Source organism: Macaca fascicularis, chromosome 12, assembly GCF_037993035.2.
Source record: "Macaca fascicularis isolate 582-1 chromosome 12, T2T-MFA8v1.1".
Taxonomy (NCBI): domain Eukaryota; kingdom Metazoa; phylum Chordata; class Mammalia; order Primates; family Cercopithecidae; genus Macaca; species Macaca fascicularis.
The window spans coordinates 47,641,683-47,702,630 of NC_088386.1; the positions used below are offsets into that span (position 1 = coordinate 47,641,683).

Here is a 60,948-nt window from a genome sequence, read left to right on the forward strand (position 1 = left end):
ATCTCTACTAAAAATACAAAAATTAGCCGGGCGTGGTGGCACGCATCTGTTAATCCCGGCTATTCAGGAGGCTGAGGCAGGGTAATCACTTGAATCCAGGAGGCAGAGTTTGCAGTGAGCTGAGATCATGCCACTGCACCCCAGCCTGGGTGAGAGAGTGAGACTCCGTCTCAAAAGGAAAAAAAAAAAAAGTAAAAATAGCACAAGTATTCACCAAAAGATGAACAAACAGGCCAGGCGCGGTGGCTCACGCCTGTAATCCCAGCACTTTGGGAGGCCCCGAGGTGGGCAGATCACAAGGTCAGGAGATCGAGACCATCCTGGCTAACACAGTGAAACCCCGTCTCTACTAAAAATACAAAAAAAAAAAAAAAAAAAAATTAGCTGGGCGTGGTGGCGGGCACCTGTAGTCCCAGCTACTTGGGAGGCTGAGGCAGGAGAATGGCATGAACCCGGGAGGTGGAGCCTGCAGTGAGCTGAGAGCACGCCACTGCAGTACTGCCTGGGTGAAGGAGCGACACTCCATCTCAAAAAAAAAAAAAAGAGAAAAGACAAACAAATTGTGATATATACAATGGAGTATTATTGTCATAAATGAAATGAAGTACATGCTACAATAAAAATGAACTGCAAAAACATTAAATAAGACAGACACACAAAAAAACTGCAAAAACATCTGAAAAAAGAAGGCAGTTGTGCCTGCCCAACACTGTGAATGTATTATTAGGTTGGTGCAAAAGTAACTGCAGTTTTTGCCATTACTTTTAATGGTAAAATGCCACTGACCTGTTCATTTTAAAATGGTTAATTTTATGTGAATTTCACCTCAATTTTTTTAAAGTAGTAGTCAGCTCCTGAGACCAAAATGTAATCAGTATGTCACTGACTTAGTGTAAAGGTACTGGAAAACGTTTTTTTGTTTTTTGTTTTTTTAAAGAGTTTTTTTTTTTTTTTTTTTAAAGAGATGTGGTTGACCAGGCAGACCTCCAACTCCAGGCCTCAAGCAATCCTCCCATCTCGGCCTCCCAAAGTGCTGGGATTACAGGGTGAGCCACAACGCCCAGCCAACTGGAAAGCCTTTATTAGGATATAAAATGGTGTAAAGCTAAGAACAAGACCAAACCTCCATTCTTGAGTAGCTTTTGAGGGGGAATATCCATCCAGTTTTTTTGTTTCTTCTTCATCTCTGTTTGGCTTTCAACATTTCTCCTGTCATTCAATAACTACTGCTCAAGATGAGCAGAGGAGCAGATGAAAATGCAAGTCAGTTATAATCTTACTAACTGTAAACACCTCTGGCATAATGAAATCAATTGTTGAAATGTAGATGTGGTATTTAAAAATCGAGAAATAGGATTATGGGATTAACAGAGGTCTTAGTTTCATCTACCCATGCAATATCATTATAGTTTAGCAAAAATAAAAAGACTGCCACCGGACTACAGACATCTTTCTCAGAATTCCTGCGTCAATTCTAAGCAATCTGATCAAAGTCTTGAGTGCTTGGTACTCAGATTTCACTGTACACTTTTACCCATGTCTGAATTCCCCAGGACTGCTGTCACAATTAAACAACCGAAATTTGTTCTCTCACATTTCTGGAGTCTGAAATCAAGGTGTTAGCAAGGCCATGCTCCCTCTGAAGGCTCTATGGAGGGAGGAATCCTTTGCCTCTTCCAACTTCTGGTGATTCCAGGTAGTCCTTGCCCTCTGGCAGCATAACTGTAACTTTCACTGCCACCTTCACATGGCCTCTTTTCATTTGTGTGTGTCTTCTCTTCTTGTAAGGACACTAGGCATTGGATTTAGGGCCCACCCTAAATCCAGGATAAATTTGCCTCAAGATCCTTAACTAATTATATCTGCAAAGACCCTATTTCCAAATACAGTAGTTCACCCTTAACCAGGATTTCACTTTTTTATTTTTTGAGATGGAGTTTCATTCTTGTTGTCCAGGCTGGAGAGCAATGGCGTGATCTTGGCTCACTGCAACCTCCGCCTCCCAGGTTCAAGCGATTCTCCTGCCTCAGCTTCCCAAGTAGCTGTGATCAGTTATGTGCCACCACACAGAGCTAATTTTGTATTTTTAGTAAGAGACAAGGTTTCACCATGTTGGCCAGGCTGGTCTCAAACTCGTGACCTCCCAAAGTGCTGGGATTACAGGCGTGAGCCACCACGCCCGGCCCACGATTTCACTTTCTATACTTTCAGTTACCCTAATTAAACCATAGTCCGAAATAAACACTTCATACATTTTAAATAATTTTTATTAGAGTATATTGTCACAACTCTTTCATCTTATTAGTTCTGCTGTTAAGTGCCAAATTCATAAACTTTATCATAGGGGTATGTATGCATAAGAAAACAAACAGTATATATAAGGTTCAGTACTATCTGCGGTTTCAGTCATCCACTCGGGATCTTGCAAATGTATCCACCACAGATAAGGGTGGGGGTAGGGGGTGGCTACTGTAAAGTCACATTGTGACAGTCCAGGTGTACATGAAATTTGGAGGGACACTATTCACTATATCACATAAGCAACATAATGCCTCTTTTGACACAGTAAGATTTTTAAAAAAACCTCAAATTTTAATTCAGCTTGATAAAATTTGAATTCTTCTTCTGGGGAAGTTTCTTTTTGAGACAGGATCTCACTCTGTCAGGCCAGAGTGCAGTAGTGTGATCACACCTCACTGCAGCCTCAAGCAATATTCCCACCTCAGCCTACTGACTAGCTGGGACTACAGGTGCACTACCACACCTGGCTAAGTTTTAAAATTTTTGCAGAGATAGGGTCTTGCCATGTTGCCAAGCTGGTCTCAAACTCCTAGCCTCAAGCGATCCTCCCACCTCAGGCTCCCAAAGTGCTGGGATTACAGGCATGAGCCACTGTATCTGGCCTCTGGGGAAAACTTTTAGAAATATACCTTTAATTTTTGAAAGAAAACTAAACCAAACAACAAGAAAAAAATCAAATCTCTAAAAGTAAGTATTCCCATTTATTTACTGGCTAAAACTGATGATGAATGAAGAAAAAGTACCTTCTGATAGAAATAAAGCATTATAGATCAGTGCTATTTATAATTTATTACTTGTTAAAGTAACTTCAGCTTTCTCATAACAATTCAATAAGCCCTCTCCTAGAACTCAGGAGCTTTTAAATTTATGTTTTTTACTAAGAAAGCCTTTTTTAAAAAATCCCTAAGCTATATGTTTTTAAAACATTTAAAATTGATTTTTTACATTTTGAAAGGTGAAATTATAATCATCTTCAAAACATACAGTAAAATGTATTACGTAGTCAAGTATCAATTATTTCAAATAGCATGACAATTTAACTACAAATAATTTCAAATCCTAACAAATATAATTACCTAATGTTTAAGTAATTTTAAATAAATTACCAAATTAGAAGACAATATTGATTGACTACATTTTACAAACTATAAGAATATATCCCACACTTCATATATTTTAACACCCCAGGGTATTTTTCTACATTAATAAAATGTAGAAATTCATTCTATTATAAATTTTCAGGAATTCTTTCTGATGTACCAAGATTTCATATGAAAAAGCAGAAGCTATTTTTTTATTTCTGATATAAAACAGTAAGTATGAACCCAATGTAGAAATCTGAAGTTAGACAATTCCTTTGGCAGAAAACAATCATAAACAGGTCTTAATATAAATAGAATCCATAAGCTCATAAAAAGGAAAGAAAATAACCCTGTGTTTCTTAACACCGAAAGAATCATCAGTACACAGATTTAAAATCATTTTTACCTTTCGACAGCCTGCAACACAAAATTTATTACATATGGCAAAAAATAATTTTTAATTTAAGAGGAAAAAAAAACTTCTGCATGTATAAACTTTCACTGATAAATGCCAATATATACTATATATATATGTGTCATGTTTTATTATTCTAAAACTACATTATTTATAATGGCTGATCCCAATTTAGTGGGTGTGCAGTATTTATACTGGCTCAAAAACATGCTGAATTAAGCTTTTATAACTGAGATCACAATTATACATGAAATACACAAACATTAAAATAAGTTTATTAAATACAGTTTGGGAGAAAAATGTAAGAAATTCCATATATATGCAAATGTTGACTATTATCAAGAGCATCTTTGGATTTTTTAAAATGTTTTTTAAAAAGTATTATTTTGTAAAGAACAGAAGATTTGTTTCCAACAAGTAAGGTGCCATTCAGAAGTATATAAGTGAATTAACATAAAGGAAAATACTCAAAAACAGAACATGAAATATTAAAGGTTAAAACTTTCTGTTCAGTTATTTGTATCTGAAGTTAATGACATAAACTGAGCTTTCAAATACTGCTAATTTTTCCACTTAAATGTAGATCACGTACCATATAGACTATTTTGTTCTAGGATAGTTTCTTTGAAAAAGGAACATATTTATAATCAAATTTCTGTAGATAAACGGCAACATTTTCAGAGAATTAGCTTGAAATGGATTTAGTAGAAAGACTAACAGCTTTCTTTAAAAACACAAATATAGAAATCTTGCTTCCATATAAGTAATTTTTTAAAAACTAATGTCCATTGTTTTTCCCAGTCTGAATATGTTTCCATATGCATATGTATTTGCAATTTCTATTTTCCAATATGTAAAAAGTTGGTAGATAATGAAGTAGTGTGCAAATTTTTAGGAGAGAAAACAATCCCTATTTGTTTACTACCAAACTCCCACAGTTATATAGAATCTATTAGCACTATAAACTAACTCAAAATGCAGGCTGCAGAAAAACTGCTTCAATAGCCTCCCTATCAATCTGTCACCTTCTATGAAGTCATCATCTGCTATTATTGCACAGGCTGAGAATTACTTCTGAAAGAAATCGTCAATTTTTTTCAACAGCTTGGTATGTTGACAGCTTAGCAATGGTGCAAGTGATTTGACTTCTTTAAAAAAACAACACATCACTAAAAACACACTTATCATCCATGCTTGGTATATCTCACAACAAATTATTAGGAATGTCTCATGGCTCAAATTCACACGCAATCCCATAAAAAGCGTATGCAGCATCTCTGCACACCACATTCCAGGAAGGAAAACAAATGAACCATATCTTCATTAGGAATAGCCAAAGTCACCTGAAAAGGTTATTAGTGACAACTGTAAATACCAGAGATACATATAGGAAAGAAAATGTTTTTCCTCAGGGAATGGAAATGTTTCGTGGGATAATCCTTCACAGTTGGCATGACTGTTTGGGGGACTGACTAAATGCTTTATCACACATCTGCATTTACAAGGTCTTCACTGTTAATCACAGAAAACATTTTTGTTCCTTCCAGATTGCTCTTGCTTCTGTAGACAATTATATGCTAATTATTATTTAACGTAACAGCGAGAGCAAAAGTGACAATACTGCAAACACAACTGCAATTTAAGGAGCCAAAAAGAAATATGCTGGCAAGCTAAATGCTTACACACACAAAAGTTAGGCTTTTAAAATAACAGTGTGTGAGAAACTCTGAAAAAAAATATTTCAAGTTCTTCAGTGCTCTTATGACATTTTAGGGGGAAACAGTGGTTTCCTTAAAATAATATTTTAATACTCCTATCTCATACTGTTTAGTGTCATAAGGCTACTTAAAGGGTATCTAGATTTATGTAGAGAAAACTGAAAGTAAGACAAAACTAACTGAAAGCATCTTTAAGCTGCCTCTGATCCAAAGACTGACTTCAAACAAACCGGACTGAAAAAAAAACCTTTATGGCCTTGTAGAGTAAGAGAGGTTTTTGTGCTTTATTTATTCATGGTCCTTTCGAGTTAAGAGGAAAAAAAGTTTTAATATTTTCAGGTTGGTATCATAAGGATTGAATAATACACTTATGAAGGCTTTCAAGAAAATGCTTGCTTTGTTTCTAAAGGAGAGGCTGCTGATGGTAATTTGTGTGCTGCTGTGCAACTGGATGAGCTGGAACTGTCACCGGAAAGCCTGCCAGTTGAGGCAAATTGGAAGTAGTGTTCTGATAAGATGACATATCCACAGACATCCCCATTTGCTGAGTGTAAGCAGTTGTACCAGTAGCTGACTGTAGGTTAGAGTTCTGGTTCATATAAGTAGGATTGGAAACAGTGTCTTGTCCAGTGCTACAAACAAAATTTTAAAAAGAAAACTATATTTACTTTGCAATATCTAGGTTACAGTTAAGAGATCATCATGACAAAAATGCCTTTTCCATCTTCAAGTTTATGTAGCTCTACTGTTCTGATTACAATTTAATCATTCCAGCCATTGAATACTGTTAATCAAATTTTCTTTCTTTTTTTTTGAGATGGGATCTTGCTCTGTTGCCCAGGCTGGGGTGCAGATCATAGCTCACTGCATTCTCGAACTCCTGGGCTCAAGCAATCCTCCTGCCTCAGCCTCCTGAGTAGCTGGGGCTATTTTTAAAAGATTTAAATTAGTCCAGACTAATTTAAAAAAATTTCTTTTTGTAGAGACTGGGTCTTGCTATGTTGCCCAGGATGGTCTCAAACTCCTGGACTCAAGTGATCCTCTGGCCTCGGCCTCTCAAAGTGTTGGGATTACAGGCATAAGCCACCATGCCGAGCTTGTTAATGTAATTTTTATATTGGTAAGAAGAGAGAGGTACTTGAAAACAAACAAAATGTAAGATTCTAAGACCAGTTTAACTTCCCTTCTCCAGAATCTCTAACTAAAAACATTCAGAAACCATCTGAGGAGATGTAAACTGTTCTTGACTGAAGTACCCTTGGCCAGTTGCAATGAGAATGGAGTCCTGGCTCAAGATGCCACTTTTAGCCTATATTCTCCCTCTGCAACTCCCAATCCAGCACAAAGAAGTCCGCCTCTTCTCTGTAAACCTCTTTCAAGCTTTCCTTCAGTAAGGACTTTCTACTTTTAAAAGGAAAACAGTGTAGTCTGCATAGGGCCCAAAATCTACCCTCACGATACTCCGAAACTATTTCTTTATTGACATTTCACAAACTAAGCTGAAAAATCACACCAAATTGCAAGACTTGTTTGTTCCTATAACTACTATGGCATACATTTCTCTTAAAAAATATATATATAATTTTGGCCGGGTGCGGTGGCTCACACCTGTAATCCCAGCACTTTGGGAGGCCGAGACGGGCGGATCACGAGGTCAGGAGATGGAGACCATCCTGGCTAACAGTGAAACCTGTCTCTACTAAAAATACAAAAACAAAATTAGCCGGGTGTGGTGGCGGGCGCCTATAGTCCCAGTTACTTGGGAGGCTGAGGTGGGAGAACGGCATGAACCCGGGAGGCGGAGTTTGCAGTGAGCCGAGATTGCGCCACTGCACTCCAGCCTAGGTGACAGAACAAGACTCCGTCTCAAAAAAAAAAAAAAAAAAAAAATATATATATATATACACACACACACACATATATACGTATACATATATATACGTGTGTGTGTGTGTGTATATATATAAATAAAACAGGCGTGAGCCACTGTGCCCGGCAGTTTTAGGGCTGTGCTCGGAGGCTCATGCCTCTAATCCCAGCATTTTGGGAGGCCAAGGTGAGAGAATTGCTTGGGCTAGCCTGGTTTGAGACCAGCCCAGGCAACATGACTATACTCATCTCTACAAAAAATTAAAAACATTAGCTGGGCGTAGTATGTGCCTGTGGTCTCAGCTACTCAGGAGGCAGAGGTTGGAAGATTCCTTAAGCCCGGGAGTTGGAGGCTGCAGTGCACTATGATCACACCACTGTACTCCAGTCTGGGTGATAAAGCTCCATCTAAAAAAAAGTTTCAATAAAAAAATTACATAACTTTAAATTCCACCAAATATACTGCTTGCAATAAAAGAGAATTAGTTTCAACACTACACCACTTTTTTCTCCATAATTCCTAGTGTTACCAAGGACAGCAAAATTTTATATTTTATTCTAACTGAACACTAATCTGAACAGATTTATTTAATATTCATAAAATATCTAAAATTCATACTCATGGAGTTTGAGGGTGGGAAGGGACCTTACAGATCATCTACATATGATTATATTGAATGAACATTTTGTATGGTTAAGCAAAGTGAACAGAAAGAAAGATTTAAATACAACTCTCAGAGTAGAAGTGTTTTTATTAAAAAACAGAAATACAGGGCTGGGTGCAGTGGTGCATGCCTATAATCCTAGCACTTTGAGAAGCCATAGCAGGCGGATTCCTTGAGCTCAGGAGTTTGAGACCAGCCTGGGCAACATGGCGAAACCCCACTTTGACAAAAAAATACAAAAATTAGCAGAGCATGGTGGTGCTCGCCTGTAGTCCCAGCTATTCGAGAGGCTGAGGAGGGTGGATAGCTTGAGACCGGGAGGTCAAGACTGTAGTGAGCTGAGATCATGCCTCTGCACTCTAGCCTGGGTGACTGAGTGAGACCTTGTCTTAAAAAAAAAAAAAAAAAAAAAAAAAACCCTTGTTGGCCGGGCGCAGCGGCTCACACCTATAATCCCAGCACTTTGGGAGGCTGAGGCGGGTGGATCATCACGAGGTCAGGAGTTTGAGACCAGCCTCACCAACATGCTGAAACCCCGTCTCTACTAAAAATACAAAAACATCAGATGGGCGTGGTGGCACCTGCCTGTAATCCCAGCTACTCAGGAGGCTGAGGCAGGAGAATTGCTTGAACCTGGGAGGCAGAGGTTGCAGTGAGCAGGGATCTAGCCACTGCACTCCAGCCTGGGTGAAAGAGGGAGACTCTGTCTCAAAAAAACAAAGCAAAACAAAAAAAACCTGAACTACAAATTCCACAGTTCAAACACGCTTCTTTTTAAGGGTCAAAGTAACAACAGTTTTCTAATTTTTAGGAGTACATGCAGACAAGTAAGTCTGGGGCTACTTCACAGGCTGATTATAGCACAGTGCTAAGCACATAATAGGCTTAGTCTCATAAAGGACAATTAGCTTTATTTTGTCCCAGGGATGCAGACTGTAAGCTTAAGGGCAGGCAATAATCTCAGTATGGGTAGCAAAGCTAAGGTAACACCATTCCACTTCACAGGATTATGAATAAACAGCTCTGTAACTTCATCTTAATAAGGGTCTATATATTCCCATTCTGAAAATCTAGGAAAATTAACACATATAATTATAAAATTAGCACAGCTCCCAAAACTTACCTTAAATATGAAGTTTGAGCAGGCTGTGTTGTCACTGAGGAATTCACATTTGGAGGCAGAGATCTCAGTGGACCAATCTGATCGGGTCCTAGGCTATAGCTTTGGGCAACAGTTACTTGGTGAATGCTCTGACCCATATAGTTTCCACCATGTGATTGAACTGGATATGTCTATTAATCAGAAAGAAAAAGTTGATTCATGAATCTCCCAAACTTGTGCCTAATAATATATTTAAAATGTTAAAAGACTTAAAGGAAAGAAACTATATGTCTTTGGGAAGCAATCTGATTCTACCAATCTATCCATCTTAGAACTAAAAGTGGTGAGCTGTCAAATCACAGTGCCATATCTATGGAAATTTGATTTGTTTGGCTGTTCTTTTATTTTTACAGAGAGCTGGGAGAAAGACAGGTGGTATACTTTTAAGTAGTGGATTGCCATCTATCCAGGTTGCCTATTACTCAGTAAACATGTCTTGTTGTAGAGCCACAGAAAACTGTACACTCCCTTGAAGGGAAGCCCACCATCACTTAAAGTCACTATAAGAATGATAACCTTCTTTACCCTCATCCCAGGATGACTCATCCAACTCCTTCCTAAGAATGAAACTTAAAAGAACAAGCTGAAAAAGAAACGGTATAAGGATGCCAGGGCTTCCCTGGCAATGTCTACTTTATCTCTTACCTTTCAGACAAACAGGACAAAAGTAAGGAAGAGTTATTGGTAAAAGACATGTATCCTCAGGAAAGAGCAAAAATGGTTTAGGTCTCTTTGGACATTTATATGTGCCCTACTTATTTTCAGGACAACAGCTCCTTAAGGACAGGGTCTACCACCTGTCTACTATATATAGCATCAAAACAATGCACACATTTAATATCATATCATACCATAATGATCATCAATCCAGTTTTAAATTAAGCTATTTTTTAAAGCAAAGACCATTTATCTGAAAATTTAGAATGCTAGAAATCCCAAATAAGCTATATTAAGTACAATCACATTACCTCCTTAGTAGACATGTAACAATCTACTGACAATAGGCTGAGACTGTGAGAATCAGCTTCTTCTGCAGTTTAGGGTTCCTGAGTAGCCTACACAGATACAACTAACTTGTTACCCCAATTGCTTCTAGTAGAGATGTATTTTTGTCAAATTAGAATAGAAACTTTTGAATATTTCAAATGCTCGAGTGAATAGTGTAGATACAGATTATGTGAGGAATCAAACAGAAAGTTAACTTTTCAGAGAAATGAGTTGTGCTTGGCAAAATGCAGTAAGCAGAATTCAAGTAAACACCGAAACCTGACACAGAATAGCAAATAACCCTTTACAGACACATAAAAAAGCCAACATAGGCCGGGCACGGTGGCTCAAGCCTGTAATCCCAGCACTTTGGGAGGCCGAGACAGGCAGATCACGAGGTCAGGAGATCGAGACCATCCTGGCTAACACGGTGAAATGTCTCTACTAAAAAATACAAAAAAAAAAAAAAAAAACTAGCCAGGCGAGGTGGCGGGCGCCTGTAGTCCCAGCTACTTGGGAGGCTGAGGCAGGAGAATGGCGTGAACCCGGGAGGCGGAGCTTGCAGTGAGCTGAGATCCGGCCACCACACTCCAGCCTGGGTGACAGAGCGAGACTCCGTCTCAAAAGAAAAAAAAAAAAAAAAAGCCAACATAGTTTTATCATACAACGATGCAGACACTGCTTTTTGTCCCACTTTCACAGCAGCAGCAAACAACTCTGAAAACAGAAGCAAACTGAGTAACTCCCAAATGTCTTTTGCAGCCAGAAATCTTTCTTACCCTCCTAATTTTCAAAAAGATCAAGGCATGGCACATTTGATAAATGTATCTTGTCTGACGTGACAGTTACCATAGTGACTATTCTTTTTTTACTTAACAATTACGTTGTGTCAAGTCATCTAAATTATTCACCCACATTCTACCCTTTCTCCTTGGTGTCTCCTTCACATGTACCTTTAGATACCAGTGTTCATAAATTAACATGCATTTTGCTCATCCAAGCTCATTCTGAATTCAATTGGCTAACTGGCTGAAATTTCAAAATGCTTCTGAATGGGGATACTGACAAATATAAAGTATTCACTTCATATGGCAAGCACACAAAAAAGGTGAAAAGTACTGGAAAAAGATGGCTTACGGATGTTCATGGATGGCTTATGGAGTCTGTACCTCCTAGATGTGTATCATATCTTTGCTATGCACAAATTTTTAACAATTTAAGTCATGCAGCTAAGTAAAGGAAGTATAAAGCATACTCTAGAAGTTCATTGTGCCTGTTAATAATCATGTGAGTCAAATAAATCTTTATGGAAATTTGTAAAGAAATGTTAAATCTTGTTGAGCAGCAGCAAAGTCTTGGTACCTGGGGAACTTCTGATATGCTAGGTACCATCCGAAATCAAAGGATTTATACTCCACATTTACAAAAAGGATTTATACTTACATAAAAGATTTATGCTTTATACTTACAAAAGCATATGAAGAACCAGAACTACCCTCACATACTTAATGGTCTTTTCATCCATGTTAAAACTGAACTATAATGTATTTGTGAAATGTCAGTATCTGTCTAAGTTGTTCTGGTGAATGTTAATTGTTCAGTCAATATTTACTGAAACAATCAAAGATAAATTTTATAATTTTATTTACATACAAAAGAAATCTTAATACTATGCTGTAAAACACTTTCTTTTACTTTAAAACTTGTTTATAATTTAGAAAATGTTCTCAAAAAACATGCTCACCTGCATTGGAACCCCGGATGATGCAGGTGGGTAATGTGCTGGAGGGTGGAGCTTTGAATAGACTGAGTACACTGGTGCTTCATTCACCAATTTGTTATATAGTTCCAGAGCTTCCAGGACTTTTACATTCAATTCAGACAATTCTGAATGCTTCCTGATGTAGAAGAAAAGTATTATAATACTCTTCTAGTTTTTAGCATCTGTTTAGTGATATGAATTATTTTTTAAATTTAGCACAATTTCTATTCATATATCAAAAGGCTATTTTATATTTAATGAAAGAATATTCACAAAGGGAAACTGAGAGGAAGAACTGCTTAATCCTTGTAATAGCTAGCCTGATACTAAGGCAGGAAAATAGGGTCTGGAGGCAGGGAATCTAAGGCTGTTTTTCAAGCTGACTTCTTGTAACTACACTGAAAGGAAAACCAACCCTAACTTTCCACACCTAAGTAACAAAAGGACCAGAGGCTGCTCCCTTTGCAAACTCCCCACGTTTTCTGTGCAGCAGATGGGAAATTGGGTGTCCGAAAAAAATCAGACTGATTACAAGTCCAGTCTTCCTTTGCAACTTTGTAACTTCAGCCTCCGAACGGTTGCTGTCCACAACCAGCCTCTGAATGGCTGCTCCAGCCTCTGAATGGTTGCTGTCCACAACCAGTCAGACTGACTGTGGGCGGAGTCTTCCTTTGCATACAAGCATAATTGTAACTTCTCCCTAGCCTCTAATTGGTTGCTTTTTGCAACCAATCAGATGGTTGCACAGCACTGTGACCTTTGTAACTTCATTTCAGCCTCTGGTTGGCTGCTTTCTGCAACCAGACTGATCGTGAGCTTCCACTTCATTTACATGAGGTGAGCATGAAGCGGCCAATGGGAAACTTCTAGGGGGTACTGTACTTGGACCCAAGAAGGTTCTGTATCCGGGTCCTTCAGCTGCTGCTCAGGCCCACTCCCACACTGTGGGGCGTACTTTCGTTTTCAATAAATCTCTGCTTTTGTTCTTCTGTTGCTTCGATCTTTCTTTCCTTTGCTGGGCATTTTGTCCAATTCTTTCTTCAAAATGCCAAGAACCTGGACAACCTGCAGTCACAATCCTCTACCAGTGACAAAATGACTTTATAATATTAGGGAAAAGTCCTTTCCATGCCTCATAAAATGCAATCAATTCACAATTTTGGTGCTGAGAGAATTTACTTTCACACATTCCAGTTTTATTTTGAGAATTCAATTATTAAAAAGAAAATTCTCAATTTGGGTAAGAATCTAGGCCTGAATTATAAATCTCAATAAAAGAAAGTACCCACGCAAGGCCCAGAACCTCTATGAAGTACACGATATGATGGAAATTTAAAAACACTTGTTAAAAAAAAAAAAAAAAGCCGGGCGCGGTGGCTCAAGCCTGTAATCCCAGCACTTTGGGAGGCCGAGACGGGCGGATCACGAGGTCAGGAGATCGAGACCATCCTGGCTAACACAGTGAAACCCCGTCTGTATTAAAAAATACAAAAAAAACTAGCCGGGTGAGGTGGCGGCGCCTGTAGTCCCAGCTACTCGGGAGGCTGAGGCAGGAGAATGGCGGGAACCCGGGAGGCGGAGCTTGCAGTGAGCTGAGATCCGGCCACTGCACTCCAGCCTGGGCGACAGAGCGAGACTCCGTCTCAAAAAAAAAAAAAAAAAATCACACACATTTTCATTTGTTTATATCCATAAAAATATCAACTGAAAAAAAAAAACCTACTTAAATAATTACCCTTGAAAATCCAAGTAAAAACAGTGTGTAAGACTAGTCTCTACAGCTCGTTTGTTGGTTGGTTTATTTTGAGAAAGTAAGTAAACCAATACTTTATTATGTAGTAACAAAAAATCCAAATAAAAGCATCTTCAAATATGACCAAGAAGCTTCAGAGCAGACTCTTCCTACTTGAAACAATTTTGTCTGTTCCCCTGGGAGTAATAAAGAACTCTCTTTGCACTGTCAAATTTATAATAGTTAAGCAACCACTTTTCATCTGGCCTGAAACATCCACAAGCCTTTTTATTGAAATGTGGTTCTTTCTACATAAACACAGAGAGGCAACAAGCAGAGGCACACAGACACAGGACTACCAAGTAAACAGCCACTGAGTCCTATCAAGATTTGTCACTTTTCTTCTATTAGTCTTTTATGTCTGAACAACAACAACAAAAAGTTTGTTCCCTCTCTGGTAGGAATGACTGCATTAAGCAGGTCAAACTTTATTATCAAAAATAAGAGTTACGAGCCACCCAGAAAGCTACAGAAATTAGTGCCATGCTAACAAATGCATAACTAAAATTTATCTGTAGGAAATCCACAAAACCCAGTATGTTGATGAAACAACAGAAAAATGCAGTAGAAAGACATGATCACTGTGTTTGAAATCCCCTGAAAGATTTGAGACACAATCCCAGAGTAATAAGGCAAAAGAGCAACTTGATCAGATGGTAGAAAATGATCTTTGGAGGACAGGAGGAAATAAGATTAGAATAGTCTGGAACATAGTTAAGGCCAGACTATGAATCTCTCTTCAATAAATCTACCTAAACTTTTTTGGAGTCAATTTACATGTTTACTCAATATAATTTCTTAGGGTGATAAAATGCTACAAAATTTCATTCTGTAAAATGACAGAAATGAAATGTACAATTTAACTTTCTAACAATAGAGTTGTTTTTCTGAGCAGGAATAACAAACCCAATGATCCATTCAAGGGAAAAATTGGTACTTTATTCATCTCTGAATACTTGACAAGGGTAAATAACAGTCAATAAGAATTTGTTGAAGAACAGGAAACATTTCCCAGAACAGGAGCTGCATCTGCAGCTGTGGCCATGGAACAAGAAAAAATGCCAGTTGGCCTATTCAAAAACTGAAACTGGTAAGAAAACTGGTTAATGATTGAGTTCTCACTCAAAAAATTAACTACCATCAGAATGGTCACTTTGATTTTTTTTTTCTTTTGAGACAGGATCTCATTGTGTCACCTAGACTGGAGTGCAGTGGTGCAACTGTGGCTCACTGCAGCCTCCTTGACCTCCCAGGCTCAAGCAATCTTCCCACCTCAGCCTCCTGAGGAGCTGGGACCACAGGTGCATACCACCAAGCCCAGCTAATTGTTAAAATTTTTTTTTTTAGAGATGGGGTCTCACTGTATTGCCCAAGCTGGTCTCAAATTCCTGGGCTCTGATGATCCTCCCACTTCAGCCTCCTGAAGTGCTGGGATTATAGGTGTGAGCCCCCACACCAGCCTCACTCTGACTTCTAATTCTTCTAGATCTTTTCCTTTAACAAAATTATTTTTATGAACCAAAAATAAGATTAAATTGTCATAGCTTCTGCCTTTTTTCATTATATATTATAATATCTGTTCATATCAAGGGATAATTATCAAGGACAATGATATTCATTGTAGAATGTGTGGACACACACTCAGTCCTCCATGTCCATGGGTTCTGCATCCGTGCACTCAACTTCAAATTGAAAATACAAAACATTAAAAAAAATTGTGTCTGAACTAAACATACAGCCACATCTATAATACTTTTTAATCTTTTCCAGTTTGATTATTCACTAACCATTAACATCCTGCATTGAAACAAAGTAGATGTGTAAGGAGATATTTAATGCTTTCTCTAAAATATGGCAAAACTACTGTCAATTGACACACAGATTTTTCATTTCTTTAGAAAACACATTTATTTTTAAAATGTCCCCTGGAACAAAGATGACAATCTCTGGTGACTAGGAAAAGTCCTGCTGCTACTGCACTTCTCTGGTAGAGGCAGAAAAGAAGTAGTTTCTGTTCTCCTTATTTTGGCCCTATCTAATCTCTTTTTCTTGTGCTGTTTATATATTAATTCAATAAATACCACTAGAGACGGATGATGATGGAATACTAAGCCCTATCCCTTGTTTTCCTTTCACTAAGGGTTCTCTCTCTGACTTCAGATAGAGAGCTGAGAAACAAGGGAGCAGAACCAAGTCAAAAGCTCAACCTTGAAAGTCTACCCTTCAGTGTTGCTGCTATTTTTAAAGGACAATAAGGGCCAGACACAGTGGCTCATGCCTATAATCCCAACACTTTGGGAAGCTGAGGCAGGAAGATCACTTGAGGCCAAGAGTTCGAGACCAGCCTGGGCAGCACAGCAAGGCCCTGTCTTTAAAAAAAAAAAAAAAAAAAAAAAAAAAAAGCTGGGTGTGAGGCTGGGTGCAGTGGCTCACACCTGTAATCCCAGCACTTTGGGAGGCTGAGGCGAGCGGATCATGAGGTCAGGAGTTCGAGACCAGCCTGGCTAATATGGTGAAACCCCGTCTCTACTAAAAATAAAAAAATTAGCAGGGCATGGTGGCAGGCACCTGTAATCCTAGCTACTTGGGAGGCTAAGGCAGAGAATGGCTTGAACCCAGGAGGTGGAGGCTGCAGTGAGCCGAGATTGCACCACTGCACTCCAGCCTGGGTGACGGGGCAAGACTCTATCTCCAAAAAAAAAAAAGAAAAAGAAAAAGAAAACTACGTAGGATAAAATTAAAAGAGCAATAGAAACAAAGAAATACAAGGACAAGAAATGAAAAGGGAAGACATGATTTAGCTTCAAATGCTAGAGAAATTTCATTTAAAATTTTTATAAGTACCACTTCTCATAAGAATTCAATTCTTGGCCAGGCACAGTGGTTCACGCCTGTAATTCCAGCACTTTGGGAGGCCAAGGTGGGCAGATCATGAGGTCAGGAGCTCGAGACCAGCCTGGCCAACAAGGTGAAACCCTGTCTGTACTAAAAATACAAAAATTAGCCGGGTGTGGTGGTGCACGCCTGTGCTAGCTACTCAGGAGGCTGAGGCGGGAGAATTGCTTGAACCTGGGAGACAGAGGTTGCAGTGAGCCGAGATCGTGCCACTGCACTCCAGCTTCGGCATCAGCGCAAAACTCCATCTCAAAAAAACCCCCCAGAAAACTGTTATCTTTAAATAAAAAGCACTTGACTCCCCAGCTATCTTGGCAGCTGCTCTTAGTTGGGGACCTTCCTGGACTTAAGGCAGGATAGTCTCAAAGAAGAGGAAAAAGTCAGTGGAGTTGATCAACTCTAGGCTCCAACTCGTTATGAAAAGTGGAAAGTATGTGCTGGGGTAAAAGCAGACTCTGAAGATGATCAGACAAGGCAAAGCAAAATTGGTCATCCTCACTAAAACTGTCCAGCTTTGAGGAAATCTGAAATAGAGTGCTATACAATGTTGGCCAAAACTGCTGTCCATCACTACAGTGGCAATGATGGGCAGAGCATGCAGAAAATACTAGAGAGTATGCACACTGGCTATCACTGATCCAGGCAGTTCTAATATCACTAGAAGCATGCTAGAAGAGACTGGTGAAAAGTAAGCCATGCAAAATTTTTATTCTTTTTAATTTTTTTTTTTTTTTTTTTTTGAGACGGAGTCTTGCTCTGTTGCCCAAGCTGGAGTGCAGTGGCGCGATCTCCGCTCACTACAAGCTCCGCTGCCTCCCGGGTTCACGCCATTCTCCTGCCTCAGCCTCCCTAGAAGCTGGGACTACAGGCGCCCGCCACCACGCCCAGCTAATTTTTTTGTATTTTTTTAGTAGAGACGGGTTTCACCGTGTTCGCCAGGATGGTCTCGATCTCCTGACCTCGTGATCCGCCCGCCTCGGCCTCCCAAAGTGCTGGGATTACAGACGTGAGCCACCGCGCCCAGCGCAAAATTTTTATTTAATAAAACTTGTCAGAGCTTATTGCACCACCTTGCTATAAATTTGTAAGAGTTTGGGAAACTGAAAAACAATTTCCATGAATTGTATAGTTCCACAAAAACTTTCCCTACTTTACTGTTTGCCAAAAAACAAGTGAACCCCCCAAAACTATACTTTTTATTCCTTGCATGAAAAATCTCACCTATCAATTTCTTCGAGTTTTTCATCTATCATTGGACCCATCTGTTGGCAGATATCTGTAAATACAAAAATACTTACAAACACAGAAAATCCAATTTAAGCCAATTTCAACAATTTTTAACAATATAGCACCAATATACAACACTATGCATAATACACAGAGATTAAGCTCATGCTAGAGAAAGACTACTATTCAGCACTACTACTGTACATTACTATCATGTGACTAAAAGCAAGGACAACTTTAAAATAAAAATCTCATTATGTTTTCTTGAAACTATTAACTAAGTTGACAGACTGTCAAATCTGGAGTTATCCCAAAGTCTTAAAGACATCTAGAAAACTATGATTAGTTAACTAAAACAAACTTGAGCCACAATATATAAATTATGTAACCTTTGCCCATCAGATATGAAGATTTTTCATTTACTTAAGACATTTCACGATTAAACAGTGTATTTCCCAATGTGAACACTGATACTATAAAGAGCACAATGCTGTATTCTATATTCATAACCAGAAGTTTCTTCTATAAAGATTTAACAAGGATTATTCATTTACCAGAGATTCTTCTCCCAAGGGATTTTTTTTAAAAACAAAAAAACACGTTTTAATTGTTCTCACATTTCTTAAGAGACTAAAAGACACATCAACATGCATCAAGTGACTATGTTACGAAGTTAACAATGATCATGTATAATTTCATCCTTTAAATTCATAATACAAGAAAATTAAACAGGAATAAGCATTTTAAACATTTTGACTCAATTTGATACGCTGTTATTTTTAATTCTGTCCTTTTTTGGACTGCAAAAATCTTCAGCCAATTTTACTTGTAGGCTTAAAGAAATACAAAGACTTCCTTTATGAAAAGGATTTGCAGGTTTATGACAATGCCTTCCGAGTAATATTTATTATTTTACTGTACTAGTCTGTTCCCCACCAGAGATTTCTAACCTCTAGAGGCAAATACAAGGCAGAAGAAACTGAAGACACTATGAATAGCTAAAATACTAAATAATATTAAAATAATATCTAATATTCACTACCTTCTAAATCCAAAAGGTCTTGGGAGTCTGGTTTTGAATCTGTTGGATCTATACTCTGAAGTACCTGCAGGGCTCTATCCATCTTATCCTAAAAAAGTAATAGGACACTTTTTAAAAACTCAAGAGTTTTAACTTCAGTGAATATGAAATTACTCTTTCCAAGCACTCTCAAAGATAATACATTTAAATGTCTTGATAGTTTAACTATTAAACAAAAGAGGGACTCTACCTCATCTATATAAACAGGCTCAGGCTCTGATTTCTTAATTTCCTCCACATCATCATCAATTACATTCAATTTGTCCACAGCCGCTATAGAAACAAAGTAAATTTTAAGTTCCTCAGCATTTACTTCAGTAATTTTAGTTATTAATTTATAAGTGGCCTATGATTGTCCATAAGAAAAAAAAATAGAAGTCCTTCAAATATTCACCACATTTCATAATCAATATGTTATTACATACGTTTGGTCATTTATTTCACAAACATTTATTTAGAACTCATTATGTGCCAGGCATTGTTCAGGCATTTATACATACACCAGTGAATAAAACAGACAAGAATCTCTAACCTCATGGAACTTAAAATTTTAGTGGAACAAATGTGCAATGTTAACAGCAGCTGACATTTTAGGCATTTTCCTGAAAACTGAGAGTTACCACTGGGGTGAATAAATGTATGAGAGCAGATTATTATCTACCTAGCTAATTTCAAACTTATATCTATGAGTTCCTTCTACTCTTCCTTTCTATTAAAAAAAACTATTGCCTATATGAACAAAAAATAAAACTTATTTTAAGCTAACTTTGACAATAGTTAAAACAACACTAAACACAAAAGTTTTTCATGAAGGTTGAAAAAAAACTTACAAATACACAAACCCAGAAAACTATTTAAATGTTCCCTGAAGTATTGCTAGAATGTACCATATTTTAACAAAGTAAATTTTGGTAAAAATAAAACAACAATAAAAACCTACGTAGCCAAACAATTTTAAATCCCAACTGTTAGCCATTTATTTCAAACATATGGCTAACTTTCAAAGAACAGAAGTCAGCATAACACAAGGATAAGCTGAAAACCCACAATATTTTTTCCTGTTAATACTTTCCAGCCTATGTCAAGGAGAAATTGCTGTATAGAATCCCCTGAGCATGATCTATAAAGTTATTTTTTAAAGGTATCTCCAATATTCCTATCTACTTAGAGAGCCAGATAAGAGGAATAAAAGTATAAATAATGGCAAAGTACTCTATATTCACGTCAGTGAGTATCAACCTCTCACGACTTCATTTTTCTGAATGTATCACTCTACACATACAAAGACGATGTTACACATGATGCATAATGCTTTCATTTGAAGTTCTTTCTCCTGAACTGGAAAGGATTAGTACTGATATATCCCTCAGTGAGTCAGTGTTAAGGTCAGACTGTCCTGACTTTAGAATCCTGGCTCAATCACTTACTAGACACATAACTGCTCAGCCTCAGTGTCCTTATCTGTAAGACAGGGCAACAAAAGTAGCTATCTCACAGAACTGTGAGACTGAAATGCAATAGTACAAATGACTTAGCACAATGCCTGACAAATAATGAATGCTCAAAAACCAGTAACTATTTCTAATTATCATCATTAGTATTATTACAAGCTGTTCCTTTACACTCAGATCCCCCCACCTCCCTACCTGAATAACAAATGGAATGCTTTCTCAGCATCGTTGACAATGGCTAAAATGTCTAAAATGGAACTGTCTGTGGCTGCAGACTGACTAAAGTTCAGCAGATCTGAACCAGGAAGCTTAGTGGCTTGATTACATTACTTTATTATTGTTTCAAGCTCCCTAGGATCAAATCAAGGTGAGGAAAGGTCTAAAATTTAGGAGTACTCCTAAACCCAGTAATTATATTCGGCACTTGCCAACCACAACCTCCCCACACCATTCCCGCTTTGCCACTGTGGTTCACTGATGAATCAAAACACTCTTTGTACAGAATAGATATGAACTGCCTCTTACACTACACAGTTAGGTTGATTTAAATACTTGCATGGTCACATATGATTTTATGCCTGACTTAACCATGTATGCTAACTCTCAGAAGATGTAAAATAAGAGGAAATATTCTTGCGATTGACACAGGCTAAATTAACCCCTTAATTCGGTTAAAAAGTAGGTTAGATTGTCATGCCTATAAAGAAATGATTTAAAACAAAAAGTTAAATGCCAATCTACTTTACATCCAAAACCAAATCATAAAATTTAAGTGAAAAAAACTTAAATAGATCTAATGTTCTCTAAGTTAACTTACCTGCCTCAGTCTCTACGTTTAAATTAGTTGTTACAAAATTGGATGGGAAAAGTCCTATTCCTCTGTGATTTTCTCCTTTCCACCAATTGGCATCACTAAAAATACAGTGCAAAAAATATCATTTGTTCCCCCACATTTTAATACAATAGCAAAGAGGAATTAAAAATTAAATTTAGCCTCCTTTGAATATATTCGTTTACATGCAGCTATAATTAAGTCATTTTTCTTAAATTTAGTAAATATTAAAAAGTACAAGTAAAACAAATATCCACATCCCTATATCTAAACTTAGAACCAGGCCAGGCACAGTGGCTCACGCCTATAATCCCAACACTTTGGGAGGCCAAGGTGGGCAGATCACCTGAGGTCAGGAGTTTGAGACCAGCCTGGCCAACATGGTGAAACCTCGTTTCTACTAAAAATACAAAAATTAGCCAGGCATGGTGGCGCACACCTGTAGCCCCAGCTACTTGGGAGGCTGAGGCAGAAGAATCACTTAAACCTGGGAGGAAGAGGTTGCAGTGAGCCAAGATGGCGCCACTGCACTCCAGCCTGGGTGACACAGCAAGACTCATCTCAAAAAAACAAACAAAAAATTTAGAACCAATTAGCAATTCATCATTTGTTACTCTGGGCTTTAAAAAAGTAAGGCTGGGTGCGGTCATGCCTGTAATCCTAGCACTGTGGGAGGCTGAGGTGGATGGATCACCTGAGGTCAGGAGTTCGAGACTAGCTGGGCTAACATGACAAAACCCCATCTCTACTAAAAATACAAAAATTAGCCGGGTGTGGTGGCAGGTGCCTGTAATCCCAGCAACTCAGGAGCCTGAGGCATGAGAATCGCTTTAACCTGGGAGGCAGAGGTTGCAATAAGCTGAGATCACGTCACTGCACTCCAGCCTGGGGAATAGAGTGAGACTCTGTCTCAAAAAATAAATAATAAAATTAAAAAATTAAAAAGTAAACAGGAAACACTTAAGTGCCCTTTAGTAATGACCCCAAATCCCAGGCCACATCCATCTTACCACACTACCATAATAAAGTTGGTAGCCTTCCTGTCGGTTTTTTGTTCTTTTACACATATCTATAGCCAAGTCCATATAGAAACAGACAGACATAGATGCTAATCCACACAGATCTTTTTAATTTTATATATTAATTCTTTCAAATTTTGCTTATTCTTTTTAAATTAAAATTCCATCACACGAATGGGCCATATTTAGCCATTCCTGTACAGATGGATATTTAGGTTGATTCCAGTCTTTCACCATCATAAAGATAACGTAATGATCATCCTAGACTTGAAGACACACATGCAACAATTTCTCTGCACTTATTCACAGACGTGAACTTGTTGGGATTTAAGAATATAAATATTTCGTTTGTTTGTTTTTTTTTTTTTTTTTGAGATAGGGTCTTGCTGTGTTACCCAGGCTGGAGTGCAGTGGCGCGATCTTGGCTCACTGCAACCTCTGCCTCCCAGATTCAAGCCATTCTCCTGCCACAGTCTCCCAAGTAGCTGGGACTATAGGTATGCACCACCACTCCTGGCTCATTTTTGTATTTTTAGTAGAGATGGGGTTTTGCCATGTTGGTCAGGCTGGTCTCAAACTTGATCTCAAGTGATCTGCCTGCCTCAGCCTCCCAAAGTGCTAGGATTACAGGTGAGCCACCACACCCAGCCATAAGCATTTCATTTTACTAGATACTGCCAAATGTTCCCTAGAATGGCTGTGAAAATTCACCTTCCTCCTTCCCCCGGTTGCATGTAACAATGTCATCTTCCCTTATATGTGATAATTTTCCCAACTAACACTTGATAATTAGACAGGAGAGAAATCGTATTTCACTGTATGCACGTGCATTTCCCAAGCATCTACTTGTGCTTGCTAGCTATTCAGATTGCCTTTTCTGAAAATTGCCTGTTCATATTTTTGCCCACTTTTCATATTCTACTGGGTCATTTGTCTTTTTTCATGGATCTGTAGAAGTTCTTTATATATTTTGGACAGCAGTTGTTTGTCTGAATTATGCAGATACCTTCTTCCAGGCTATCACTGTCTTTTTAGTATATGTTTATGGCTTAACTGTACAGTGGCTTTTTTCCCCTATGCAATCAAATTTGGCAATCTTTTCTTTCATGGCTTATACTTTTACCTTTTTCTACCCTTAAACTCCTAAATCTATTCTCCTATAGACTTAACTGTAGTTTTAGTTTGTTTTTGCTATTTTTTTTCCCTCTCATATGTTTAGGTCTTTAGTTCATTTGGAATGAAATTTCAATGTACTATGTGAAACTAATCAAAATTTTATCTGTACTATAAAAAGAGCCATTCATCACAGCAAAATTTATTAAATAGTCCATCATGTTTTCTACTAATTTATAATACCCTACCTTTCAAACAGTAATCTGTTCATGAGCCTATTTCTAGATTCCATTCTGCTGCAATAGTCCACATATCTATTTACGCATCCTGTTAATGTACCTTAATACCTGCCAGGGAAAATACCCTTTCTATATTACTCTTTCTCACTTATTACACACCTTCAAATTTCCACAATTACATTAAATTACTTTTCAAGTTCTCTGGGGAAAAAGTCCTGTTGGGATTTGAACTGGAAATGCACCAAAATTATGCAATAATATAAGAAAAAGGGGGCCGGGCGCGGTGGCTCACGCCTGTAATCCCAGCACTTTGGAAGGCCGAGGCGGGCGGATCACAAGGTCAGGAGATCGAGACCATGGTGAAACCCCGTCTCTACTAAAAATAGAAAAAAATTAGCCGGGCGCAGTGGCGGGCGCCTGTAGTCCCAGCTACTCGGGAGGCTGAGGCCGGAGAATGGCGTGAACCCGGGAGGCGGAGCTTGCAGTGAGCCGAGATTGTGCCACTGCACTCCAGCCTGGGTGACAGAGCGAGACTCCGTCTCAAAAAAAAAAAAAAAAAAAAAAAAAAAAAAAAGAAAAAAGAAAAAGGAAATCTTTGTAATATTAAGGTTTCTTCCCTATGAACATGGTATCTTTCTCCATTTACATTTATATAAAACATAATGTGTAAATATATATTTGTATCCTTTTATAGCTTTCAAATAATTTTATAATTTAATCCATAAAGACCTTATGTATCTTTGTTAGGCTTATTCATTTCTAGATCATTTATATAATTTTTGTTACTACTGAGAATGCCTTTTTTTCTATTATATTTTCTAAAAAGTTGTGATTAAAGCATACTACTGAATTTTGTATGTTGAGCTTGTATCCAACAACCCTGATGAACTCCTACCACTTGAAATAGTATGTCCATTGGACTCCTGAACTTTCTATATGGAAAATCACAGTATCTGGAAATAATGATAATTTTATCTATTCTTTTCCAAAAATCTGACTTACTGAACAGACATTCTTAAGTATGAGTCTTATGGATGAATTAATGTCTATGATTATGAAACATCATTTCATTTATGAGCACTAGAAAGAGATGAAAGAGTTATATATCATCCAAGTTCTTAAAGCCAGAAAATAACTGATGTATTGATGTACTGACAGTTCTAAGATATCATATCTGCAAATATCTATGTAAGATAGGAAAAAGTTTCTTTCTCTTACAACATATTTTTAAGTTAACTTTTCATTTTGAAAAGGAAAGCTGAACTTGAGAAATTTTTATATAAAACGAGAGAACCCAAACCTGTGAAATGGATGCATGCATTTTATATGAACCTATCAACAACTATATGTATACCCTTCCTCAGTGGTCCTACCAATATAGGATACTATTTTCCTCCCAGCCACTACTACAAACTCTGATGAAGCATAAAAGTAGGCAAAGCAACCAAATTAACAACTCCTTTCCAGTCCTAATCCAGCTCTATACTCTCTTCACTGACTACAAGTTGATTCTATGGAATGCTGATGGCAAAAAAACGTTGTTCAAGTTTAAATTCCCAAATTAAAGAAAGTGGCACTCTAATTTTACACAAATCATTTAACAATTAAAGAAAACTTTAATGTAGCATTTATATTTAGAGCTTTTTATATTAAAAAAAAAAATCACAACTGAGTGAAAAACAAAAAAATGATACAAGTCTAAAGAACATAAACCTCACCTTCAACAAACATTATTCAGCTAACATTTATGAAAACCTACCATGGAGAAAATAGTACCTTCAGGCTAAGCACTGAAGTTACAAAGATAATTAGGACACCATTTGTGCCCTCAAGAAGTTTAAAATCTAGCACAAAGCTGTAGTCCCAGTTATCCAGGAGGCGGAGGGACGAGGCCTGCTTGAGTCCAGGAGTCCAGACTGTAGTATGCTATGCCCACGTCTGTGAATAACCACTGCACTCCAGCCTGGGCAACCCAGTCACACCCTATCTATAAAAACAAGAAAAAAAAAAATCTAGCAGTGTTTTACAACCTTTCCTACAGAACTGACTAAAAACATGTTATCTTGCTTTACCATCAGAATTGGTTATCTCCTTTCCCCTTTCTCCCGCCCAAGGAAGTGATGAGCCTCTTCAGAATCAACTGATTTAGTAGAGAGACATATGTAAAGAAGTGCAGTTTGCCCTCCGTATCTGGCGAGTGCTACATCCATGGACTCAACAAACCCCAAATGAAAAGTATTCATGAAAGATAAACAAAAATGACAATAGAACAAAAAAAAATTTTTTTAAATACAATATGTTGTATTTAAAAATACAATATAGTGATTTGCATAGCATTTACATTGTATCCGGTACTATAAGTTATCTAGAGATAATTTAAAATATATAGGAAGATATGTGTAAGTTATATGCAAATATGATGCCATTTTATATCAAAGAATTGCATCTGTGGATTTTGGTATCAACAGGGGTCCTGGAACCAACCCTCTAAGGTATTGAGAAATGACTCTGTTTAAAATCCAGTATGAGAAATGCTGTTATATATGTTCAGAGAGCTATAGCTCAAAGAAGGGAACTCCTAACTCCACTGGGAACTAAAAAGCAGAGAAAGGTTGAAAGGCTTCCCAGAGGGTATAAAATCTGACACGGGTTTTAAAGGTTAAGTAGGCACTTGCCAGGAGGAAAAGAAAATTAAGGCTGTGGAAATAAAAATGACATTTTGTCCTCCTGCCATTATTGATAAGCAAGAAAACAAGGCACAAAGAAACAAAAACCTCTGTACTCTGAGATAAAACAAAAAATGTTACCATACTTAGTTTTAGGTCTCAAAGTACATGAAAACTTGAGCGTTTCCTTTTAACTACTGATTTCTTAACAAAAAGTACTCACCTGCTAACTTTTGCAATGACAATGACTGAAGGTAGTAATGTCCTCTCTGGATATAAGAATCACATGAGAAAACTGCCATTTCTACCATGAACATATAAATAGTACACCTGGAAAAATTTGCTAATCTTGTGGGGGTCTTATTCCTTAAAATACCTGTTTTATTTTTTAATATGGGGAGGCAACTTTTCTAAAGCTTGGACTCCCTTGCAACCTGTCCTTGAAAGTAAAGTTCTTCTCCTTTTCTAAATGCTTTTACCTCCTTCAACAGGGCTTTCCAGGCAGACAGAACCAAAGGTACAATGCTACAGAGGACTAAGCAGAAAATGGCATTTTTGGAACTGCAAGAATTCCACTTGATTATCTGAAATGGTACACAGAAAACAAACATGGAGTGGGCCAGGCATGGTGGCTCACGCCTGTAATCCTGGCACTTTGGGAGGCTGAGGCGGGTGGATCACTTGAGGCCAGGAGTTTGAGACCAGCCTGACCAACATGGTGAAACCCTGTCTCTACCCCTAAAAGTACAAAAAATTAGCTGGGCATGGTGGTGCATGCCTGTATTCCCAGCTACTCAGGAGACTGAGGTGGGAGAATCGCTTGAACCTGGGAGGTGGAGGTTGCAGTGAACTGAGATCATGCCACTGCACTCCAGCCTGGGCGACAGAGTGAGACCCTGTCTCAAAAAAAAGAAAGAAAAAGAAAAGAAAAGAAACATGGAGTGGTAAGATAAAGCTAAAATGTAGAAAGTGAAAAGCTTTTCTTGATATACTCTGTTAATAAAAAATGTGCACCTTTGGGCCGGCGCAGTGGCTCATGCCTGTAATCCCAGCACTTTGGGAGGCCAAGGTGGGCAGATCACCTGAGGTCAGGAGTTCGAGACCAGCCTGGCCAACGTGGTGAAACCCTGTCTCTACTAAAAATACAAAAATTAGCTGGGCATGGTGGCGCATGCCTGTAATCCCAGCCACTGGAGAGGCTGAGGCAGGAGAATCACTTGAACATAGGAGGCGGGGGTTGCAGTGAGCTGAAATGGCACCACTGCACTCCAGCCTGGGTGACAGAGCGAGACTCTGTCTCAAATAAAAAAATAAGAAATGTGCACCTTTTCTATCAGCTCAATGGTTTTTCTTTGTTTGTTTTTGAGACAGAGTCTCGCTCTGTCATCCAGGCTGGAGTGCAGTGGTACAATCTCGGCTCACTGCAACCTCCGCTTCCCAGGTTCCAGCAATTCTCCTGCCTCAGCCTCCCCAGTAGCTGGGACTACAGGCGTGCGCGCTACCATGCATGGCTAATTTTTGTATTTTTAATAGAGATGGGGTTTCACCATATTGGCCAAGGTGGTCTTGAACTCCTGACCTCATGATCGGCCCACCTCAGCCTCCCAAAATGCTGGGATTACAGGTGTGAGCCACCATGCCCTGCCAGCTCAATGGTTCTTAAATGGAGATCCAAGAATGATATGTTTTCAAGGGACTTCAAGGGACTTTTGTGTGTGAAAATTTTACGCTTTACATTCCACAAAAGTATACAAACAATGAGTAGAGTCATTTTCTGGATGACCTCCTTTTAACCGAAGACTGTCATTTAACTTTAGCACGCAAGTTTGCATTTGTCTACCAGCGATTACCAATCACCTAGAATGACAATATTTTACCCATAAGCATGCTTACAGCAACTATAAAATTGTGGTGTACTATTGTCAAAATGACAGCAATTGACCTACATATTCCATCATATTCATGTTGAATTATTTTAGCAGTTACAATTTAAAAAGTTCTTTTTTGTGGTGATAAACCTTAATTGAAAATTGTTTGGTGAGCAGCAGTTTATTTTAGAAAATTTTGTTATATAAAGTAATGCTCTAAATTAAAATCTTAGATAAAACCACCCATTTTGTTTTTATTTTATAAATATCTTTAACTTCATAGTTGTATAAGAATATCAAAACAGTAAACATAAGCTCTTTTGTAAGTACTCTAACTAATAGACACTTATAAGCCTGACATTTTAGACTGTCAGTGTTCAGAGCCCACACTATCTCTCTACCTTTACAGACAGTCTCAAACTCATGATGGCATGACTTACGATGGTGCAAAAGTGATACACACTGAGGTACCCATAAACCATTCTGGTTTTAACTTTCAGTACAGTATTCAATAAGTCACATGAGATATTCAATACTTTGTTATAATAAATAGGTTTTGTGTTACATGATTTTGCCCAACTGTAGGCTAACATAAGTTGAGAAGTATCTGCATTTCTATCTATTCTCCTTCAGGGATCATGGTGTTCCACTCCAAATGATTTTTTTTTTTTTAAATTTTTTCTTCATGGAAAAAAGATTTTCTAAGTGAAGATGGTATTATCTTGATTGTCTAAGAGACCTTCCTTTTCCCATCCTCAATTTCTTGCAAAATTTTTTATCCTATCAAAACCAATCAAGAAACACAACTCAAATGGAACCCTAGGATAAGCCTTCTTTGCCAGATGCTTGCACCAAATCTGCTATCTGGGCTCCAACAGCACCTCTTTTATGGTATTCACCACATTCTGCCTTCCATACAACTGTCTATATTGTAATTTTAACTCCCTTACTTTATTCTAGGTTTTATGAAGACAACTGCGTCCTCATTTGTTATTAATTATAAATAGTTGATTACATAACATTTTCTCAATAAATATTTACCACAGCAAAGTAAAACCATTACTTATCTACCCTTTATCTTAAAATATACTAGAAATATTAGACTAGTGCGTTATAAATAAGTTATTTATAATGGATACCAAATACATCTGCAATCTCTGTTCACGGCAACAAGCTTACTTCTCACTCTTGCTAAGTTCCATGAATTTCCTTTAAAAGTACAGAACAGTATTAAGCTCAACAGAGATTGATCTATTTTTTATGACAGCTTTAAATGGCAGGAAAATTCTAAGAGTACAGTAGTAGATTAAGAAATGGGGAGGAGCCAAGTTTAGCTTTTGGTGCTTTGATCAAGGGTATATTGCTATATTTCTTCCTAAAGTTTTTCTGCCAGTAATTTCGGTACACACAACTGCCAACGTAAAGATATGCAAGTAACTGAGTATTTACATGTTTCCCACTTGTGGTCATCAGCAATATTTAATACATCTTTCATCCAATACATAAATTATCAAATATAACAAACATAAATTATCAAATATAATGAGAGGAGGCTCACATTATCTACCTTTTATTTTAGAAAAAAATAAGGTATGAAAATGTTCTATTATTATTTAAATACACTAAAAGTCAAAGAACTGAATACTCTGGATTCTAAAAGAAGGGCATTACACTTTAAAACTTTCCATAAAGATTTAAAACATACCTGTCATCCAAAACAATAATTATTTCACCATGTTTAAAGGTGAGTTCATTGTCCTCAACAGCTTCAAAATCATATAAAGCTCTCACTTTCCGTGCAACCTTATTATTTAACTGAATTTCTGCAGATGGATATAAGGATTTTGTTTCTGTGTGTTGCTGTTTCTGTTCTTGCAGTGATAATTCAATAGCTAGTTTCAAAAATTAAAATGCAAAGCAACTGGAATTAATTTTGATAAACATTAGATGGCAATGTAAAATTTAGTAAGAATAAATCAAGCATTTTATTTGTCTAATTACAAGCTACAGTTATCTTTCGGTAGGGTGGGGCAGGGCAGGGAACCGTGACATTTTTAAAATAAAGTTTTTGCTCATTCCTTATTATCATGGTCTGTCATATACAGCAGCAATTATTTTTATAGCAAACAGATTGTGACATTATAATATGGGTAGCTTTCCATATAGGATAAGCCATGAACATATTTCTGTGCTTGACTCATAACTTTGGCATTAAAAAAAAGGTGAAATGTAATCTCTCCAAAGGTAGCACATCAAACATATATTACTGAAAAAAGATAATGAATTAAATTCATTTGACAGCATGTCATTTGTTTTCCTTACTTTTTGGACGCTACTAGTTTTTAGATCTGAGGTAGAAATAAAAGTATACTAGTTTTATTATCATTTTTATTTAAAAAAATGTTCTGGCAAAGATATTTTAAGCAACACTAAATTACACGTGCTTGATCATTTACCTTTAGCTATGTCTTCATCCTCTTTGTTTTTGTTCGATGACGTACCATTCTTGGCGGCAGCTGAGACAGTCTGTAAATGTATGAGTAAAATGAACACAACTATCTCTTCAAACAAAACACAAGCTCTATAATTACTTGCAGATGCTAAATTTTTAATGATATAACTGAGTTTCATTTAAAAGTGAAGTTCTTTTCTGAGACAGAGTCTCACCCTGTCAGCCAGGCTGGAGTGCATGGCACAGTCATAGCTCACTGAAACTTCCAACTCCTGGGCTCAAGTGATCCTCTTACCTCAGCCTCCTGGGAAGCTGGAACTACAAGTATATGCCTCCACATCTGGCTAATTTTTATTTTTTGTAGAGACAGGATCTCACTATGTTTCCCACGCTGATCTGCAACTCTTAGCCTCAAGTGATTCTCCTGTCTCAGCCTCCCAAAGTGCTAAGATTACAGGCATGAGCCACCATGACTGGTCTAAAAGTGAAGTTCTTTATAATAATTTTAAGTACTTGTTTTCAAATCCTAAAATAAAACATCAGATTTTTCAAGAAAACATTATCAACTCACACAGGACTCAAACTGGCTTAGATTTTGCATAAATCTAACACAGAACTTGGCATACAGAAAGTACTTAAATATTAATAGAATAAAAAAATATGACTCTTTCCTGATTGTATTCCTGATCTCAAGGTCTCTTAGTGAGAGGAGCTCTACTGCTACAGGAGTACAGCTACACGAGAAGTGCCAGCAAGAAGTCATGATCATCACTGAAGAGAGAGGAGTGGGGACAGAGACAAGAGGTGCAGTTCTAGGAATACGTGTGAAGTCCTTTTACTAGTTACTGTGGCTGGATGGCAGTGGTCTGCCAGGCGAAGTAGAGAACTAAGGAAGGTCATGCTTGAATATAATAAGCGGCATGTAAGACAGGTATCCAGGACTCTGATCCATCAACCAGTTTTTTACATAGATTTTTCAGAAAAATATGCAGAAAGGACAGAACAGGAAAATGTTTCCTTTTTATTATTTACAAGACTTTTGTCTCAAAACTCTACCTTGTACTCTTAGGTCTGGTCAGTTATAATCTTTTTTCAGTTGGTGTGGCTCATGCCTGTAATCCCAGCACTTTGGGAGGTCGAGGCAGGTGGATCACCTGAGGCCAGAAGTTCGAGACCAGCCTGGCCAACATGGTGAAACCCCATCTCTACTAAAAATACAAAAAATTAGCCGGGCCTGGTGGTAGGAGGCACCTGTAATCCCAGCTACTCTAGAGGCAGAGGCAGGAAAATTGCTTGAACCCAGGAGACAGAGATTGCAGTGAGCCGAGGTTGCGCCACTGCACTCCGGCCTGGACAACAAGAGCGAAACTCCATCTCCAAAAAAAAAAGCATCTTTTTTTCTCCTTAATCTATGATCTAAAAGAAAAAATATAGTACTTCTCATAGTCTCTTTCCCTAGCCCATATCCTAATATTAATGGCAGGGAATAAGGTACTGAGAGCAAAACCCAAGGAATAGTATTTTCCTCCCCTAGATCTAAAAAAACAAAAAAACAGCCCACTCCATGAGTCAACATCCCTGCCTCCACACCCCGGTTCTACTAAAGCTATCCCCTCTCCCAGCAAATAAATTTCTAGTCTTACATTTCCATCTATCTTATATGTAAAGCATTCACTCTAGGCATTTTCACTCTTCAACAAACAAGTCTTGAGCCTCTCAATTCCATGAATTTGTTGATTTCACTTATCTCCTGGTGTGACTTCTTCACTTCTAACAAAATAGTAATACATTCAAGTTTCAAAATTCTACCTCTTCACCTTCTTCACCATTCCAATCGGTAGTCACTTCTTTCTCTCTTTAGTATTGAGACAGACAGCATACAGTCTATTCCCCTCATCCTATGTTTGTCACTTACAATCTAAATTAGTTATTTTTCACATGTATAAAGCTATCGTTCAAATTTGCTACAAATTTCTTGACTATAAGGGCTATGTCATACACCTATGCCTTTTTCATGACTGCAGACTTAGAGAAACATTAAATATACTATTTTTGTCTGATTAACTTCTCAAGGTTCTGATATGTGGAAGAAATACACAAAAACTAGTATGTCTACTAAATGTAAGGAAGGCACTATGCTAGAGAGTCATTTGGGAAGTAGAGGTGGAAAATGATAATCTAGACATACCTTGCCTAGTCTTTACATAATATACATACCTTCAAACTATTACAGGGTCAACCATGGGTCTGAATGAATCTCTCACCTGAGAACCTGCTGGAGGAAAAGTAATTCCTTCCTCTTTCATAGATTTAATAGTTGCAGATATTAGACTAAACTGAGGGTCCTTCTGAAATTCTTCTGACCACTCCACCATTAAAGATTTCAGTTTTTCACATACTTTAGGATGTGCCTTTTAAGGAAAAGGAAAGGGAAATGAACAAATCTATGGTTAAAATAAGTACTTAAATTATTTAACAAGGAGAACTACCATCAAAATTCTCTGTAATTATATGAACATCTACAAAAGTCCAGCAATTTCTAGCCTAGTTGAGTAATTGATAGATGCCTATTTACATGCTATTTCATACAAAATGACTGTTTTTAACACCAATTCCTAAGTCTTATTATAATGACAACAAATCTTTTATATTCAGAGATTATTTCCTCCATGTTTTGGAGAATGGAACCAGAGAAACTTGGATGTAAATCTTGGCTCTTCCACTTACTAGCTGCATGACCTTGGACAAGTTACTTCTAAGTCTCAGTTTTTGCATTTATAAAATAAGAATGATAAGGGAATCTAATTTCCAAGAATCTAATGCTCCAAGGGTAGTTAAGAGCATTCAACAAGACAGTATATGTAAAATGCTTAAAGCAATGACTACTTACTGGCCCTCAAAAAGGATTTGCTATTATCTACAGTATATATACTTTGGGGAGAAGAGTTTTTGGTGCTACAAATTAAAAAATCAAATATCAGAACAGTTTATTTCATTTCAATGTATCTAAAAATGACTTCATTTATAACACTTTAGTAATACCACATATAGTTATAACAACACACAATCTATGTATTTTTTAATGACTTAAATTTCTTCTGTTTTTAAAATTTACCTTATTTTTAATCACAGCACGTACTTCTGTTGCAAAATCACGGGAACATACTTCTAAATGAAATATCTTTCCACAGTTTGCCACACAAGCCCCAAGAAGCTATTAATTGAAATAAAAATTAATATACAAATGTTAAAATATTAACTTACTGTAATTAAAAACATTTAAAATTTGCGTCAAATAATAACACGACTTGTACTCACGGTTAGTGCCTGCAGAGCAACATGTGGAACCTTATGATTTACCCTTTTCATTATGGCTTTTAGGCAATCTTTCGCTCTAAAAAAAAAAAAAAAAGAGACAGACAGTTAAGTATTTATTGATAAATGTAATTCAAACATTAAGGTATTATTCTATAACCAAATACTTTTATATTTAACGGCTCAGGCCTGTAATTCCAACACTTTGGGAAGCCAAGGCAGGAGGATCACTTGAGCCCAGGAATTTGAGACCAGCCTGGACAACAAAGTAAGAACTCATCTCTATAAAAAATTTTAAAATTAGCTGGGCATGGTGGCGTGTGTCTGTACTCCTAGCTACTTAGGAGGCTGAGGCAAGCGGATTGTTTGAGCCCAGGAGGCTGCAGTGAGCTGTGTCATGCCACCGTACTCCAGCCTGGATGACAGAGAGAGACTCTGACTCAAAATAAAATAAAGTAAGTATAAAATAAAAATAAATTAAACTAAAATCCTGGAAATTTCATGTTATTAAAGGAATAAATCTATAAAATGATTGTACACAATATTTTGTTTATAGGCTCATAGAACTTTTAAAAAAAAGCATGTTGCAAATGTTGTGTATTCCAAAATCAAGAGACAAACCACTTCACAGTCTGTCAACACAAGAGACGTATACCAGATCTTTCCATTTCTTCAAGACAGATTTAGCTTTCAGACAGCAAAATCTTATTTTGAAAAAAATCTAACATGATATGTAAAGTTTAAACATGTGAATGTACTATGAAAAGTTTTCATGTTAAAACAAATGCTTTCATCACTCTTCTAAATTTCTAACATATAGTTCAGCTAATTGCCACATCTCCCCAAAAGCACTTTTTATATTCACTTTTTTTCATTTGTTAGCCTATTATATTTATATGTATATGACTCAAAGACTTTTTTGTTATATTATCTATTGTGTTATCTACTTCATTATTTAAAAGTTCCCATACATATAGAACTCCTACAGGAATTCCTTAAATAACTCACCTAAACATTGTTATCATGTATCCCTATTGTGTCAAGGCTTTCATCACGTGTGTGACTAAAGCAGATTTTCAGTTGAACTCTTTTTCATTTGTTCCTTCAGGATGAAGTTAATCCCATAAATCCAGCAACTGGGCTTTTTTAACTTTTATGTCCCAAAAGTACAACTGAGCCTTTAAGTACATGAAAGTTAGGGGCACCAACAACCCACACAGCCTAAAATCTGTGTATAACTTTTGATTCCCCAAAAGCTTAACTATTAATAGCCTAGTCTTTTCTTTTTTTTGAGACAAGAGTCTCACTCTGCCGCCCAGGCTGGAGTGCAGTGGTGCCATCTCAGTTCATTGCAACCTCTGCCTCCTGGGTTCAAGTGATCCTCCTGTCTCAGCCTCCCAAGTAGCTGGGATTACAGGTGCACACCATTATGTCCAGCTAAGTTTTGTATTTTTAGTAGAGACGGGGTTTTACCATATTGGCCAGGCTGGTTTCAAACTCCTGACCTCAAGTGATCTGCTCACCTCAGCCTCTCAAAGTACTGGGATTACAGGCGTGAGCCACTGCAACCAGCCAACTAACAGCCTACTCTTGACCAGAAGCTCTTCACCAATAGCATAAACAGTAGATGGACATATATTTTGTATCTACATAATATACTGTATCTTACAATAAGGTAAGCTAGAGAAAAAAAAAATGTTGTTAAGGAAATCATGAGTTGGAGGAAGAGGGGTTGGTCCTGCAGTCTTAGAGGCGGCAGAGGTGGAAGAAAACCTATGTATAAGTGGACCCTCGCAGTTTAAATCTGTGTTGTTCAAGGGTCAACTGTGATAAAGTCTCATTGTTCTCTCAAAGTTACATCACAAAAAGAGACACTGGTTATCAAGTTCCTAGACATTGACTGAGCATGACTGGACATCTTACCCATTAGGAGTACTTCCAACTTTGTCACATATGTCCATAATAAGACTCCAATCTTCTGTAGTGTTGTACTCATTCGTGGCTTTTTCTATAAAATATATTAGCATACACAACAATGAGGACACATTTCATGTAACACTAAAATACCAGTAAAGGCCCAACATTTAAGAAATCCTACCTTTTCTCTTGCCGAAGATACTACAGATGACCTTCAGAAGACAAAAGTACTTCTATTAACTTCAATTTTAAATTGTATAATTAAATGAACTAAGTATCTTGAGGTAAAGCAATTAAATGCCTTCTAAATAAACAAATTACTAAGTATCAATAATCCCATAAAATTCTAATTTGGAAGAAAGTTTTAAAAATGTATCATCAGGACTGGGCATGGTGGCTCATGCCTGTAATCCCATGCGTGGGAGGCCAAGGCAGGAGGATCGTTTGAGGCCAGGAGTTTGAGACCAGCCTGGGCAATATAGTGAGACCCTGTCTCTACAAAAAATAAATGTTATACATTAGCCAGGCATGGTGGCAAATGCCTGTAATCTTAGCTACTTGGGAGGCTGAAATGGGAGGATTGCTTTGCCTATGAATTCAAGGCCGCAGTGAGCTATTATCACGCTACTGCACTCCAGCCTGGGTGACAGGGAGAGACCGTATCTCTTAAAAAAATTAGAAAGTATATCATACAAGTAAATATGTACTAAACTGTCCAATAAAGCATTGGTTTTGTAAATTTTTTTTAATAGAGAAGGGGTCTCACTATGTTGCCCAGGTTGGTCTTGAACTCCTGGGCTCGAGGAATCTTCCTCCTTGGCCTCCCAAATGTTGGGATTACAGGCCACTGTACTCAGCCTGAAGCATTGTTTTCACAGCAAAAAGAAAAACTGATTAATATAGTAAATTCATACAATGGAATATGAAATGAGGGATACAAAATTAAATGAACAAAAATTTATGAAACTCAAAACATGATTTGCTTGGGCTTATAATGCTGAGTCAAAAAAGCTAACAGCAGAAGAATTCATAATATTTACATGAGTTGTTTTTCTTCCTTTTTTCTGCTTTTTTTTTTTGTTGTTGAGACAGAGTCTCCACTCTGTTGCCCAGGCTGGCTGGAGTGCAGTGGCACAATCTCAGCTGACTGCAACCTCTGCCTCCCAGGTTCAAGCGATTCTCCTGCCTCAGCCTCCCAAGTATCTGGGACTACAGCCCGCCATCATGCTCGGCTAATTTTTGTATTTTTAGTAGAGATGGGGTGTCACCATATTGGCCAGGCTGGTCTCAAACTCCTGACCTTGCGATCCGCCCACCTTGGCCTCCCAAAGTGCTGGGATTACAGGCGTGAGGCACTGCACCCAGCTACATGAGTTTTTTTAAGACAGCTTTATTGCTATAATTCACGTATCAATACAATTTACACATTTAAAATGTACAATTCAATGTTTTGACTATATTCATAGAGTTGTACAACTAACACCAGTATCTAATTTGAGAACATTTAATCACTTCCAAGAGAAATCCATACCCACTGGCAATTACTGTTCATTTTCCCTACATACTCCCAGCCCCAGGCAACCACTTGTCTACTTTCTGTCTCCAAAGATTCACCTATTCTGGATTTTTCATATAAATAGAACCATACAATACATGTTCTTTTCTGACTGGCTTCTGCTATTTGGCATAATGTTTGCAAGGATCATCCACGTTGTAGCATGTATCAGTACTTCATTTCTTCTTACGGCTAAATAATATTCCACTGTATAGATATACCACATTTATCTATTCACCAGTTCATGAACATCTGGGTTGGCTGGCTGGTTGGCTGGCTTACTGAGACAGGGTCTCACTCTGTTGCCCAGGCTGGTGTGCAGTGGTGTCATCACGACTCACTGCAGCCTTGATCTCCCGGGGCTCACGTGATCCTCCCACCTCGGCTTCCCGAGTAGCTAGGACCACAGGTGTGCACCATCACGCCCAACTAAGTTTTGCATTTTTTGTGGAGATGGGGTTTCGTCATGTTGCCCAGGTTGGTCTCAAACTGCTGGGCTCAAGTTATCTGCCTGCCTCAGCCTCCGAAAGTGCTGAGATTACAAGTCTGAGCCACCATGCCAGTCAACATTTGGATTTTCAAAAACGTTTTTGGGCCAGGAGCGGTGGCTCACGGCACTTCGGGAGGCCGAGCTGGGCAGATCACGAGGTCAGGGGATCGAGACCATCCTGGCTAACACGGTGAAACTCCATCACTACTAAAATTACAAAAAATTAGCCGGGCATGGTGGTGGGCGCCTGTAGACCCAGCTACTCAGGAGGCTGAGGCAGGAGAATGGCCTGAACCTGGGACGTGGAGCTTGCAGTGAGCAGAATTCGTGCCACTGCACTCCAGCCTGGGCGACAGAGCAAAATTCCATCTCAAAAAAAAAAACACTTTTTGGCTAATATACATAATGCACTGATGCTATCAACATTCATGTACAAGTCCCTGTGTAGACATCATGTTTTCATTTTCCTTTAGCATATATCTAGGAGTAGAAATGCTGTGTCATATGATAACTCTATGTTTAATTTTTTTAGGAATGGGCAGTTTTCCAAGGGAACTATACTATGGTACATTCCCACCAGCAATATGTGAATGTTTCACCTGGAATTTCATAACATCCAAAAAATACACTATATTCTTTAGGGATATATACACAGGTCATAAAAGTATTAACATGCATGAGAAGGATAAACATCAAACTTGGGGGGTGGTTCAAAAGAAGACAGGGGCTTCATTGTATTTATAAAGGTTTATTAAGTTGTACAGTATGTATCCAGAAAATATTTTATTTTCAATATCTTTTTTGTGGTCTGAAATATTACATGATCAAAGTAAAAACTGACAAGTAACCTGCATTGTGAGAAATAAAATAAATTAATTAAACATAAACTGTGAAAAAGCATGATCGGAATATAATGATTGAGTTATGGAGCATTTTTACTTTACTAACTTTTACAAAAATTTCAATATCAAGGAATACAATTTTTTCTTCTAGTATGGAGAGGTGGAGATATAAAAAACACCACTTTAGAAACATTGTATCATTTTATGTCTTTTCCTCTTTATCACATATACTCTATAATTTCAAATATAGAATAAGCTAGCAAAACATACACACATACACACACACACACACACACACACACACACACACACGACAGGTGATATCACAGTGATCATCAGGAAAGATGGTAGGAAACCAGAGTAATTTTTTTTTTAAACAGCAAGGAATAATCAAAAGAAGCCAAAAAATGAACTGGCTTAGCAAACAACTATACTTTGTAAGTAAAGAGAAACACACCAATGCAGTTAACCTCAGTTAAATGCTGGAACTCGCTGTAAAAAGCCATGCAAATTGCCTACTACTTATGGATGGAAAGCAACTGTTTTGACATGTGATGAAATGACAAACCAAAGGTTTTAGAAAAGTAATATATTTTTGTCTACTGAAAGTTCTAGATCCAGGCACCAAACTATGCAGGTAAAACATACCTACTCAGGTTTTCACCTTCTTCCCTTGCGCAAAAAAGACTATTGCTTTGGAAAGTCAGAGCAGACTATATTGTTTTCAAGGCTTAACTATTTCTGAATTACGTATCTAATAAATTCCATGAATTCAGAAGTACAGACAAGGAAAAACCTTTTTCCAATCTCTTTTAAAACTATGATGTATATCCTTCCAGACATTATATATACATATATACACACACATACATATACACACACACACACACAAAAATAATAAAAGCTAATGCAAAATTAAATAGTATAAGGTGTACAAAGACAGCACCCAAAAACAGACAACTTCTTCCTTGGCTAAGTTATGAACAAGATGAGAAAAAAAACACAGTAAAATAACACTTTTGTTACTAACAGAAGCTTTAGATATACTGGCCAAATGAATTTAGTAGTGAACCCCAGAAGTGGGCATGCCTTAGCACTAAAGAGGAGAAGGTCTCTCCCTGCAGGGGTAAACCTCTGCATAACTTATTCCATGGAGAAGTAAATGAAAAATCACTCAGTGGTGGTGGAAAGACTAGCTAGTCCTACACAGAAGGGCATACATAAGGCCAGTTATTCTCAAACTTACCAATCAGGTGTCCTCACACCAGAGATGAAGTGAATAAAAAAGCAAGGGCAAGCCAGGTGAGGTGGCACACACCTATCGTCCCAGCACTTGAGAGGCCAAGACAGGCAGATCACTTGAGCCCAGGAGTTCAACACCAACATGGGCAACATGGTAAAACCCTGTCTCTACAAAAAACACAAAAAAGTTAGCTGGGCCTGATGGCACACGTCTGTAGTCCCAGCTACTTGGGAGGCTGAGGTAGGAGGATGGCTTGAGCCTGGGAGGTCGAGGTTGCAGTGAGACAAGATCGCACCACTGCACTCCAACGTGGACAACAGAGTGAGCCCTGTCTCCACAAAACAAAACACAGGGCAGGCTCAGGGTGACACTAATGGAACTCCCTTCTCACAAAGAAAACCATAGGGGTACAGAAAAAATATTCCCCACTAATATTGTGATCATACTTAAATGTATCATTTCTTAACATGCATTTCTACTCATAAACATCTGTCCACATTCAGAAATATACATCTATACCAGTATTTTTAGTAGCTGCACAATGTACCATTATATACAGAGTGGCCATAAAGTTCCAAAACGAGCTAGAGAGAAGCTATCAGTAAACTGATTGTAAATCCATTAGGTACTCAATCTGTCTTTTTTGTTATACTTACTGGTATCATTCATATTGGTGACTCACATAGACTAAATACAAAATAATTAGGAGGTCAGGATTTTGTGCATAGTCCTTTCTGAAGATGTTTCATAGCTTTTTTTTTTTGTTTAGCATCTGTCTTTGTCACAACCTTTCACCACATTCCACCCCCAGATGAATGTAACAATCATAGCATGAATTTTTGTTTGTTTTGTTCACAATTATTATTCTTAGTACATAAACAGCATGTAGGGCACGAAGTAGGTGCTCCATCAATATTTGTTTCATGAGTGAATGAATGATGTTGGTTGCTCCTCCACACTCCATTAGCCTGGTACAATGTGTAAAGTGGCAAACAACAGCAGAGCTTTTGAGTACATAAACTAAAAGGGCTTTAACTCTGATGCCCATCTGTGGACATGGTTTGGCTGATGTGTGCAAAGTTCTGGACCAACCAAAGCTTCACTGCTGAGCAGACAAATATTCAAGGGGCTACATAAGATCAAACTCCAATAGCAACACCACACGGCAACAAAAGGTAACAGCACTAGTGGGCTTATGAAGTTCTAGTTCTCCTCTTATTTACTGAGAGAAGTAACTCTATGTTTGGGAGTCTCAACAAGGAGGCAGGGTAAGTGGGGAAGGCAATGCTTCAAGAGCTTCTTAGACAGGTGACTAACTTTACATACTGAGTCTGAAAAGCAAATCATATATTTTACAGCTTCATGCCAATCTTTCCTATTCGTTTATGATGTAGTTTTTGCTATAACAGAATCTACCATTTTTCTTTTTATAGTGTCATTTAGCATACTGTTTGAATTACCTGAAGATTAAATATCCACCCACATTCTTTTCTGTATATTAATCCCCTTTTACATGTAAATCTTTAGGGTATCTAGAACTTCATTTAGTATATCTGGAACCTCACACACGGTGTGAGGCAGGAACAGAAAAATATTTTTACAAATTTGTTGTCAGTTCTACCATTTAAGAATCTATCCTTTCCTCATTGATCTGAGAAGCCAGCATCACCAATTAGCAAATTTTACGAGTATGGATGTGTATGAGTACAAAGACACAAACATAATCAGGTGAGTCTGATTTTAGACCATCTAATAACCTACCTAGTCCAGCTAGAATTCAACTTTTCATGGTATTTTTCCAATTCTGGTCATGTAACACATTAAATATGAAGCCTATCTGATGCCTTCTAAAGCCTCCCAACAATTTTTAAAATATCTAATTAGACTATTGTTTATTCGATTTAATTTCCACAGAAAATGGAAAATTCCTGATTTGAATACTCTATCAAGCACAGTTTAGTCTCTACAAATATAGACTCACAATTACTCTTTTTAAAAAGTATAAAACCTGAAGACTTCATAATGGCCTGCCAAAAAGGACTTCGTTTTTCAAGTGAGCTAAATAACATTTAAATGCACTTAGGAGTATTTTAAACCCCTGGGAAATCTTAAATATTATAATTAAGAAACCAGTCTTTTATAGCATGTCACTTTGCCCAATGTTGGGGCCCTATATCACATTACTCTGTGTCAAACGCATAGCGAGGGAGAAAGTTGAAAGAGCCCTCCTGGGGCCTAAATGCTAAATTGCCAGCATTTGGTGGGTGTAAGTCATAACATTTCATCACCAGGCTTCGATTACTGTATGTAGAAAGCCTCAAATACAACATGAAATAGCTTAGAAAGATTCTAACAATATAATAAAGAATAATTCCATCAATACCTACCTACAAGGAACAAAAAGGCTCCGCCCAACTTAGTCATTATGTTCAAAGTACAGCTTTAAAAACAATCTAGCTCTATCCATAAAACTTTTAATAAAATAGGCTCTATCAGTAATAAAAAATTTACATGAAATAAGAATGCCTGCAAGAAAGCTTTAAAGCTCCTCCTATTATGTTTGCAAATAAAAATTCATGACTAGTCTTCTGCTTCCAAACATGATAGAATATCTGGTACCAGACTTGCGATCCTACCAAAAACAACTATAAACAGGCCAAAATCGATGAGGCAATTGTTTTCAGGGAATGAATAGCAGGCAGAGCAGGTCCCAGATCTTTGAGGGAAGGAAAATATGTAGTGAGCCTCACGATGGCCTCAGCTTTCTGCCTTGGAATACTTTCCTGTCCAGCACAAGGAAGACTAGCCCAAGTAAAGGAGGACTAGCCCAAGAAGAGCAGCTGAGAGACGGAGACCAGGTTTCTAAGCACGGTGATTAACCAGAGGCCCTTGGCCAAGGGCTGGGCTACACAAACACACGAGATGAGTCTCTATGCGGTCTAGCAGAGATTACCTTCTATGGGGCTGAAAGGTCAAGCAGCACTGGGAGTCATCCTCCCTATTATGCATGGAATGTTTGTGTTCTTCCCAAAATTCTTATGTTGAAGCTGTAATCCCCAGTGTGGCTGTATTTGCAGATGGGGCCTCTAAGGAAGTAATTATTGTTAAATGACGCCAAAAGGATGGGACCCTGATCCAACAAGATTAGTGTCCTTTTAAGAAGATACACCAGAGAGCTAGCACTCTCTTTGTGTACACACAGCCAGGAAAGGCCATATGAGGACACAGGAATAAGGGGGCTGTATATAATCCAAGGGGCGAACTCTCACCAGACAGCACCTCTGCTGGCACTTTGATCTCGGACTTGCAGGCCCCAGAACTGTGAGAAAATAAATTTCTGCTGTGTAAGCTACCTAGCCTATGGTATTGTTATGGCAGCCCAAGCAGGCTAATTAACACTGCACAAACAAAGCAAGAGAACACTTCATGCATTTAGTTGAAAATCCAAAAAGGGCACACCTTAGGAGGAAAAGCCCTCTAGAATTTAGTTCAAAACCAAAATAGGCCTCCCTCCAAGGAATAAAACCAAGCCTGTCAAAACCTAAAAGATCCCCCCCAATAATATTACAACCTGACAAAACTCAACACCATTTAGAGGAAGACAATGTAATTTAGCTTCCCTACAAAGAATAATCACAATGTCCACCGTAATATAAAAAATTACTAAATAAGCAAACAAGCATCCCAAAATCAAGATTAGTCAATAAAAACAGATGTTAGCATAACCCAAATGTTAGACTTAGCAAGAAAGAACTTTAGAGAATTATATATATTTTCAAGAATGCAAAGATTGGTGAATGCTCAGCAGAGAAATGAAAACTATAAAAATGGAATCTCTGAACTGCAAAGTACAATATCTCAATTTAAAAATGCATTAAATGGGCTGGGTGCGGGGGGCTCACACCTGTAATTCCAGCACTTTGGGAGGACGAGCAGGGTGGATCACGAGGTCAAGAGATCGAGACCATCCTGGCCAACATGGTGAAGCCCTGTCTCTACTAAAAATACAAAAAATTAGCCAGGTGTGGTGGTGGGTGCCTGTAGTTCCAGCTACTCAGGAGGCTGAGGCAGGAGAATCACTTGAACCTGGGAAGTGGAGGTTGCAGTGAGCCAAGATTACATAACTGTACTCTAGTCTGGGCAACAGAGCGAGACTCTGTCTCAAAAAAAAAAAAAACTTGTAATACCCAATCACATGGGAACTAACAAGCAGAACATGCGGATAATTTAAAGTATAACAGAAGGCAACATAAAAATGTATTATGATTAAGATACTATGTATCAATACCTTTGGACATGACTAAAGCAATTTAGAATTTTGTCTTAGTCTGTTTTACACTGCTATTTAACAGAATACCTCAAATGGGGTAGTTCATAAAGAACAGAAATTTATTTCTCACAGTTCTGGAGGCTGGAAAGTCCAAGATCAAAGCAATGGCATCTGGTCAGGGCCTTCTTACTGTGTCCTCACATGGCAGAAGGTGGAAGGGCAAGGGAGAGTGAACCCACTCCTGTAAGCCCTTTTTATTGCAGCATTAATCCATTCATAAAGGAGGTACTCTCATGACCTAAACACTTCCCAAAAGGCCCCATCCCCCAACACTGTTACATTGGCAACTGTTTCCAACACGTAAATTGTGGGGGATACATTCTCACCATAGCAATCTTAGGGGAAAAAATTGCTTTTTATCTATTAATAGGAGGAAAAACCCTCAATTGTTTCTATACCTTAAAATTGCAGTATAAGAACCGAGAAAAGCTAGCCAAAAAAATATATATATAAAAGATATATATATATATATATATAAACACATATGTACAATTTTTTTTTTTTTTTGAGATGGAGTCTTGCTCTGTTGCCCAGGCTGGAGTGCAGTGGCCGGATCTCAGCTCACTGCAAGCTCCACCTCCCGGGTTTACGCCATTCTCCTGCCTCAGTCTCCCGAGTAGCTGCGACTACAGGCACTCGCCACCAAGCCTGGCTAGTTTTTTGTATTTTTTTTAGTAGAGACGGGGTTTCACTGTGTTAGCCAGGATGGTCTCGATCTCCTGACCTCGTGATCCGCCTGTCTCGGCCTCCCAAAGTGCTGGGATTACAGGCTTGAGCCACCACGCTCAATTAATTAACAATTTAATTAAAAACAATAATAGGAATTAAGCAATAACTCCTGAGCATTTTACATATGCTAAATCACTTGCTCCTCAATCAAATGAAGGATTCTCATAAGTGGGGACTGGTGGTTCACACCTGTAATCCTAGCACTTTGGGAGGCCAAGCCAGGAGGATCACTTGAGAGTCCAGGAGTTCAAGACCAGCCTGGGCAACACAGTAAGATCCCTCATCTCTAACAACAACAACAAAAAAATTTAAAAAGTAGTCTGGTACAGTGATGCACATTTGCAGTTCTAGCTACTCAGAAGGCTGAAACAGGAGAGTGCATGAGCCCAGGAGTTTGAGGTTACAGTGAGCTATGATTGTGCCACTGTACTCCAGCCTGGGCTGGGTTATTTTACAACCTTGCATGTAAAATAAATAAATAAAAATAAAAACTATATAAATGGGAAAGCTGAGATACAGAAAATTATTCTTATTCTTATTATTTGAGATACAGTCTCACTCTGTCGCCCAGGTTGGAGTAGAATGGCACGATCTCAGCTCACTGCAACCTCTGCCTCCCGGGTTCAAGCAATTCTCCTGCCTCAGCCTCCCGAGTAGCTGGAACTACAGGCGCATGCCACCACGGCTGGGTAATTTTTGCATTTTTAGTAGAGACAAGGTTTTGCCATGTTGGTCAGGCTGGTCTCGAACTCCTGACCTCAGGTGATCTGCCCGCCTCGGCCTCCCAAAGTGCTGGGATTACAGGCATGAGCCACTGCACCTGGTCCAGAAAATTATTAAATAACTAGCACAAGGTTATACAGTTAGTAAGCAATAAAATAGAGATTTCAATTTGTGCCATCTGGCTCAGAGTGTGTGCTCCAGGTTCAAATCACTACATTAAACTGCCTCTTGAGAGTAATTTTTGTTCAAAATTGCCAAATTAACATAGTTTTTCTGTTTCCCTATGTATACATTGTTGCAGGAAGTAAGGGACCCTGAATGGGGGGACTGGCTGGAGCCATGGCACAGGAACATAAATTGTGAAGATTTCATGGACATTTATCAGTTCCCAAAATTAATACTTTTATCATTTCTTAGGCCTGTCTTTACTGCAATCTCTGAATATAAGTTGTGAAGATTTCATGGACATTTATCAGTTCCCAAATAATACTCTTATTAATTTCTTATGCCTGTCTTTAATCTCTTAATCCTGTTATCTTCATAAGCTGAGAATGTACATCACCTCAGGACTCTGTGATGATTGTGTTAACTATACAAATTGATTGTAAAACATGTGTTTTAAGAATATGAAATCTGACTGTAAAACGTGTGTTTGAACAATATGAAATCAGTGCACCTTAAAAAAGAACAGAATAACAGCAATTTTAGGGAACAAGGGAAGATAACCATAAGGTCTGACTGCCTGCGGGGTGGGGCAAAAAGAGCCATATTTTTCTTCCTGCAGAGAGTCTATAAACAGATGTGCAAGGAGGACAGATACTCAATTCTTCTCCTAGCAAAGAATATTAAATATTAAGACCCTAGGAAAAGAAGTGCATTCCTGGGGGGAGGTCTATAAACGGCCGCTCTGGGAGTGTCTGTCTTATGCGGTTGAGACAAGGACTGAAATACACCCTGGTCTCCTGCAGTATCCTCAGGCTTACTAGGATTGGGAAAGTCCAGCCTGGTAAATTTTGGTCAGACTGGTTCTCTGCTCTTGAACCCTGTTTTCTGTTAAGATGTTAAGACAATACGTGCACAGCTGAACACAGATCCTCATTAGTAATTCTAATTTTGCCCTTTGCCTTGTGATCTTTACTGGCCTCAGAAGCATGTGATCTTTGTGACCTACTCTCTGTTCATACACCACCTCCCCTTTTGAAATCCTTAATAAAAACTTGCTGGTTTTGCGGTTCAGGTGGGGCATTACAGACCTACCGATATGTGATGTCACCCCCGGCAGCCCAGCCGTAAAATTCCTCTCTTTGTACTCTTTCTCTTTCTGAGACCGGCTGACATTTAGGGAAACTAGAAAGAACCTACATTGAAATATTGGGGGCGGGTTCCCCTGATAATACATATCTTAAACACGCTGAATAGGAAACATGCAAATTCAACTCTCGTTTATAAGCAATGAATCAGGCAGAGTGCCATGATTAACTTTTTTTTTTTTTTTTTTTTTTTTTTTTGAGATGCAGTTTTGCTCTTGTTGCCCAGGCTGGAGTGCAATGGCACAATCTCGGCTCAATGCAAACCTCTGCCTCCCGAGTTCAAGCGATTCTCCTGCCTCAGCCTCCCAAGTAGCTGGGATTACAGGCATGCACCACCATGCCGGGCTAATTTTGTATTTTTAGTAGGGGTGGGGTTTCTCCACGTTGGTCAGGCTGGTCTCGAACTCCTAACCTCGGGTGATCTGCCCACCTAGGCCTCCCAAAGTGCTGGGATTAAAAGCGTGAGCCACTGTGCCCACCGATTAACTCCATTTACTAAACCATATAATAATACAATATATTCAAGAGCTGCTTCCTCTGATGCAATACAGATCAGTCATTGCCATTCTATTCATTTCTCATGTCGCCACCAACATTTTTGGGGCGATTAGGAGGAATTAAGAGAATTGAGCGTAAGGGGAGCCAGGAGGAAAAGAAGGGGGAAAAACACATAAAAATTCCCTTTTACTGTCTTTTAATATTTTAAACCATCTATTAAAAAGGCAAGTCCTGGGGCCAGCCTTTATTTTCCTACAAGTTTACTTTCTTCTTGGCTGATATTTCCAAAATACCCTCTGTAATCCTGTTAGGTGAGAACCATGTCCCCCTAACTCCACAAAATGAGCACACTCATTTACACACACCCTTACTCAGGAGACAGGGCAGAAGCATACATGTTATAATTTCCATTGTAATAGGCCTATTAGGAAGCATAATGTGCCAGACATTTTCTAGTGACTGGGATAAAGGAAAAATGAGTCAGCCGGGTGCAGTGGCTCATGTCTGTAATCTCAGCACTTTGGGAGGCTGAGGCGGGCAGATCACAAGGTCAGGAGATCAAGACGAGCCTGGTTAACATGGTGAAACCCCATCTCTATTAAAAATATATATATATACAAAAAATTATCTGGGTGGGGTGGCACACACCTGTAGTCCCAACTACTCAGGAGGCTGTGCCAGGAGAATCACTTGAACCCGGGAGATGGAGGTTGCAGTGAGCCAAAATAGCGCCACTGCACTCCGGCCTGGGCAACAGAACGAGACTCCGTCTCGGAAAAAAAAAAAAAGAGTCTCCAAGGTAGCCACTAGCATGCCAAAAAGTTACAGATAGAGAATCAAAAGCAAATAGGCCAGGCATATGATTACATTACCTCTGCAGACCGAGAAGACCATTATGCACACTCTGTATGCACCTGTGGAGTACTGTCAGGCTTCAGGGGTGGGATACACATCACCAGTTAAACAACAAGGACCTGCCCTGCCTACATCCAGCTCTGAAGCTTTCTTACTAGCTTATAAGCTTTGGAGTAGTTCACCTTCATTTTGACTCAAACTCAAATCCATGTTCTCATTTGTCAAATGGAGATTAAAATAGATGCCGTGCTTAAAAGAGTTGTGAAAATTACGTGAAAAGAAAAATGGACAAAATACTTAAACAAGTAGTACTTTGAAAAAGAGAATATCCATTGCAAAATAAATATATTTAAAGGTGCCCAACATCAAGAGTTATCAGGTAAATGCATATTAAAACTACAATGAAGGCCAGGCATGGTGGCTCCCGCCTGTAACTCCAGCACTTTGGGAGGTCAAGGCGAGCGGATCACATGAGGCCAGGAGCTGGAGACGAGCCTGGCCAACACAGGGAAACCCTGTCTCTACTGAAAATGCAAAAACTAGCCAGGCATGGTGGTGTACATCTGTAGTCCCAGCTACTCGGGAGGTAGGAGAATCGCTTGAACCTGGGAGGGAGAGGTTGCAGTGAGCCCAGATCATGTCACTGCATTCCAGCCTGGGGGACAGAGCAAGACTGTCTCAAAATCAACAACAATGACAAAGCCCATAATGAGATACCCACTAGAATGGCTAAAAATTTTAAAACTACATCATCATGTACTGACAAATTTCAGACATAAAATTGTAATAATACGACAAAATGAAAAATCAAGGCAGGGAAGAAGAGAAGTGGTCAGATTCAGAGACAGAAAACAACCAAGGAGAAAAAAATAACAAAAGATAAAGAAATGATATATCCTTAAGTTTTATTTTGATATCTGGGTGATAAATAGTTAGAACCAATAGTTGTCAAGTAACCAGAGTTTGATATCCTACTCTACATACATACACACAAAGCCTATTCTTAACACCTATAAGCAGGTGGCCACTTCAGAATGTCAATAATTTTCAGGGGACAATGGCCATTCCCAGATATCTGCCACAATGACCTTCTTAGGTTCAATCTCTACATTAGATACAAATGTTTATTCATTATCAGATAACTTAACAGAACCTAATAAGGTATTAATGTTTGGGAAAAAAAAAGTTCTTCCCCTTCAACCCTCCATCTCAAGGACTTAGTACTGCTGTGGACAAACCAAAACACTGCACATGCTAGATTTCTTTAAGCAGATCTCTTTTTAGAAGAGAAGGTTAAGATAATACATCCCATGACAAATGAAAGTAAAAGCTGCTGTTCCAGATAAGAATAAAAAAAAAAACTTTTAGTACAAATGAGAAGTAAAATTCTGAGTCACTACAATTCTCATATTGCAAATGTAAATAGGCAAGTGCTTACTAAAGGAATGTTTACCGACCAAGAAAATAGTCTGCGAGTTTTCAGATACAATAAAAATTTCACTGCATAACAAATTTTTCATCCGAATGCTATCATTTAAAAATGATACTAAATATGAGGGAGACTGCACATAATAAAAATTTTTTAATCCTTCACCATTTCCCCTCATGCTTTTATAAAATATGAGATAAAACACAGTTCTGAGCTTGCATTAAAAGTCAGTAAGAACTGGAACTACTTCACAAGATACTTCATTTTTAACATTCCTTAACTGGAGAAAACTAAAGAAAGGCCTCCCTGAATGGAACAGAGATCACCATAACAGGTCTCCATGGTAAAGAACTGCAAATGTTCCACAAGGTGCTACAGGGACAGAGAGGTGCTTGTCCTTTAAGCATAGCAGCCACAGACCCATAAGAAAATAATGCTAAAGGAAGTCTAAAAGCTGAGAGCAACACTTATTACACCAAAAAAGACAGCAGATGCCAATAAGTCAATGTGAAACTTAATCCTAAAAAAGAAAGGATGAGGGAAAAGAATGTTTCAACAATACCAAAATGCCTCAGGAACTAATATCCTTCTCACCCATGGTATAGGACAAATATTGCCAATTAGCTGCTATTTTTATAACAGGAAAAAGACTGTAAGCAAAAACACTTTTAAAAACTTTGTAACTTAGGCCAGGCATGGTGCTCATTCCTATAATCCCAGTACTTTGGTAGGCCAAGGTAGGTGAATCACTTGAGGTCAGGAGTTGAAGACCAGCCTGGACCACATGGTGAAACCCCATTTCTAGAAAAAATACAACAACAAAAAAATTAGCCAGGCATGGTGGTGGGCGCTTCTAATCCCAGCTACTCAGGAGGCTGAGGTAGGAGAATTGCTTGAACCCAGGAGGCAGAGGCTGCAGTGAGCTGAGACTGTACCACTGCACTTCAGCCTGGGTGACCGAGTGAGGCTGTGTCTCAAAAAAGAAAAAATAATAAAATACAGCCGGGTGCGGTGGCTCAAGCCTGTAATCCCAGCACTTTGGGAGGCCGAGATGGGTGGATCACGAGGTCAGGAGATCGAGACCATCCGGGCTAACACAGTGAAACCCCATCTCTACTAAAAAAAATACAAAAAACTAGCCGGGCGATGTGGCGGGCGCCTGTAGTCCCAGCTACTCGGGAGGCTGAGGCAGGAGAATGGCGTAAACCCGGGAGGCGGAGCTTGCAGTGAGCTGAGATCCGGCCACTGCACTCCAGCCTGGGCGACAGAGCCAGACTCCGTCTCAAAAAAAATAATAATAAAAATAAAATAAAATAAAAACTTTTTAACTTAAACAAAATGAAAAATCAAGGAAGGGGGAGAAGAAAAGTGGTCAGATTCAAGGACAAAAGACAACCAAGGAGGAAGAAAATAACAAGAGATAAATGATATATCCTTAAGTTTCATTTTGATACCTGGGTAATAGATGGTTAGAACCATCACTTGTCAAGTAACTAGAGTTTGCTATCCTACCCTACATACTTATAAACAAGGCCTATTCTATTCTTTTTTTTTTTTTTTCTTTTGAGACAGAGTCTTGCTCTGTCATCCAGGCTGGAGTGCAGTGGCACAATCTCAGCTCACTGCAACCTCTGCCTCCCGGGTTCAAGTGATTTTCCTGCCTCAGCTTCCCGAGTGGCTGGGATTACAGGCGTGCACCACCATGTCCGGCTAATTTTTGTATTTTTAGTAGAGACGGGGTTTCACCATGTTGGTCAGGCTGGTCTCGAACTTCTGACCCTGTGATCCGCCCACCTCGGCCTCCCAACATGTTGGGATTACAGGTGTGAGCCACCACGCACGGCCACAAGGCCTATTCTTAACATGCAGGTTAAGGTCCTTTATTTAAACAAAAGCTATGCTAGAGACACATCCACCTAACCACACTGCTGTAGTATTATGTTGTATATTCACTGGCAGAAAATCATTCTCTTCCTGACTTACTTTCAAATTACACATAAACTTATTAAATGTTATTATTAATGAATAAAAATATTTTTTAAACTATCGATATCAGCTGATGTGAAACAAAAATAAAATTAATGTCTTTTCTCTTAAATCCTAAAAACCTACAAGAAATTCCCTTGTATAATGATTTTAACCAATCTGTCATATAATCCATTTGAAATGCCCAAAATAGCTAAGACAATTATAAAACAGTGGGGAAAGAACAGACAATTCAATCCATAGTGATTAGACAACTGATTATTATCTATTGTCAAATGATTATCCAATTCAATTCCTCCGCAGACCTTATACAAAAAATAATTCCTGGTGGATCAAAGACCTAAATGTGAAAATCAAGAGTTTAGTAAAACTTGCAGAAGAAAATATGAAACGATCTGTATAACCTCAGGGTGGAGAAGGGTTTCTTTTCCTTATTACAGGTGTGAGCCACCACACTCAGCCCTAAAGCCTTTCTTAAGAAAAATAAAACTAAGGGAGAATGACAAATATCACTAAGTGAAAACTCACATTTTCTTTAAAATAAAAGACACCAGAAACAAAAAGAACTAGAATACAGATTTGCAACACACATACCCAACTAAAGATTAGTAGGAAATGTATCTGGAACTCTAAAAATCAATTTTATTTTTCGGTGTTGGTTTTTGGTTTCGTTTTTTTGTTTTGTTTTATTTGAGAGACAGGATCTGGCTCTGTCACCCAGGCTGGAATGCAGTGGCGCAATCATGGCTCACTGTAGCCTCAACCTCCCCAGCTCAAGCCATCCTCCCACCTCAATCTCCCAAGTAGCTCGGACTACAGGCATGCGCCACCATGCTCAGCTAATTTTTGTATTTTTTGTAGAGACGGGGTTTCATCATGTGGCCTTGGCTGATCTCGAACTCCTGAGATCAAGCAATCCACCAAGTGCTGGGATTACAGGTGTGAGCTGCTGCACCCTGCCATCAATTTTTAAAAAGTAACCCAATAGAATAATAAAAGTAATGAGCAGGCAATTTATAGAAAAAGAAAACAGAATGATGAAGAAACATATGAAAAGATGCTCATCTTCACTGGCAATGAAGTGGAAACTGAAAATGAAATGAAAACAATGTCTTACTTCATACCCATCAAATAGGCATAAAGAAAATGTGACAATGCTCAGCATTAGTGAGGATGTGGAACAACAGGAATTTCACTGCTGACAGGAAGGAAATCAACAAACCCTTGGAAGGGTGACTTTGCAAGACCTACATTTCTTTTTTTTTTTTTTTTTTTTGAGACGGAGTCTCACTCTGTTGCCCTGGTTGGAGTGCAGTGGCACAATCTCCACCTCCCAGGTTCAAGTGATTCTTCTACCTCAGCCTCCCAAGCAGCTGGGATGACAGGCATTCACTACCACACTCAGCTAATTTTTGTATTTTCAGTAGAGTCAGGTTTCACCACATTGGCCAGGTTGGTCTTGAACTCCTGACCTCAGGTGATCTGCCCACCTCAGCCTCCCAAAGTGTTGGGATTACAGGCATGAGCCACCACACCAGGCCAAGAGCTACACTTCTACTGAAGAATTCCTGTTCAAGACAACAACCTTTAAGAATTTTACGCTCTGGCCAGGCGCGGTGGCTCAAGCCTGTAATCCCAGCACTTTGGGAGGCCGAGACAGGCGGATCACGAGGTCAGGAGATCAAGACCATCCTGGCTAACACGGTGAAACCCCGTCTCTACTAAAAAAAGTACAAAAAAAACTAGCCGGGCGAGGTTGCGAGCGCCTGGAGTCCCAGCTACTCGGGAGGCTGAGGCAGGAGAATGGCGTAAACCCGGTAGGCGGAGCTTGCAGTGAGCAGAGATCCGGCCACTGCACTCCAGCCTGGGTGACAGAGCGAGACTCCGTCTCAAAAAAAAAAAAAAAAAAAGAATTTTACGCTCTGCCAGGCACGGTGGCTCAGGTCTGTAATCCCAGGACTTCGGGAGGCCGAGGCAGGCGGATCACGAGGTCAGGAGTTGCACACAAGAAAACACAGATAAAAACTTTCAATACAGAGCTGTCTGTAGGTGCAAGAAATTGGAAATAAAGTCATGTTAGTCAATAGGACAACAGATAATGCATATTCATATAGTGGTATAGTATCACACAGCCATTAAAATTAATAACCTAGAGCTACAAACATCAACATGAATAACTCTCGCAAAGAAATGCTGTATGGGCCAGGCACGGTGACTCATGCCTGTAATCCCAGCACTTTGGGAGGCCAAGGCAGGCAGATCACCTGAGGTCAGGAGTTCAAGACCGGCCTGGCCAACATGGCAAAACCCCAACTCTGCTAAAACATGCAAAACTAGCAGAGCATGGTGGTGCACGCCTGTAACCCCAGCTACTCAGGAGGCTGAGGCACAAGAATTGCTTGAACCTGGGAAGTAGGGGTTGCAGTGAGCTGAGATCACACCACTGCACTCCAGCCTGGGCGACAGAGCAAGACTCTGTCTCAAAAAAAAAGAAATGCTGAATGACGAAAGTTGCAGAATGACAAAAAGACACCATTTTTTAAAAGTTTAAAAACATCTAAACAATATACAGTATATTTGTAAGTGTAGTATATATACTATTAAAGAGAATTTCCATCTATTTATAGAGTGTTTAACTCTGAGAAAGGAGGAAGAATGGGATCAGGTAGCTGCTAAAAATACTAAAGTATTTCACTGCATCTTGAATGTTCCTTTCTTTAAAAAAAGAATCAAGTATATCAGAATATTAGTACTTGACATAATTGCCTGGCAGGAATGGGAGTTCATATTTTGTATTTTATGCTGAAAATATTTCATAGTTTAAAAAGCTACAAAATATATTAGAAAAAACTTGGCTAAGTCTACTATTCTTATTCAAAACCAAAAAACTTTTAATTTTACTTTTTTACGAAGATTTTAACTTATTGTACAAAGAGTGGCCTAGTTAAGCAAATGTTATACATTTGAATGTATAAAATGAATTTGTATTATTCTTATGCTATCAGTTATCTATTTTTATATTGGGATTTTTTATAAAATTTCACTGGAGAAAAGGACTGCATGACTGCATTTCACTGGAGAAAGTCTTAAGCTACTTCCTGGTCAATGTCTTCTAACACAGCAAAAGTCAAAAACACAGCAATACACACATTAAAAAGTCGTTTGGAAACGTATTCTCTTAAAAGTTCACAAATCAAACCGCTGCATCCACAGTTTTGTAGAGGTAGAATTTGAGCTCAGCTTTGTGGGACACAAGTATATCTTTAAAGGAAATACCAAGGTTGAAAGGAGCAAACATTTAGCAATGAATGGTAAATAGCACAGAGGCAGAAAACTGGCAAGAAAGATTGCCTGGCTGAGTAAGGGGAAAAAAGATATGCAAACAAGAACCGGAGTTAAGGCTTAGAACAGAAAAGTCATGACTTGGAAATCAATGAATAAAGAAATGACATCTTCTCTGTTAACACTAACCACTATGGCCCCGTCCCCCATGTTTCACTTTCCCCTCAGAATTCTACGAGAATGGCTACTCCAACCAGGCTCCACCTCAAGATCCCCATACCCCTCTAACACTTGAGCCCCCCGTTGGGGAGAAGAGGCGGGATATAAGGATATTTTCTTTTTTCCCCTCAGAACACATCAAAGAAATCTTATTAAACAAAACAAAAAAATGAATCTAGATTTGAGGAATTCCAATAAAATGTTTAAAGAGCTCTAATACTACCAAATCTAGTATATTCTTCAGGGCTTGTAGGTTCTGATGCCAAGAAAAGATAGGAATTTGCCAAGAGTTCCCTACTTTCTAGCCTTTGACCTGCTTCCATTTGACAAGTCACATATCATCATCAATTCATGAGTGCCTTCCTAAGACACCTTGATCCATCCTTTTCTCAGCCTCTAAGAAAAGGATTCCTTCCTCGTATGAATGTCAGAAAGACTGCTCACCCTTAAGCAAGACTCTTCACCTACCAAAAGAGATTAATCTTTAAAGGCCTTTAATCATAAAATGAGCATATCATACACTAGCAAAAGGTGGTTACTTCCTGTTGTGAAAGTGCTATCAGAGAAGGGGGGAAGGAGGCTGGGCACAGTGGCTCACGCCTGTTATCCCAACACTTTGGGAGGCTGAGGCGGGCAGATCACTTGAGGCCAGGAGTTCAAGACCAGCCCGGCCAACATGGTGAAACCCCCATCTCTACTAAAAATACAAAAATTAGCCAGGTGTGGTGGTGCACACCTATAGTCCCAGCTACTTGGGAGGCTGAGGCAAGAGAATTGCTTGAACCTGGGAGGTGGGGTTGCAGTGCAGATCAGGCCACTGCACTCCAGCCTGGGAGACAGATTCGTCTCAAAAAAAAAAAAAAGAAAAGAAAAAAGAAAAGGTGGGAAGGAGAGGATAGCGTCAACACCTTCTCAGAGAAAGCTCCTATCTGAAGGTCCTTGTCTTTTCTTCAGGTACTATATTTCAAATAAAGAGAGAATATAAAGTTTCTTGTATATTTCTGGCAATATACGTGTACTAAATTACAATTCTTATGTCTGTATGTTTCCTTCATTAGACTGAGAGTTCCTTGAAGGCAGGAACTCACAGTCTATTTATTCATTTTGTGTTCATAGGTTAACACAATGTTTGACACAGTAATTATTCATTATATGTCTGGTGAATGAAGAGTGAACAAAGGAATGACCAAAAAAAAAAAAAAAAGGTAATAAAAATCTCACTGAATCAAGGAGAACAAGTGAAAAAGACAATGACAATGTAAAGTAACATTCCTATAGATATCTCAAGCCAAATTAATGACTTCTCTGTGTGTGTGTGTATGTATATATGTGTATGTGTATATACATATATATATATTTTCTGAGACGGAGTCTTGCTCTGTTGCCAGGCTGGAGTGCAGTGGTGAGATGTCGGCTCACTGCAACCTCCACCTCCTGGGTTCAAGCGATTCTCCTGCCTCAGCCTCCCGAGTAGCAGGGACTACAGGCACGCGCCACCAAGCCTGGCTAATTTTTTGCATTTTGGTAGAAACAGGGTTTCACCATGTTGGTCAGGCTGGTCTCGAACTCCCGACCTCAGGTGATCCACCCACCTCAGCCTCCCAAAGTGCTGGGATTACAGGCGTGAGCCACCGCATCTGGCCCTTGCTTTGTATTAACGATTTAAAATGAAAAGTTTCAAGATATGAAAAACGCAACATGTAATTTTCCTTCTATGATATATGTGCAAGTCCAACTTGAGCTCCTTAGTATTTCATTCTACTTTTTCTAACTCCATTCTCTTGTCTAGAAGTTGCACGAGGGCCTCAAATTCATTCTTTCATCCTTAAAATGCCTTTGGGGTACTGAATTCAGCCATCCTTAAGCTAATATGTAACTACTTGAAGCTCTGGCTTATGGCATCGGCCATAAAATAATCTAGACACAGTTTTTTTGTTTTTGTTTTTTAAATTTCAACAGCAGTGCCTCCTTTACAACTGTGGGACTAAACTGTGATCCACTAAACCATGCTGGAGCCTCGGGAGCCAGGCAGGGAAAGGTTTAGAACAGAACAGTAGGAGTAACTCTGCCTACTTCCACCAGAGAATTTTTCCATCAGAAAACAATCAACTTCCAAGAAAGATTTACCTTAAAGAAAAAGAGTTCACGGTTTTTAAGTTTTAAAATCATTTGTCTAATTCTATTTTGTACCTTCTGTTTTATTTCATTACAACAGAACCAAAGTGTTCTTTTAAAAGCAATTTTTTTAAAGTACAAGTTGCACAAAGGTAGTATGATTCAAACAAAAGAATAAATACTGCAATGAAGTGTTCCAAAAGGAAACAGTGAGCCTCAGAGTGATGTTTCCCAGATTTATGCCAGTCACCTGTATTCAGCCACCAAGAAAAAAGTTGAATGAAATAAGGAACATACAAATTTGAACTATTTACATATATCATTTGACTCAAACATATTTTTTTAAATGGCTTAGGGATTACACAACGTACCAGAATAGGGCAGTTTCTGCAGTTTCCTAATAACCAAATGTTAACCAAGAAACAGGTGAATTACTGCCCAAGATGTGCTGTATTCTTGTGAGTCCCCCTGCCCCAACCCCATTTTCAAGTTCTAAAAATTTACCTAGAGTTCTGTTAACTAAGGCTACAAAAAGAAACAAAAAACAAACCTGTAGTCCCAGCTACTCGGGAAGGGAAAACGGACGTGGAGGCTGAGGCGAGAGGAATTCTAGTCGCACCTGGGCAACATAGTGAGACTCAGACTCTCAAAAATACATACATATATGTCTGTTTGTTTTAGTGTTACTCAAATTTCCAAAATAATTTCGTATATATCTTGTCCATGTTTTTCTCATTCTATAGTCACTCAGACCAGCGCTTTATGACCGCAACAAGTAAAATACTTGTTGTTCTGGAGTGTTTTGAGACTCGAGATTTCCTTTACATACTCTAAAACAGAACATCTCCTAGCACCCGTGCAATCTTTGCAATTCGGGGATGAAGAGCAACACCTTTACAACTGCAATAAATCTTAAGACTACCCTATCAGGGATTGAATGCAAGAGTAATATAAATAATGGGAAGTAAGTTCTTCCTATCCAATGCGGCTGTCTAGGTGTTAAGTGTCTGGTGTTGGGCTTCTCTAGACAGTAGGGTCTCCACTGCTGCATCATCCTCAAAAAATGATGGGGCAGACACAGAGATAACTAGCTGTCGAACGAGCAGGAAGTTTTTAATCACCAACTACACAATTACTTAATCAGTCCAGTCTCCAGCGAGCCCTAGGCTCTTCCCAAATCCTACGCTTGGAAGGGAGAACGGCCCTTTGAGCGTCCCCAAATTCACGCGGCAGGAAGCACTCCCCAAATCGCTAGCGACGCGCCGAGGTTGCCCCCAGAAAAATCCCAACGTCGAAGTAGCGGGCGGCACCGCCCCTCCCCTCCCTACGCTTGGCTTCCTAGTCCGGAGTCGCTACCGCCCACTTTCTAGCTGGACAAACAGCAGTCCAGGGCCGGACACAGAGCAGTCCAGGACCGGGCACAACACTCACCCACGTCTTGCTCGAAGGGGTTGGCGGTGAACAAAGGCATCTCGCCGGCGCCGGAGCCCTACTCGCTGCTGTCTAGCTGAGACTCCGCAACTGCTCCCCGCCGGGTGACCCGCGGCCACGGCTCCCTAGACCGCTCCGCTTCGGCCTCCGTCCCCGCACTTCCGCCACCGCACCTGCCCGGCTCCTGCCTGACGGGCCGGCTCGGAGTCCACCCTTCGACCCCGCGCTCCTGTCCCAACTTTTCTCCCGGGGCAAGATCCCTCCGATCACGGGCGTCCTCCCAAGGCCTTTGTCGCTGCCCCAGTCCCAGACTTTTGTAGGGGTCAGGCGGCCGCTACGGCCACCTTTCCAGCGCTAGGACCCCGGCGAGCCACGGAGCCGGGGACCTTCGGAGCCGGAAGTAGTCCCGCCTGGAACGGGACGACCCCGGAAGCTGCAGTGCCGGCGGCGGCGCGGCAGGGGGCGCGGTTGTCTGTGGTTTTTCGCGTTGGACGCCGGCTCTGAGGGCCTTGTTCTTGTCGCTAATTTAGTTGGTTCCAGAGCGGCAGGACTCGTAGCTAGAGAACGAGGAGCCACGATGCGTACGCGTTACAGTCCTGTTTCCCTAGAAACGGAGCCGCCGGCGCAGAGGTGGCTTTGAGATTCTGCGAAAGACCTGACTGCTCTCGAACACTTACTGTGTTGCACCCTCCCTGGGCGCCCAATCCAAACCCCGTCGGAATAACCACCCGGGACAGCGGTGGTCGAAGTAACTACGCCTAACTTTTCGCTTTCCATCGTGTCCCCCCATAAAAACACTGCTGGACCCCGGGAATCCAAAGTCGAAGGAGGCACACTCCCTGCCTTAGAGAATTTTATAGGGGCAGTGCATAACGTACATGATGGTGTATGGCGATTCGGATAGTAGTACAAGTCATAAACTCAAATTCCTATAGGATCCAGGCAGGTATTTAAATGAATGCAAAAGCCCAAGCACCCTTCCCACCCACATATTCTCTGCTCCTCTTAGAAAACTGTAGTAATGATTATGTTGCCTGTCTCTCTCCTCCTCATTAGATTATAAACTCCCCGATGAGTTTTGGTCACTACTGTATCCCCAGCGTCTAAAACAGTGTCCCAAGTAATAGGTGCTCAATACTTTTCGAATGAAGCTGTAACTTTCTAACCGAACAGTGCATATCTAAAGATGTCAACTATTGGCAAATTTCAGCCATTTGTTGAAATGTGGGTCCTACTAGAGTTTGCAATTTTTTAACGATTTTTAAATGTTGAGAATTACTCCAACATTTTAAATAATGGATTAATCAAAACCATTTTACAATCTCCAGTATAAAGACCTGATGCTATAAAGAGAGAGCTCATACACATTCAGAAAGGTGGTTGCATTTTATAAAGTTAGGGGCACAAATGAGAAGGAATTGTGTAGGTGAAGGGGCTGTTTTTCATAGAATGTTGAACCTAGGATGTTCAAGATAAATTGGGAGGCTGGGCATGGTGGCTCATGCCTGTAATCCCAGCACTTTGGGAGGTCAAGGCGGGCAGATTGCTTGAGGCCAGGAGTTCAAGACCAGCCTGGCTAACATGGCGAAAACCCATCTCTATTAAAAATACAAAAATTAGCCAGGCATGATGGCGCAGGCCTGTAATGCCAACTTCTTGGGAGGCTGAGGCACGAGAATCGCTTGAGCCCAGGAGGCGGAGGTTACAGTGAGCCAAGATCAGGCGACTGCGCTCAAGCCTGGGCAACACAGCAAGACTGTCTCAAAAAAAAAAAAAAAAAGTTGGAGATTTTTTGGGCAGATAAAGAATTTTTGTCTAAGACTTAGTGTTGGAATGGAAAACAAGGCTAACTAGGGATAAGAGGAAACAGATTGAGAAGAATTTTAAAGGGCAAGCTGGGAAATTTTTATTTTAAGGCACTCAATAATTATTTAAGGATATTGAGTAGCAAAATAGTATAATTTTTTTTTTTTGAGATGGAGTCTCGCTCTGTCACCAAGGCTGGAGTGCAGTGGTGAGATTTCGGCTCACTGCAAGCTCCGCCTCCTGGGTTCACGCCATTCTCCCGCCTCAGCCTCCTGAG

The 60,948-nt window shown here is 39.1% G+C and overlaps 1 protein-coding gene and 1 pseudogene across 4 annotated transcripts; one reads left to right on the forward strand and one right to left on the reverse strand.

Moving 5' to 3' along the window:
• Nucleotides 1–2,981: 2,981 nt before the first annotated feature.
• Nucleotides 2,982–59,031, reverse strand: STAM2 (signal transducing adaptor molecule 2). Of its 4 annotated transcripts, none has more exons than XM_015432202.4 (15): nucleotides 58,866–59,031; nucleotides 36,010–36,040; nucleotides 35,835–35,919; nucleotides 33,915–33,990; nucleotides 33,712–33,810; nucleotides 32,861–33,007; nucleotides 30,601–30,670; nucleotides 29,850–30,036; nucleotides 21,225–21,319; nucleotides 19,147–19,229; nucleotides 18,918–19,005; nucleotides 17,870–17,924; nucleotides 11,944–12,097; nucleotides 9,174–9,343; nucleotides 2,982–6,148 (listed from the first exon to the last, which is right to left on the reverse strand). In XM_015432202.4, the coding sequence occupies exons 3-15, from the start codon at nucleotides 35,870–35,872 to the stop codon at nucleotides 5,920–5,922; spliced, it is 1,491 nt and encodes a 496-aa protein (XP_015287688.2). In that variant the 5' UTR covers nucleotides 35,873–35,919; nucleotides 36,010–36,040; nucleotides 58,866–59,031; the 3' UTR covers nucleotides 2,982–5,919. The 4 variants fall into 4 exon arrangements, with proteins under 4 accessions (XP_015287688.2, XP_005573249.2, XP_073865223.1 ...); XM_074009122.1 differs by having other exon boundaries at nucleotides 5,777–7,793; XM_005573192.5 differs by lacking the exon at nucleotides 36,010–36,040.
• LOC102128953 (large ribosomal subunit protein eL30 pseudogene) lies at nucleotides 15,690–17,340 on the forward strand (annotated as a pseudogene).
• Nucleotides 59,032–60,948: the final 1,917 nt, after the last annotated feature.

Excerpts from the sequence above, each read along its gene's own strand:
- STAM2 (XM_005573192.5), bottom strand. The coding sequence starts at position 58,905 with ATGCCTTTGTTCACCGCCAACCCCTTCGAGCAAGACGTGG. Across the intron at positions 35,920-58,865 it reads CCCCTTCGAGCAAGACGTGG|AAAAAGCCACGAATGAGTAC; the intron begins GTGAGTGTTGTG and ends TATATTTTATAG. Across the intron at positions 30,037-30,600 it reads GGATGAAGACATAGCTAAAG|CTATTGAATTATCACTGCAA; the intron begins GTAAATGATCAA and ends TTTTGAAACTAG.